Source organism: Haemaphysalis longicornis, unplaced genomic scaffold (assembly GCF_048455015.1).
Source record: "Haemaphysalis longicornis isolate Haplotype H1 unplaced genomic scaffold, Haemaphysalis longicornis Haplotype H1 scaffold_2, whole genome shotgun sequence".
NCBI classification, from domain to species: Eukaryota; Metazoa; Arthropoda; class Arachnida; order Ixodida; family Ixodidae; genus Haemaphysalis; species Haemaphysalis longicornis.
In genome coordinates, this window is record NW_027526295.1 from 171,958,638 (window position 1) to 172,030,726 (window position 72,089).

Consider the following 72,089-nt stretch of genomic DNA (forward strand, 5'->3'; position numbering starts at 1 on the left):
TTGAAACATTGTGCAAAAAGCCGGCTTTAAAATTTGTGCAGTGCGGAGGCGCTATTCTCTCATGTCATGGGGCCAATCCACTTTTTTTAGTTCGCGGCAAGGTTCGAAAAAAAAAGGAATTTGGGAGTATCGCGGAGGAACCAAGGTAGTCCGAAGTGTCTTCACGTACGTCTTTTTGTCTGCGGACCCCCATCTGAAAACCGCGGCCCTGTGCAATGCTCAATAATATAATACGTGTTAATAAACTTGGCTTTGTTGAAGTATACCGCAGTTTGTTTGCCGCATGCCGTCGACCATAAGCTAGTAATCTTTTTATCTTCAATCATCGACTGAACGACCCCCCCTTGAATCAAATCCTTCAATTTCAAATGGGGTCAAAGTGCGCAAGAACTGTCAATGATGTTTTCAAGTGAAAATAACAATAATCGAGAAATGTAGTTTCCATGCGTTTCGATAGTCGCTGGGCATTCAAGGCGTGGTTCAATGGTATCTCATGTGGCAATATAGTTTTTGACCATTTAATGTAAGTGGAGGTGACTCGACCTTGAAAAAATTGCGAAGCTGGATTTGCCCGAGCAATTGCAAAATGGCACATATTCCGCATAGCAAACGAAGTTTCATAAAGCAATGCAGTACATACCTAAACACCGCTGTATTTGTCAAAACCTTAGCACGTAAGGTAAGCATGAATAATTTTTCGAGTTTGCTGATATTCTCGGAAGGCTGTAACTTCGCATCTTTCCTTAAAAACGACAAAGATGGTGTTTTGTCTTATTTTTTGCGACTGCACAATGGTTCTTTCTGCTTCATTTCCTCCTTCAAAGAGCTTCAAGCAGGCTTCAAAAAAAGTTCTTCAAGCACAAGATAATCACCAGCGCGCTAACTCTGCCAGGGGAGCCGCGTAGCTGCCGATTGCGCCAGCGCGCCGTTTCCACAGGTGTGTTGTCCAGCAGACAGCAAAAGGGCAGCGCGATTCCCCTGGCGCTGATTTATCGAAGCAAGAAGCAGTCGCGAAGAAGCGAGCGATACCGGCATGTGCGCCTGGTAGGCCGCGCCTGCGCTGTGCGCGGTCTCGACAGCAGTTGCCGCGCAACCAGATGGCGCCGCGATTCGTTTTGGCCACCTATCCCGTGTTCCGTTTACTTCAGCTCACGACTGTACGTCGGAACGCCAGACTGTAAATAGGATGCAAGCAAGGAAACTACATAAAACAGGGGTTAGGCTCTGCAATACGGATCACAGTGGCCCAAGATAGTACTATTTCTTTCTTTCCGGAGAGTACTTTGCTAGCGCACTCTCTAAAGTTTTTAAAGTGCGTTTGTTCTGATAACAGCAGGGTAAATAACATACATCTGGGTATGCTCCCTTTCTGGTAACTCTGTAACTAGTAATGCCCGCAGTGTTGCAGCACTGCTTCCGCACGCACAAAATCACCCGCGAAAAAGAAAAGCTCTTTGGCGGGACGACTTGCGTACTTGCCGAAACTATTAAACACGCTGAAAGGCTACTCTCGACTTTCTGCAAGTGACGAGAAGCAAACCAGACACCACATTACACCCAGGACGTTTACTCTTTTTAACCGAACATTATTTTCTCCCTCCTTTCTAGCGCCCCTCTAAAAAAAGAAAGACAGCAGAAGTGCACTGTCCGTGCAGAAGCATGGTTGAGAAATAGCAGCGAAGGCGCTAACAGAACACACAATTACCACATCTCTTCAAATCCTTTTTACTTTTTTCTCAAAACCAAACTCCGCGCCGAATAACAGGGACAAAAACACATGAAGACAGCACAAGCGCAGACTCGCTACTAGTTTATTATTACACATATCAAAGCCTTAAATGCCCCAGCGCCCAGTCGACACACCCCACATGCGTCACAGTTCTCGGCGCACTCAGCCGTACGTACAGAAAACTACAACAATAAAACTACAAATAAAACTTCGAGGTGCACAAATGGCAAAAACAAGCAGCAAAGATAACCGCATCACACATAGGTTAAAGCTTCATGCTTCATGGGTTCCAAGTTTCAAAGCGTCGTGGGATTCAAAGCTTCATGGGTTAAAGCTTCACATGGATTAAAACTTCATTAAAGCTTTATGAGGCATAGAGTAGTATAAATACTCTACATCAATGCTGAATGCTTCAAAGGTTTTGTTGTAAAGAGGATGTAGAAAATTTTTAGTTCTCTATGCCGCATGAAGCTTTAATGAATAGTGTAAAGAGCTGCATAAAGCAGGACAATGACGAGTGTGCACTAGATGCCAGGTGTGGGATGTCGGTGAACTCCTTTTGGAACTGTTGTGTTTCTACTTGGCTTCGACCGTGGTCGAGTGGAATGGACGCACATTTACTCAGAAGAGCGCCGTGTGCAATAGGTCCAGAGTGACCCCTGTTTTTAGCAATATTTTTCTGGGAAGAGGGGATTGGTCTCTGAAATAGAAGCTTTAGGGGCTTGTTGTGAAAGTATTCCGCTACGTGGACGATTTCCTTGTGGCGGTGGACAGGTGCCCTTGCAGAAGTTGACCTGATGTACAGAAGGTTTTCAATGAGTGTGGTGAGGGTCTACGATTTATCTTTTAATTGCCTAGAGATCAAGTTCTCCAGTTTCTCGATTTACGGCTGACTTTCCGAGAAGGACACGTGTGCTACAAGTACTCTCCGAGGTCTATTACAGCCCTTTTGATCTTTGAGTCAGCCCACTCAAACGATGTGAAGCAGGGCATCGCCCTTTCCTCCCTGAAGTCGGCCATATCCAAATCTTGTGAGTATTCAATGGCCACCAGCGTCTTAGAACAGGTGGAGATGCTAACAGAACCTGCACGCCCGGATCATATAATTGCCAAGGCCAGTGAAAAGATAGTAAAGGGTGCAGTCTGATAAGGAGGCTGTCACCATTTCCTTAATTGGGTGCGCTGTTAGAAGATGTGGGGAGTCGACTCAAGCGAGCAAACGACCCCACCGAATATACAGGGCACAGGTGACGAAGGGGGTGGCCGTCTGATGTGCGGCTTTCGCCGACCAGAGCGGTAAGAATGAGTCAGAGCCTTGAACGAAACAACCAAAGAAAGAATTATATTTGGATAGGCAAAACACGGTACAAGCACGAGGACATGTAACGTAAACGAAAGGCAACTTAGAATAAATACAAATGCGAGAACCAGTTCAAAATTAGACAAAATGATACAATCAGGAGCGTTAACAAGTAGATATTACGAAGTAACGTCGTACGCTCTGATTTGTGACAGAGGCCGAAATACCAAAAGAGAAACCCAAAGAGACAGTTCGATGCGTATGAGAGACTGAGTCCCACAATATTCACCGACCGGGCCGGACGATGCACCGCTGTCGGAGGCGATACGGCTACCGGTGAAGCGTGCTTCCTCGTAGGCCCGGCCGTCCGAGACGATCACGGTGATTCGAGGCCCGTGAGTACGTTGGAGTCCTCCAGGGCGCGGGTCGCCGATGGTGGGGTGCACAAACTGGCAAAAACCGTTGTTACATCACGACGTACAAAGGTAACTAATTTGCTTCGGCGCGGATTCTCTTTTTATAACTGCGCCGGCACGGGGAGAGAAGGCACAACACACAACGCACCCGCCGCCGTCGTGCGCACAACTTCCCTCTTTCTCCCTGCTGGAATCATCAGCGCGCCTTAGCACTGGCAGAGCTACGGTCGCCCCCTCGAAAGAACTCGAAGCTTCGGTGAAATCTGGGCGGCGGAGATTTTATTTTGGTATTTTCTTGTCGGCGAGCGGGCGAGTGGTCGGAGTTACCGCCGGTTCGTTCGAGAGAGTTCCAGGGTTTCCCTGGGGCGAATAGAACCGAAACTGAATGAATCGTGCGTTTTGTGTGCGTCTGTGTGTTTGCGTATTCATGTGTAAGTGAGAGTTTTCATTATTCTTCATCACAACTTCACCCCCATTTGGTGTAGCAAGTCGGGCGCCCCGCCTGGCTGACCTTACTTGTTGATTAAAGAAGTTTCTCTCTCTCTGAATAAATCGGGTGACTGTAACAAGAATTAGGCTCTGAACGATAATATGAAAAAGCTATACGGTACTTTTAAACGTCGTACGCTCGAGTTTGTGACAGAGGCCGAAATACCAAAAGAGAAACCCAAAAACTTCGCCATGGTTCCCATGTTCACAAGATGTCTCACGGAATAAAAAAAAGTGGCAGGGGGTGTATGACGTGAGCGTTATGTTTTTGGCTCCTAATAAGTTATGTTAAATCTGTCCAAGAGTGAACAAAAAAGTAAAAAACCGTCCGGGGATATGTGGTGTTAATAACAAAAAGAAGATCGTACCGTGTGCTACTGGGGAAACCATACCTTGACCAAGCGGGACCATGTTTAAACGTCAGGCTAAAGAAACATAACTATTCAAACGGAAAACGTGACCTTAGCCACTTGTCGTCCGACTGCCGCGCATGTATTCCTGATTGTGTCCCTGTGTTTGAGCGCATATCCATTTTATTCCGACATTAAGAACCAGCAAACGCGAGAAATTTTAGAAGCCAGCCACATCCCAAAAGCTGGTCGAGACGTCGCGTACGTAGATGCGCAGTAGGCGCTATTTCGGTGCCTTCTCTAGGCATGCGTATTGTGGGGAAGGGGGTCTTAACCCATATTGGATGAGGTTATCTTTGCTGTTTTTCGCCATTCGTGCGCTTCAAAGTTTCTGTTGTGGTTTTGGTGGTACTGTTTTCTGTACGTGCAGCTGAGTGCGCCGAAAACAGTGACGCATGTGGGGCGTGTCCATTGTGCGTTTGGGCATTTAAAGGAGCCATGAAGGCAAAATACAAGTTTGTGTTATTCGAAAGATTTCGTGTTTTATAGTGCCCCCAGCGTTTGTCTGAAAGCAAACGATGCTTTATCCACTGAAAAATTAATTATTTCAGTTAGACTTTTGATTTTCCCGCTAAATCTAGCGTTTTCGTGGTCTGCAATGACATCACTGCAGCCTTGTCTACCGCTAGTGAACCTAGAAGGTGCAACCATATCGTGGCGAGCCGTTTTCTGCCATTGCTTTGTTTTTGACCGTATTTAAACCTGGCTTGTTTTTGTTCAGGGAGGAAATAATCGTTTCGTGAAACAGTGCTCCCTCGACAAATGTGGTCACGTAAGACCCCGTTGACCCCGTTACTTGCGTCCATCGGCCAGTGTCGTCTGAAAAAACCCAAAAGCCTCGCAGTTTTGTGCAGCTGAACCAATCATAGTGCGCGCAGTACCAACAGCAGTACGCATCAGTACTTCTATGTTTACGTTTGCTTTCCTAACTTCCACTGTTTGTCCCACCATTCTTACGGCTTTAAAAAGAAGGTGCCCTAAATTTAAACGCAAATAGCTCGTTCGGCAAGCTCATAAGCTCTGCCTAATGTGTGTTTGCTTTTGCCGCCCTCCGCCAGTCGCAGAGCTGGCTGGTATGGCATCATAGGTTCTGTTGCGGGAAATGAGCTAGTGGGTCGCATCGCAATTGCCTTTTTTTCTTAATTATTTTGCTTATTTGAGCGACGTTTACGTTAAAAAAGATATCAGTATGATTCTAACGAAGCAATCGTTTGAATGAACCAAACTTGTGTTTTCTCTTGATGGCTCCTTGAAGCCTTTGATGTGTGTAATAATAAACTTTTTGCGAGTCTGCGCTTGTGCTGTCTTCATGTGTTCTTGTCCCCTTTAATTTTGTTCGCAGTTTGTTTTTTGAGATGCATCATTACCAACTTGCCCAACTTTCAACCCTTTTACCTTTTGACTTTTCCTCCTAAATGCACGAAGAAAAAAAACCGCGCAGCAACCAAACCTTCTCTTATTATGTGACGGCGCGTGAGCGTAACTTCACGCTGAGTAACACAGCGGAGTTTTTTCCTGGAGTCAAGGGCCGCTGAGTTTGGTGCTCATGAATTTAGCGTGGCTGGGTGTACGATGTCCCAAAACACGCCAAGCGAGCCATGTTTTTACTTTTTCCTCATGCCCCGATTATTTCCCCCTTTTTTCTTTGCGTCTTTTTTTTTTTCTCCGCTACAGTCACCAAAGGCCCTCCCGACCGCCCTAGGCACGCCGGTATTCAGGTCTTACGTGGAGTAAATTAAGTATATCCCGCACACGTTTTAGTTTGCACCCTTTTTTTCCTTCCCATTCTTAAGGCTAATCCCGAAGCAGCACTGATGCTAGGTATGTAGTTTGGTACAGCGTGACGTAACAATATTGTTAAGCCTAATAATGACCTGTGATGTATCGCTAACCGCATTTCACGGGAAACTGCGCGTACAGGAGGCAAAATTTCCGATCTCCAAGGGACACGTTAGGCCAAACGTCGAACCGTTGCTTAGCGCCCCCCTGCCCCCCCCCCCCCCCCCCTCATCTCCCGTTTTCATATGTTACACCAGGCGGAAGCCTACCCATTTGCGCAGCCAGTACCTATGCAACTTCGAAGAAAGGGGAATATTATGACAGGTTCCCGGTTTCATGCAATAATACGACATTTGTACGTCAAGTATCTGGCTTCCCTGAACTCGCTAATGAGCTGAGTTATGCTCGTACCGTAAAAACTAGGCAGAATGTACGCACAATATGACGCATGTTCAAGCTTCAAGTACTCACGTCCATTCCGTGCTATTTGGAAGTGGTATTCCCTCGTGTGCTCACTTAGGTGTTGACCAAAGGGAGACCATTAGAAGAAAATTAAGGTTATGGGATGGTAAATAAAGGGCAAAGACGGAGTAATTAATAACCCTTGGTGCAGGTAGAAGCAAAATGGAAGTGGTGCTCTTGGGCGCAAAGGGGAGCGTTAGCAGGTGGCGGTACGCTATCTCCTGCTAACAGCTTGCCCCGACTAATTGTTTCACTACGAAAATGTGCGGCTAATGTCACTCGCAGTATGGCTATTTCATGCGTTTTTATTGGCTTTGGGGGTGTCCTTTCACTGCTTGATCCAAATACTTCCCTGTTCTAAAGACACTGGATTCCTGCTTGCGCAAAGCGGGGCAGAGATGACGCCAGCTGGCATTGTTCTATTGTGCAACATAAAGTTTATTTGCAAGTTTATGTAATTTTTCTAGACGTGGGGACGTGCAACCACTGCAACGAGATTTTGAGGGCGGTTATGTTAACGTCTCAGCCAATGTGATTTTTGGTACATCCGTAAGCACGCCGACCACACGGGCGTCAAATTTTCGCCAACCGGGGCCCATGAGGCTGTTGGCTTACCGATGCGTGAACTCTACCGCTTACGATAACGCCACGAAGCAACATCTGCCAGTTTATTTGGTGGCTGCTTCTAAGGCTTAGCCGCTGTCGATCCCAGCGGCCTCCGGCAAACATCCTGGGAATTATCCTAAGAAAACCACTTACTGGCTCCAAACAAGCCCTACGCAGAGCCCACATGGGAGAGATATGAAACGGCAGAGGCTGGGCTGGGCAGTCTTGGATAACGAAACAAAAACGTATGTGAGACCTAGCAAGGCATAAACATAATGACGCATGAAAAAGGAAGGGATGTTCTCACGACTGCAGCCACTAGGGATAATTGGCGGAGTCGACACGAACGCAAAGCAATCATCCCTCTTTTTTTCATTACATTTTCCTCGTTAAATGTGTCATCTAGATTCTGTGCCCTGTCGTTTTTTTTTTCGTGTACTTGTAAAAGCTGCAGTACGACACCCTGAAAATAAAAAGGAATCACTGTGTCGTAAGAGACCCTGAGAGACCCTGAGAAGTCCGCTATTTTCAATTGCCCTATTACTTATTGATCTCACTGGACATAAAAATCAGACATATTATGGAACGATACTACGAAAGAGTGTTAGTTTGCCTGACGTTAAGAGCATTCGATACTAGCGTCACGCATTATACATGCATACTGAAGTCGGTATGCTCTGCCTCAATTTCACCCGGCGCCAGTTCTGCCAACATATAGTGCCCTCTGAAGCTTATGAAACGGGGCCCCATGTGTTTTTATCCCTACATTATGAATTCATAGGCGTCACAAGACTGTGTAATCTTCTTGGCTTTTCTGGTACCTCATTCATCTGAGAGCAAAGGCGATGATCTGTTTCTTCCCGCTTGAACCAAGTAAGACGACGCTTCACTAGTAATATTCCTCTACTTAATAAGCCGTAAGTTTTTTTTTTTTCGCCGCGTTTCATACTACCTTCTAGTCGGATATAAATATTGAGGCACACACCTTCCGTTGCAGTAGCTTAGCCACCAGGTCTCCGCATACACCAATAAAAAGTTTCTATCGTCGATACGGGTGGAGCCATTTCATATTTATTACTGGGACATGAAAGCCACGTACTTCTATTCAATATCTTCTGAATGTCCCGAATTTGAAAGGCATTTTTTATAGGCAGACATACAAGGGCAGCCCTTCTGCTCTTCACTTGTAAAGCTTGGTTTTTTGCAAAGCTTTTTCCCATATCTAGAATTTATGCTCATCAAAATTGCTCATTTAGGTACCCTTCCTAGGACGCCGATCCTCTACATAAAAAAAAGCAAGGTGATTTCAAGTCACTTCTTGGAACGCACGCGTTACCACTCTCGTTCGTCTGCATGTAAGAATTGAATTGAATTGAGTTGAATACAGTACTTTTTACTGAGATGGAGGAGGCTGTGGGAATCTAAGCCCAAGGAACAAAGACATCCGTGCAAAGAAAAGCGACCTTGCAGGTCGTACCGACTTTTATTGGCGACTTTTTGAAGGATGAAGCAGGTCGAGTGAGCCCCTCGCGTGATGATCGGCACCGATGATGATGATGCCATCGGTGCAGCAGCGATGATGATACCAAACTTTCTACATCTTCCCCTGGCCACTAGGAAGATCGGTCAGTCCAATTCCAGTAATCAGAGGCGCTGCACTTTTCGGCTTATGATAGGTCCATTCGGACACTCACGGAGTGCTTGGGAACTAAATTTGTTTTCGCAGTATATCGTTGCGAACCGAAGTCCAAAACACGCGCGGATCAATATCACCGTTGTCGAGCACAATTGATACTCTTTCTAGCTTGTCGGAGGCCTTTGAAAGTTCTTGCTTTTAAAGATAAGTTCTTGGGAGTATACCCTCTTCCGCCTCGACCAAATTGTCAGTCTCTGAGATGTCGATCAGTCTTAGGGTCACAGAGGTGGTTGAGCGTTTCCTCAGAAAGTGGAACGTTGTCTGCAAGGTCTGGTTTTCTTTTCCAGGGAACGGTAAATGTGTGTCGGCCATCATGGTTCGAGATGGGTTCATCAAGTGCAGACATCACGGAGTCCTCTCGATGAGTCGGAGCGTGGTCATTGGTTTTGATACACTTCGTCTTCAAAACTTGTTCATGAATTGCGATCACTTGTTACTGCTCGGTGCACGTACGGAATGCTGCGATGCTTGTGATACTAACCCTACTTGAAGGTTCGTGTCCTTGTCCTTGCACTGTCCACCAAATTTGCGTCTGGACTGCTTTTAGTTTGGACACTAAACTTTGAATATTGCCAGTCACAACATCCCAATAAAAGTCTGATCCAATTAGCACAGCGATGTCGTTTTGGTAGGCGTGATCACGCTCGAGTCTTCTAGTATCGATGCTCTTCTCTCGCAAAGCTGCTATCACAGTTTCGTCTTGAAATGGAATCAACTGGTTTGAAATCGATTTCATTTCAAGCACCTCTATTTTTAATATCGTAGAGTTGTTTGTTAGGTTATGCACGTGTAGTGGTAATCTATTGAACGTTTTTCTGATTTCTTTTCCGTAAAATACTGCTACGGTGAGGGTTTCTTTTCCGACCAACTGGCAACACAGATTCTTGGAGAAGTCAGTCGTGATAAACCTACGCTGACTGCCTCCGTCGACACGGGGGCGGTCCGCGTTAGGAGGAGCACAATAGACCTCGGATGTCTGGTCATCAGCTGTGTTGGGGTTACGTTGACGCCCTCGCTAACTTAATTCATATGGTGTTCGTTACACATCGAAGAAGCATGCCGCCGCGAGCTGTGTTGGCAGGCGATTTTTCTCTCACATTTCCTAGCAAGACGTCCTTGCATCAAACAACGAAAGCAGCGTCCCTCTCGAGAAAGTCGTACCTTCTTCTCTTCTAAAGTTATCAATTCAGAAAAGCAAGACTCTGGGTGCTGCGTGGAAGAACAAAACAGGCATTCTCCAGTTCCAGATGTATTACTGTGCAGGGATGCTACGCAGGGCAGTTGGGAACATGTATGTTGCTGCTGCGAATTGGTATCTTCTAAATCGTAGTTCCACGTAACAGGTGTCATTGTCTCCCAGCATACAAGTTCTTGCTCCTAAAGAGTCATAAGCTGCTGAAAGTTCTTCTCGTGTACGTCAATTTTTTGCGAAGAATCATCATTCGTGGTGGTCGACATTGCCATCTTTGACCACGCATGAAATCTAAGCACAAGATCTGGAGGTAGTGCCCGGATCATGATCTCTCGAAGCATGGAGCAGTTTGTACTAGGGCTCATCCCAAGGGCATTTAGGCTTCTGCAATGAGCTTGAACACGGTCATACAAGTTTCACAATGTCTCTACGTATAAGGATGAAGCTACCGGATTTAATTCGATCAGGGCTTGCATGTCATCTTGTACAAGAACAGCCTCATCTCAGAATCGTTGTTTCAATATGGCTATTGCGTCCTTGTAGCATTTCTCGGTCGGAGGCATTCCTGATATTTCGGAAGCAGCTTTTCCAGCTAAAAGGTTGATGAAGTACTGGAATTTCTCCGTAGGGCAAAGTTAGAGGTTCGCGTGAATCGCACTCTCAAACTGGTTCCAGAATTGGAGCCAGTTTCGTCGATCTCAATCGAATTTAGTCAATTCAAGAGTTGGTGGCTTCGCTCGCGTGACTATGGTCCCGGAAGGCGGTGAGCTTGTCTGAGAAGGTGCAATACGAGACTCACCACTCGGATGGTCTCGGGACCGAAAGCAAAGCTCCGCCATCATTTGGACAATTCTGTTGCTGGTGCTGCTTCAGCGGATGTCTCCGAAGCATCGCGGCCGTCGGTGGTGTCCAGATAAATATCCTCGTCCAGCTTTTGGATCTGTCAAGACAGAAATTTGATCCGCTCCAGAGAAACAGCCATATCCATCTGTGTGGTAAGGTTTCCAGTGCGGAGGCCTTCTTCGATGTTCCGAACGATGCCACCCAGCTTCTCCCGCAGTGTGTTTCATCGCCCCGCGTCACCCAGCTTCTCCCGCAACTTCCTTTCAATGGAGGTCATCGTGGCTCCCATGAGTCAGTTCCGCCGCGGCAGGAGTCGTCGTAATCAGGTACGGGTCCTGCTGCTACTCGTCTCCGACGTCAATTCCCGAGTTTCGGCACCAATTGTGGGAATCTAAGCTCAGGGGACAAAGACCTCCGTGCAAAGGAAAGCGACCTTGGAAATCGCATCGACTTAAAATGGCGACTTTATGAAGGAGGATGAAGCAGCGCGAGCAAGCCGCCCGCGTGATGATCGGCACCGATTATAATAAAGTCATCGGTGCAGCAGCGATGATGAAACCAAAGTTTCTATAGAGGCCTAATAACTGTAATTGAGGAAGAAGAAAGAGAATGAAGTACGTAATGATCAGCCACTTAAGGCTGTGACTCGTTACGAACGATGCGTGCGGTGTCTTGTAAATGGGGCTGTAGACCACAAACACCTGCCACTGTCCTTGTCAGACCACAATTTGTATTGAAAATGCACCTAGAGCACGCATGAAATTATGGTCTTTGTATGAGGGAGACCTCGGATCAAGGGATCACTAGACGATGCGGAAGCTGCGTAGTGTAAAGGTTGGTGTTTGGGGTTTGAGAAAACATTTTAGTTACAATTGGACAGTACAGTGGGGCAGATGAGTACGTATAGAACAGTTTCTGTGGTGTGTCGGGTGTAAGCGTAGCGTTAGCGATGGTCTTGTTAACGAAAACTTCAGTGGAGCTGGGTAAGGCGGGGACACCAAACATGTAATGTAGCTGTCCTGGATCACAAGACTTGTAAGGCTCACGCACCAGAATAACCGCGAGTCCACGTTCTCCTTGATTCTCACGCAGCCATCAGTGACTTCAATAGTGCTTACCCTGATCAGCCTACCTTTCAACACATTCAAGTTACGGTAAGCGCACCGCGACAGAACAGAACACAAAGGCGCGTCGCTTGAATCTCAGGTAACATGATGGAAGGGGTCGGACGTCAAGATACTCATAATGCAGAGCGGGAGTTCCTTCTTTCTACACCTCCCTTGATTGCTCCAGATCTCGCACCCGGTCCAACGCCTTCCTACAGTTACATCCGGGCCATGCTAGGCATTCTCGACAATAGGGTTTTGACAAAGTTGTGAGCAGGAAAATAAGGTATGCAAATGCAGCCGCTCCACGGTCAGCGTCTGAGGAAAACGTAATATTTCCTTGAGGAGGGCTTTGAGGGGGCTGGAAACAGGCGCAACGTCCTTGATAAAGCAGAGAAAATAGGACCACAATCATATAATGTTGCGAACGTCTTTCGCGGAGCGTGGTGTCACGAAGTTTTGGGCGGAATGAACTTAAGCATGATCGGGTTGGATCCCCGCGTCAACACGGTGTCCTAGGATGGTGATTTGCTGGCGGCCGAAGTTACACTTGAGCTGGTGGCCCGCTTTTTGGAAAGGGCCGGAATGTCAGAACGGCGTTCAAAATGTGAGGCAAAGGAAGCAGAAAAAATGATAACGTCGTCCGGGTAGCAGCGGAATGTGGACCACTTCAAGCCATAAAGCAGCGAGTCCATCATGCTCTCGAAAGCTCCCACAGACCAAATCGCATTACCTTGAACTGGTAAAGTACGTCACGCTCTTCCTGAGACGCAGGCACTTCCCGGGACTTCAGGTGCCAGGAAGCGACTGCGTCTTGCTGGCGCCCCTTCAGGCACTCAGGAAGCCCCTTCAGGCGCTCCCTGAGACGCAGTTCGCGGTCCCTTCCTGAGACGCAGTTCGCGCCGCTGAAGCAGGAGCTTACTATCGCTGCCGTCGAGAGAACCCACGAGTGAATGTTGCCTCAGGGCATTGCAGCACTAAGGAGGGAGTGCTGATCAACGAGTGAGGCAACCACTAGATCTGCTTCATGTGGTCACCATTGCGTGGCTCATCCGAACCTCATGACATTTGCTTGGGGGTTGAAACATTATTTACACCAACACGCTCGGCTGCGGCGACGAGCTGTCCGGCGTTCGCTGATCACGCGATCACTTCCTGAGACACAGCAACAGTGCGCTGTGACCCAGAAGACTGCAGGTTGCGCTGTGCACAAATTTCGCAGTATGGAGTATAGTAATAGGCATCCATTTTTTTGTTGTTGTTTCGGTGGTACAATCGTACAAAACCATCAAAATTCGGGAGTCTCGCGGACAATTGGGGAAACTTGGCAGGTATGGAACTGCCTCCCTACATTTAATCCCGTCTGTTGGTAGCCCCTAAGTTAGCCATTTGTTTGCCGCTTAGTAGCCACCAAGGTGACCACTGACAATCATTGGCCTACGCATTGTCAGTTCTCCGGATTTCATGTGCAGCCGCAACCTACTTGCCTCCCCTCATTTGTACTAAGATTCGTCCACCCAAGTTAGCTCCCTTATACAAGACGCTCACCCAACTTCTGAGCTGTACTCTCATTCTCCTTTTAGAGGACAATTCCCTTAGAGGTTGGGGTTTCCGGCGTCTCGTTTCGTCGTCGTAATTATCGTCTGATGTAGTCACGGTACTAAAACACCATAAAACGCGTGTACGCCTAGCGCTAGAACGTTTCGCGTACTAAAAAGCGCTGGGACACTCGTTTACGCCTAGCGCTGGAGCGCTTCGTAATGTGTGCTAAAATGCACCGGGACACACGTTTACGCCTCCTGCCAGAGAGCTTCGTGCTTCAAAAAAACTTTTACAGCAAAGGTGCGTACCTCTACCCCAAACAGTTTCATCTGCGTTGACAAAAACGCCAAGACGCCAAGAATACACTTATGCACTTCAGGCTTCGCACCTCCCCAGGTTTCACGTTAGTGGAGATTGCCCGGGTTTTTATTTATGGCTTAAAGGGCCGAAGTATTTTTCGTTCAGCCTACTTGTAAGGCTGCAAGTCTGGGAATCAAACCTTTTTACCGCAATGGCATTGATTGCATGACTTTCTTTTGATGCATAGAATTCTTGGTCGAGTGCCCTCTTCCACCTTCCCCTCCCGGCGCGACCGTGTAACGCCTTCATTTGCACAAAAAAGTGGTAATTGGGGCAAGTGAGATATTAATAATTTATAATAGTGTAAATGAAGAAAATTGGTTGAAGGGAATTTCGAAAAACTAAAAAATAGAAACAATCAAAATTTTACAAAAATTTTAACTACTGAAATCACAAATATGCTTCTGATACACCTCTAAACTACTAACCAAAAATTTTCAAATCCGCGGAAAGACCGTTGTAAATTCAAATAAAAAGAATCGGGTACCAGCCAACCCTGCACTGCGCCTCGAAATACACAATTAGCGAAGTACACACACCTATTGACCATAATGGTAAAAATTTACATCAGTGACGAAAACATCAGGGAACTTCGAACCATTAAAATAACCCAACGTCTTTGGCTGCTTTTAGCAAATCTGGCGGCGAATAGTTGAAAATGTTTACACGCGGCGTGAGAATGCTACGCATTAGTAGACGATTCTCTGAATTTCTGCAGATTTCTTTTTTATATTTAGTGCGAGAGGTAGCCTACTGTTTATTAACACACGGCTCTTGCCGAGTGCTCTCTAGCCCACAGTAATTATATGCCTGATATCTTTTCATGGTCTGGATAGGTAGTCATAAGTTATCCAAGACAGCCACATTCACCGACCTCCTCTTAAATTGAATTGCTTACGTTGAAGGGGCTTCTTTGAGCTTTGCTATCTAAGCTTACCTTCTTCTTTCTGATATTTACCTATAATCATTCGACAAGGTTTCCTCAGTGTGGCGCCGGAAGCATTGAATCAAGGTCTCACACCGTATCAGTGAATAAGAGGACGTCACCTGCAAATCAAAAGTCGTTTAATATTCATTTAGTCGCATCTTTGGTATCCCCCAGATCAAGTTTCGTAAGTGCTCCTTTTAGGCAATTCAGTGAGATGGTCTCCCTTAATCCTTACCCCATTTGTGGTGAAGAAATATTCCCTTCGTTGTTAATGTTTGTCTGGCCCGTTTCCCTTGTATACATCATCCCACAGCGTTATGTAAGTCTCTTCTATTCTCTGCATTTACAACCATTCCAATATTGCGACAGCTTCTACAGAATTGAACGATTTTGTGTGGTCTACTTTTGCGGTGTAAATGCACTTGTAGTGCTCCGTGAATTCCTCTATTACCGCGTACACGAGACGAAAGTAATCAATTATTGGGTATCCTTTACCAAATCCAACCTTCCTTCTGAGTAGTTAGAAATATATGGTATCTTTTGTACGGTTAGTTATTACCTCTGTAAAGAACTTGTAAGCAGCATAGAGGAGGGTGTTCAGTCTGAAAATCCTAAGGCCTTTTGCAACGGCCTGTGATTCATCTGTCGTAACGACCAACTGATCGAGGAACGTAGAGATGCATGCCACTTCGGGCAACGGATATTTTCCACGACGCACCAACTTTTTGACGATAGTAGCTCTTCATCGTCTTTTTTTTATTACTCCCGCAAGCTCCTTTCCGTCGTGCTCATGCCCCGCTTCGTGCTTTTCTCTACCTTCGTATCCACTCGGGGAAACTTACATACGCTTTGACGAGCACAAGGCCAAAGAACTGGCACTACGATTGTCCTACATTGAAATATGAACTAAATAAAACCACGTGTAACATGTTTATTTTGCATTCTGAAAGAACAGCGCTATAGTAAAAAAAAACATTTCCCTGATAATAACTACTTCCAGAATTTACTAAAAACTGAAGATGTGCTCAGGTTATGCGTGTATTTAAGCGACTCAGCGATTACCTTATCTGGAGTGAAAATCTCCGGAATTTTAAACCGACATAAATTATGTGCCCGAAATAAGGCACATCTGCGGAGATATTTATCAGTTGTTTCACCGAAAAACCCGCCAAGGCTTTTAAACATTGAACCTGGAACCAGTACCGCAGTGAGATGGCGCGTGGACAGAGGTTCAGGAGCATTATTTAAATGAAGCCCTGGTATTTACTTAAGATCTTATGCAAGATTCAGCGGGCTGAATTCTTACCACAGCATGAAAAAGAGAGCTGGAATAGCGAGCGGAAGGAGATAGGGAAGGAGCAGAACTCCTGCTGAAGCACGGCGCTGCATGTAACCCCGAGGCGAATGATACCTCGCTGGATGCTTGTTCAAGTATATGTTCTGTAGTTTGGTTCCACAGAATATGAAAACTCCGGTATAATTCTTTGTTGAGAATAATACGGACGCCACGTGCTGCGATGGAAAAAATTGATGTTGATTGATCTTGATTCGTTTAATAAATCAGAAAAAACGATTCTTGTTTCATTAGCGCGTTTCTTTTATTATCGCCACACCACCACGACAGCACGAATGAGAAATTACTGACAGGCGAAAAGCGCTGGGCTTTCCAGAAGGCCTTGATGCTCGAGAGTGCTAGCCTACACGCGCGCTAAAATTGCCATGAATTTAAAGCTTCGTTTCGAGAAGGAATTCGGTCGAAATGGAACAACCCTGTGCAGCTGCGCTAATGGCATCCTTAATGGCATTTGGAAAGCTTAATACGTTCTTCAAGGTCAGGCTTCTCTCATTAGCACCGCAGTGTGTCGCGATTGGCAGAACTATCCTCTATCTATTTTTTACCCCCATTGCAGTACTTTCTTTCGCGTAAGCGTCAAAACGCACACCCATTTCTCTCTTCGTATTGAACTTTCCTTCTACCCCTTGAGCAGCCATGGTGGCTCAGTGGCTAAGGCCTTGTGTGCAGACCCCAAGGACCCCAGTCCTCTGCCGGCCGTGGCGGCCCCTTGTGAGATGTGAGATGGAAATTACGGTAGGTAGACGTTATAATTCCAGACCCTTAGCATGTTGAACAGGGGTGATATAAGCATTGATTTTAATCAGTCTTTTCAAAGTTTCAAATGTGCATGCAGAAGGTTTATGGTTGAAAATGGGGTTGTGTATTTCCCACGACCAGCAAAGTATAGTTGGTCGTGGTATTGCCATAGAACGGTGAAAATTAATTTGCTTGCAATGTGCCTGGTGTATTTAAACAAATTTGCGTATTGTGAGACATGTTGTGTAAATTTTAAATGTATGCATGTGGTTGCTTTATTTTATTTTAAATGCTATGTAACGCCTGGCTTTTGATACGTACTTGGAATGTATTCTCTGTTTTTGCACGACATGAAATCGTTTGGAGTTTTTTTTAAGTATCATTTGAGTTCTATTTAACCTTATGTTAAGTGTTTGAATGTTCTATTCTAAGCACTATGCATCGCGTGTCTTTAGTTGCGCGCATGAGAATACGTTTTCTGCATTACCTTCTACGCTCAACTGTATTGAGGCAAAGGCTTTGTCAGACATTCCGCCAATTCTCTGCCCCCCCTCACAGATGGAAACAATTCTGAATTAAAAAACGAAAAACAACTGCGCGTCGAGATTTAGAGGCACATTAAGGATCGGTATGTCGTCTAAATAAATCCGGAGCCCTCCACTACAGCATACCTCATAGCCCAAGTGTAGCCATTCTAGCTGCGTTAAGCATCCAAAATCTATTCCATGTATCTGAATTTAGCCTTTCCTCACTCATACACCACGAGTAGAAATTCCCAGGCGCATTTTTCTGATGCACGAATGACAGGCAAGCTTTGCAGTGGGTATGTATTAATATTGATATAATTGTTCCATTTCATCATCATCATCATTATCACCAGCCTATATACGCCCTTTTGGTGACAATTGAATTCTTTCTCACGACATTTTTGCCCCATGGATTCGAACCAAATTACAGGTGATCGCAAAACGCTTCTGCGATTGCTGGTGCAAGGTACGCTGCGTATGATGCCGGTATTAGGAGAAGCAAAAAATTTCACCATCTTCCCACGTGGGAACCCTGAGGGGATGCAAAGCCGTGGGGTAGTAGTGTTAGGTAGTAGTAGTTAGTTAGTTAGTAGTAGTTAGTGTTAGTGGGGTAGTAGTGTTAGGTTGTTATAGTAAAGACTCGTGTAGTAGCGTAATAAATGTCTTCTTTATTTATCGAGTAGTGGGGAACGTTTTGCGGCTTCTCGTTCTCGAAACGAGGAATCCGTTGTTCGACGCTGGCGTTTCGAAGCGTTGTCACGTTGCCGAACGCCATCTGGATCAGCTACTCGCCGCTTGCGTTTCAAAGCGGCTTCTCGTTCTCGAAACAAGGAATCCGCTGCTCGACGATGCCGTTTACGCTCGGCATCGCGAGCTCTCCTCTGTGCAGCCTTGTCTTCGGAGGTGCTCGCGGTTCTAACAGTGCGCTGGCTGGGGCTAGTTGAAGGTGTGCCAGCCAGTTCGCTGACGGAATCGTTTGCGTCCATTTCCAGTCATCGGACGGCGCAGTACCGAAGAAGCAACTGAGCGGAGCGCGGACCGGGTTTATTTGCAGAGCAGAGGGAGTGGAGAGGAGGAGCAGCACGCATGCGCATGATTGGACAGCTGGTGTGGAGAGGGTAGAGGAGGAGCAGCGCGCGCTAGCGCACAGGTGGTGTGGAGAGGAGGAGGGGAGAGAGTGGTGTTATCGCAGGTGGTGTGAAGAGGAGAGGTGCGGACGCCGGACGCCGACGGACGACGGAGGGTCGACTAAGAGATGCTTTGCATCTAAAAGTAGCCTCGGTGGAATGACGCTGTTCGAAATTATGGAGTGGGCAACGATCAAAAAGGCTGCGCAATATTGAAACAAAAAAAATGGACGCTAGATAAATCGCTGCGCATTCTGATGGGGCAGGGGTATGAAATGTTCTTCGTTGTCTTGGCAAACCTGTTGCTTGCACTGGGCTTCTCTGACGGCAAATTCTGGGTCCTGACGCATGCGCTCAGCGTCTTCGGCGGGAACTGCTGAGCCCTGCATAGCCTGACACATGCGCTTGCCCTCGAATGACGTCACCCCCCCTCTCCTTTCAAGAGGAGCTGCGAGCCTAATATTTACCAGAACACATGGGGGGGGGGGGGGGGGGGGGGGAGGGTGTGTCCCATTATCCACCGACGCCTTATCATCAATTATGCGGTTTCGAAGCTTGTTCTGTGGATTTTTGTTTGCATGAATACGGAGCTCTATGCTGCTCGCCTGATTAGAGTGACGCATTCGCTTGGCGTCTCTGGGCGAGAACTGGGGCCCTGCCTTGGTTTTTGCTTATGACACAAAATTTTCCGACAAGCGAGAGGCTAGCAGCTTCGCTGTAGAGGATAAGTAGTTCCTCAACTATTTTTGTGCCCTTTGGTTTTCCCGTTTTCCATCTAGTATGCAAAATTTGCAGATGCCCACAAAGCAATCTCAAAGGAAAGTAGTACTCTGTGCTTGCAGATCAAACTCATGGGAGTTCAAAGTAAAACGAATGTTATGGTAACAGCACGATCACCAAAAGCCTTAACTATCATTACACGGCTTCAGTTACAACTGTTATGTTAATACTTCCCAGGTTTTATCGGACAATTTAAGCAACAACCTTGTGCTTGCCCGCCGATACCACAAGTAAATCTCCCACCTTAGAATTTCGTTAACGCGGCAAAAAAATGGCTGGCGATTACGATACCCGCTAATGCGATATTTGGGCTTAGCAGTAGTGCGCTGAGGCAGCACTCACTCGTGGGTTCTCTCGGCGGCAACGATGATGAACCTCCACGTCGGCGGTGCAAAGTGCGTTTCTGGAAGGGACGGTGACCCACGTCTTTGGCAGAGAACACACACCATCATCATGCGCACGCCCCCGTCATGTTTTCGCCAGCGTCGCGCAGACGAGCGTCTCGTGCGGGCAAAGCATTAATTCAGCCCCCCCCCTTTTCCCCCTCGCCCACCGCACAATTTCGGAGAGCGCTAACGAAGCCACCGCGAACCGCCCTCCCTCACAATTTCGCGACACTCTCCTCCTTTGCTTTCTTCCACTATTCTGGCTTGTCATAGTTCACTCGGGTACGAGAGCGACGCGGCTCAGCCCAGAGACGGCCGCCAAAGGGATGCGCCCTAAAATAAAAACGTGAAGCCGAGACAAGATGACACTCTTAACCCCACAAGGGGAATCAATACGCCGATGCGCTATTCATCGTCTTTCTTCAACTTCCAATTCTTTGCAAATATTTCTTCAACTTCCAATTCAGCCCATTCTTCTTAACGAATTATTCGCTGGCAGTACCCAAAAGCGACCACCTCTGTGTTTGTTTTTCGGTGGGGTTTCGTTTTTCCGCTCCTCGAATGCGAAAGAACGCGAATCAAAGGCGACTAAGCCGTGCACAGTCGTCACCTCCGAGACATGGGCAGGCTTGAAAGTTACAGCAGTACTTGACGGCTCCAAAGTGGATGATCTTACGACCAACTCAGACGGACAAATTTCTGCATGAACGAGGTGAAGAAAATGAATCGTATGTACAACATCTGAATCTGGTGAAACACCCAGTTGGATACGTAGGAACGCGTCCAGGCATTCAAAATCGAGGCTCTTCAGCCATTTAAGTTCAGCGAAAAGTCAGCGGTTGAGACCGTGGGCGAAGAAAGATAACGACCCTTGATGACCCAGACTCACTCACTCGAATGTAATGCAGGCGGCGCCGTCCAGGCTGTTAGATCGTCGAGTCATTTAACCGCCACACCTTCTTTTTTTGTCTTCCGTCGCTGTTCGTTTAATCCACCAGGGGCTCTAAAGATAGCGACCCACCCGCGCGCGCCGCTTCCGCGTGCCGAATTTGTTTTGCGTGTTTTTTTTTTTTTTGTATTTCCGACACCATTGGCACCAGCTGGCACTGCATTTAATCCCCAATTATCCTCTCTATACACGTTTGTTTGGCCTGCCTTAGTAGATATTTTGTCTTCCTCTCGGACCGTCGGGTTCAGTCTTTGCCGATTCCAACTGGGCAATGTGAGCACCCTCTGTGGGACCTGCGGTGTGCTGAAACCATAGAGTTTCATACTAATGTACACTAGGGGGAAATCTGGCGCCACTGTCTAGGGGAGCAGCGCATCAGCGAGTGTTCCGTCATGTACCGGGCACACACGTTCCACTTGTCCTTGGCATGGCTCACGAACAGGCTGAAAAGTTGCCTCTGGCTGCTGAAAAGCAACAATATCACTGCGGAAAGTTAATATAATTTGTTTTATTATTATAAACCTAAAGCTAAAGAACGATTTATTTGTCGGGAACAATTTACAAGCTTCATGCAAGATGAACAAGAAAACAATGTTACCCGTTTTTTGTTGATTTTGGCTTCGAGACAAAAACGAAGCCATGAGGATAACCAAGCCAAGTAGGCGAGGAACGTCGTTAGCTCCAATGGCGCCCCCCACGGCAGCCCGGGATTGCAGCGCCAGATTTCCCTCTAGTATATATTAGTATGAAACTCTATGGCTGAAACAAGAGATTTTTTAAAACAAAGCTGTTACTTGGCTAGGCTTGCGAAAGCATGCACCCGGCCGGCTTCCACTGAACGCGCATCCACCCGGATATCGTCTGCACAAAACTGTCCACAGCTGCTACCCTTTGCTAACGCGTCTCGTGTAATCCGAAAGAACAAAACAGAAAAAAATGTTCGGCGTGCTTCGTTCTGTAGTGTGGAACAGAAAAAACGACCACAAAAAAAAATGCGTGCGCACTGTTTCATACGGTGCATCAAAAGAAAAAAGGAAAAACAGATGCCCCCGGAACGTATTCAATTCTTACTGGCTTACGACGCATAGCACTAGCATATCACAAAAAATAAAACTAGCGTGCGTCACAAATTCCCCGCACAGCCTTGGTTATGAGGCAGTGTAGAGGCAGCATGAATAGTGATTCTTGAAAAAGTAGCTGGAGTGAGTCTGATATAGGTTATGGTCGACTCAGGCAGGAGGCTCGGCGACAGACGTAGCCAAAACAAACGCGTTCGCGAAAGAATATGCTGAAGAATCTTGAAATATTTTTCCATCGTACATTCAGTGAACATATCGTACGCGATGGTATTTGTTGCGTACTGGTGAGAAAGTACGGCAGGCGCACAGTAAAGGGAATTTATTTTCATGAGGTTCCGATTGCTTCGGTACGGGGGCAGTGGCTCAAAATGATATACCGAAAATAACTGTGGTTCTCAGGGCAAGCATTGACCGGCGACGGCTGCAATACCCAAATCTTACCTTAGTGGGGCTTGTAAGCCACCCCGACGACGAAACTCCTACAAGCGTGGCCCTCCAGTTATGGTAAAAAGGCATCAGCCGCTGAAAAGGTAACCGTCGATTAGTGCTCCTTTTGCTAGAAAAACATTGTGTTTCCCGCAAGAGTGACGGCGCTTCCACGCACAGAAAGTCTCTGTTGGGGGGATTATACAAATTCGAGCTTTCCCTGTGAACTTTTGCGCGTGCATAGACAAGCCTTCAGGTCGAAAAAAAAACTCTTAGACGTAAAGGGAAAGTCGAGAAAGTTTCCGCATGTATAAATGAACCAAAATGCTCTAAAATAAAGAATGCTGGTCGCGGAGGGGAATATGGTAGCAGTGTGGTTTACTCGTGTACGTTGAAGTTTGCGCAGCTAAGGAACTGTTCTAGAAATAACCGTAAATTCTCGTGTCTGCCCGTTATTTTAAGTAGGCAGTGGCACATTTAGCATTGAGTGGTACGACCGTTATTTTTATGCAAGCAAAGCGAGGATGGTGAGTTCGGGGATTCAACTTATCCCACCTGAAGGAGCGTGCCTTCCCTACGCGCAATTTTACGGCACGCTGGCTCCTAGTATCGCCGGCTTTCATGGGCAGGTCGTTAACTATGGAACCGGACGTGGTTTAAACACGAGTGAAGAAACTGCGTGCAGGAAGTCATTAGGACCATAAGCCCGAGTTGCCCGGTGACCATTGACAAAGCTTTGTTTTCACTATTTTAAATTTAGCTACTTGCCCAAGTGTCCCACTTCCTTTTCTAGACTTATAGTTTTCTAGAAGTCGTTGCGCATGTTTTGAAGTAAAATGAGAAATTCAGTCTTGAACCAATACATCGAATTTAAACAGCATTGTGAAAAGGATCGATGTATCAATAACTGGATATTAAATTTCCTCTGAACAAATCTCATCCAGAAAGATACACGTTACCTGTAGTAATGTTCGCAAACAAATAGGAATGGAAGAACAATGCAACAACAACCTGACGAAGTAGTACAAGGGATATCCTCAGACTCTGAAGAGCACTGGGGCGCTCGTGCAAACAGCATCGCACTGCGATGTTCTGATGGGATAAAGAGGAATGAGGAATTTAGCGGCCGCCGCGGCCGCCATGGAAGCAATGTCTTTGTGCACCGCACCGCATTGGCTTAGCCACTAAGCTACCGAGGCGAGCTCACATCAACCGGTGGTGTTCGCTCGCATGTTGACTAACATTACTAGATAAACTAGTGGTGTTAACACTGATTACTGCTACATAAATAGACTCAAATGTTTTACTTTAATTTGCTTGTTTATATTTTGAGGAGGTACCAGCTGTTTTTATCACTTCTGTGACAATATTCAAATGAGTGAAGAAAATTTTGGCATGATCAGCATCAACCTATGCAGCGTTTCTTCAGAGCTCTCTTTTCAGACTCTATCTCTTGCGTCACACTTCAAGAGGAATTTTAGAAAACTGATGAAGAAAAATTGATGAAGAGAAACAAATTACGGATGAAGGCTTGTTGGCAAAAAGGTAAAGAGGCGGAACGGGAGAGGGGAGGCATTGCATAATTTTAATGTTCTTGCCGTTAGGACTCATGTGGAAGCACCGCGCAGTTTTGCAATAGTTCCATGCGCAGCGACACCGTTTCACACCATTTACGAAGAACGACAGCCCCAGCCTGCTTCGGAAATTGAGTAATCAGAGCACTGCAGCGTGATGGCAGAGTATCAAGCTCGCCTGCAAGGTTCTCAACAAACCTCTATCCGCACCTGTATTTGTCGCTAAATCGAAGGCCGTGAACCCCTGAACGGCACTTTCCGTGCGACTGAACAGCGGCGAAAATGAGCTGACGGCTTCTGTCTCCCCATTATTGACCACGGAAGATTACGACAGCAGCTGCACAAGTCGCAGAGTCAGAGTTTACAGAACCATCAGCCTCCTCCCGTTGAAACTGCAACGCATACAGGGATCACAGGCATACGAGTCTTCTCCCGCAATACCTCCAGTAATGGCTGATGAGGTTTTTTATCGAGTTTACACGTCTCCCGCAGGTACGTCCAGCGTGCAGAGAAATTTCGTCAAGTTGTTTACGCGCATTTGGACGCGGTGCATCGCTGCACTGGACAACGTAGACACGCAATACAGCTTCGTCCGCCATCTAACGAGCAAGCCATGAGCACGGCCCGCATAGAACGAAGAAGCGGTAAGGGCAGGCAGTGGAAGAAATTGGAGGCAAATACTATAAAATAAAGGGGGTTGGGCCCTCTCTACTGGCACGTACTAGAGAAAAGCGCAGGCAGTCGCTTTCCCCGTTCGACCTATAGTTACAACTTGGACCCGCGCAACCTGAAAGACGCTCATTAAGAGAAAGTGGCCCTAATTGTACCCCGTGTCACCCGGGAAAGACATCAGGCGTATGTTGCCAGCGCAGGCTGCACGTAGGTCATGGCAGGAATGCGCGTCGTGGCGGTGCAAGGGGCCGTGGTTCTTCGCAAATTTGCTGCCGTCGTTGAAGCTTGTCAGTGAGTTCATTGTTTGTACACAAGAAGAAGAGAGGAAATACGTCTGCTACTTGAAAAAGCAATTCTTCATTTTAGTATGCTTCGTATGCGGAGCTAAGCTTGGCAGAGACCAACGGGTGTTTAGGTGGCGATTTCTCTGTAAGCTTTCGGCGTCCCTTTTATCGCCTTGCCTTCCTTGGCGTCGCTTCTTAAAGGGGGTTTTCAGCTGCCGGATTCGAAAAAGAAAGGTCAGCCGAGTAATCATACGGGCTGTAAAAGAATTGCGACTGCGTTCTTATAACGCAGTATCACATTGATATGAACCTAGACACCGTTTCCTGAATGAAAAAAAAAACACAAAGAGAATGCACCCTTCAGAAAATTTATTTGTACGTATTTTGAGCACGGGTAAAATACCACATTGTCCTCTTTTTTTTTCAGGAAATAATGTTGCCGTTTAGAGTACTTCACATTCCCTCTAAAACGGACCATCCGAGGAGCAAACCTGTCCACCGCAGATAGAAGCTAAACTTGCTCTGTAAAGGTTGTTGCGGAAGGCAGGTTAATCCGCTACCCATGCAAATTAGGTTTCACGGGAATAAAATAAATAAAATATAACAAGAATGAGCAGGAAGTTTACTGGGAGGATACAAAACGCCCTCTTAAGCACAGGAGGGAAAATGATATCCCTATTTTTTAGGTGAAACTTGAAGTCCAAGCTAATATAATCTAACTCACTCCAACATCAACCTCACTACTAAATTTTCTCTCCAAACATGCAAAGCCACATCCGCGCAAGGTTGACAATGGACCTGACTTCAGCTGCACAAAACCTCCCCGATTGTTTTAACAGTGGACCTGTTTAACCCAGCTGAAAGTTGGCCAACGCGAACCAGAAACTTCTTATTGGAAAAAAAAAAAAACACGTGCCTCGGTGCTCATCAAACCTGGGTCCCCCGCGTTCTAAAACAGGCATCTATCTGATTGAGCTATCATCGCATCTCGTTTCCTAACGGTAACTTCATTTACACGTAATTATAGAAGGTACATAGGAGGCTACAGAGTATTCAGTAGTAGGAAATCAAACGTGGTCTGCTACCATTTTGGTAATACGGTGGAAATGTACACCCACGAAAGAGAACCTAACTCAAGAAAGCGTAGGCATTGTTTTCTGGTACCCGAAGTGACTCGATTGGTCATTTGAAACACACGAGAATAAAAACATATGCATAAATTGAGAGAATTGTGTATTAATGCCTAGCGTTCCTATGCCGCTTGTCTAGCTACAGAAATTCGAGAGCTTAACGGTTTCAACGCCTCTCTCCTTTGTTTGACCCTTCCCTCTTATCGCTGGTATATATTTCTTTCTAAGATGCGGTGCTCCCCCCCTCCCTTCCCCACACTGGGGCCAATTCAAAACCTGGAATCAATCAGTGCACACAGTCGGCCTGCTTGTGGTAAAATATTTACATGCGTATACGCACAGGGCTCTGGTCTGCGTGTAGAGTTTTCGTCGGCGTAATTGAAGATTCCGTGGCGGCAAACCAAGCAGTATTTTGTAATAAACATAATTTTTAATAGGCAGTATTTTTTATTACGCCTATCTTGATAGTTATATCATCTGAATTTTTTGTGAGGACATTGTTTATTAACAGGACGACCTAAGGAGTTTCATTGCGATACTTTGCTGTTACGTGACAAAAAAGTAGAAAGAAGCTGCGCCGACGAGCACGTTTCACATGTTGAACATAAGAGCACAAAATTAGCGCTAGTTATATGCATGAGGAATCAAGAGTACTCGTTCGATACTAAACCTTCTGTCGACGCGACGTTCATGCCATTGTAAATAGATGCTGGTTTTCGAGCCCGTGAAGATGAAGCAATTGCCAACGCACGTTAAATGCTCCTGCTCTGGTGCAACAAGGACCGGGAAAAGGATCATAATTGATTCGTCCGGCATCAGGGGCGTTTCCCCAACTTACCTTTCCACTTGCAATATTATATACTGATTTAGTTATGATAAAGCTCCTTGAATGATTCGGCGAGTTGTAACTCGAACGTTTGTGCACCGATTAAAATTTATGATAGGCGCCTGATAAGAACCGATGCGTAAATCAAGACGCTCGCATGCCTTTTTAAAATACGCTGAATTCTAAGACGTGCATACATGGATCCTTGCTGAAGAACAACAGGCTGTATTCTAAATTAAAGCGACACGTTAACTGCTTCAAGACGACTGCACGCAAACAGGACACATGGATAATGAGTTGCTATATAAAATAACTCAGCAAATGTTAAAACATTGAATAGTTAAGTGGTGACAACTTCAAATATTGTAGCTGAGCGAGGGTAACAAAAGCAGGTGAAAAGTGATTAATTTCCTATGGATCATGCAGATGCCACGCACGCAGTGTATATAATGGTCAAGACAGACAGAAGAGTGCTGCCTATTATTGCACGATTGTGCCCAAAATACCGAAAATAACTTTCACAGTTCTTCGTAAAGAAAGTTGTGAGAATTACGAAAGCTACCTCACCAAGTGCATTAAAATTCCGCCAAAATCTTCGCTAAATGTGCACCCAACCTTCGGTGAAAGTGCGTCCAATCAATCGTCGAACATTCCAAGACACAAACCGCGAACAAACAATGAACCCTTCCGACTATATTTCGCCCACCAAATAAGCGCATCTATGACCGTTCTAAATGTATCGTGATACGTGGTTTATAAGATAAAGCTATAGTATTGTACTCTTTCATGATCGATGCCTGTATTGTCTTATCTAGAACAGTTCCTTTTCTGGGAACCATTCGGACATAGCAGAAGCGAGGTTTATAGCACGTGCCGTGTGTCCAGAGATCTTATCAGAGCTTCGCGGTCGACCAACTGGTCTAAGAGAAAATGCGTAAGCGTTTTGACAGGACGCCATCGGTCTCACTCAGAAAGCTTTCGCTTTGAAAAACATGGCCGCAACTGTGCTCACAATAGATAAGGTGACGAAGATACTGATACCGCAGAAGTGGTGCGATCAAAGTTGAAGGTGACACAATAGGAAAAATATCCGCATTAGCATTTATTACCCTTAACTAATTGCTGGGTACGTAACCGTCACTGTTTACAGAGCGTGCTTGCATAAAGAGAAAGGAGGAATCAATGCCAGAACAAAGGGGCAGTGAGGGGCCGCAGAGTCAGAAGAAATCGTTAGTGATTTCAGTAACATTGAAGCGAACCCCCCCAAGAACGATGTATCCACTAGCTTCGATGAACCGGAGGCTAATCGATGTCTGTGGATCGAAGTTTGTTGATTGTCCCAAGACACGTCTCTTCAAGCAAATTGATCTGCGCAAGGGCCAGTGCTCTTACGCGCACTGGACACGCAACTAAGAAGGAAACATTGCCCTCGATGTCGCGATAGGCGCCACCAGGCTACGCAAAAGTGGACGGAGGATGAACAAAGCTACGCGGCTCTCACGAGCTATCAACATTGACGGGAGCCTGCACGGATGGCTAATTTCTTGCTTCCTGCGGTGCCTTCACTTTCGGTCCCTGGGGAAACTTGGATGCGTGTGTGAGTGTTAGAGCCCTTGTGCAGGAGTGATGGGCTTTGGCTTTTTGTGTTTTGCGCGGTACACACGAAACAAAAGAAGCAGCAGTAAGCGACAGTTTCATCCAAACGCAGCAGTTTCGTGCACAGAATGAATCTGGATTATTGCCTTAGCCGGGAGTGCTTGCGCATAAAATCGGCTGAAATTTGGATTATTGTCTACTAATGCGTAGCATTCTTGCGCTGCTTGTCTAAAGTTGGAGTTGTTTACAGCCGAATATGGCTATGAGTAGCGACCGATGTTGTATTATTTTTTTTTAAGTTCTCTTTTCTTCGTTTTCGCCAATGATGTAAATTTATATCGTTATTGCGATCAAGTGCATTTACTTGGCTAAATATGGTTTGTTCCGAAGACGCAAGGCATACTGCAGAGTTGGTCCGTTTGCGTTTTTTTTATTCATATTTCCAGTGTTCTCTTGCGGACATTTTTGTTTATTATTCGGTTTCGCGGTCGAAGAGGACGTATAATAGGCATAATTTAAATGCAGAGCATTTCTTAGGCTCGCCTTGTCCTCCGTCGTTGATGGCGGCGCCGTCCACACGCTCACTGCGCGTGCGCAACTCTCCTCCTTACACCCACAGCTCCGCGATACTACACTATAAAAAAAAGAAATACTTAGCGGCGCCCGGTTTCGATCCCACGACTCTCTGGCCGCAACGGGAGGTACGCGGTGCTCTTCACACTACGCTACAAAACCGGGACAGGAGCAAGTGATACGAACGCGCCTTATATCCTTGACTCATTCAAACTACGTCAAGAAGCTTCTGATACAACAAAGGCACGCGAAGCTGAACGTCAACGGAAACGACGAACTGAAAACTTTAGAGGGGGATGCTGAATTTCCCGTGGGAAAGCTGTGGCGGGAAGCGCCACGCGCCTTGCAGCTCAACCAGCCCCGTCCGCAGCGCCTCTGATGCTGATTGTGGCAGGATGCCCCTAGGGATTGCCCAACCAAAGAGTCCATCACGAGATAGGTTCGCGTTCAACCACCGTCGTCATCTTCCCGTAGGGGAACCGCCGAAGAAGAAGAACGAGAAGACAAAGCTGCGAAGAGGATGGCGTGTACATTGCTCTCAGCTGGTGCACCAATGTCAACAACCTTTACCTCACCAAAGCTGACGGAGACTACCGATTCTACCACAGAGACATCGACAAGAACATGATGGACGAGTTTCGGCGCCTCGAGAACCACCGCCTGCTCACCGTAACACAACAGCACTTGCGTGCCTTTGCCACCGGTGTGGACCCGGACGCGGAATTCCCTCTGGCGCTAGTAAAAACCAGATCACTCAACATAACGGCAACATAATGGAACCATACGGAACCGCCACGATGCTTCGCATCCTCATCAGGGTTCCCCACGGGAAGATGGTGTAATTTTTTTGGTTTGGTCAGACTTTTTTTGTTAAACCGTTATTCTTTATTTTCTATTTTCGTAATTTTTGCTTTTCAGAACCTTGTCCCCCCAATTATCTCTTCTTACGTGTAACTATTAATGCGGAAATTCTGCTAAATATAAATTTTTGTGTAAATGCAGAGTGTTACACAGTTTTTTGCCTCTGTGGCTATTTTTTAATTTCGTATTTTGAACGTTTTTTTTTGCAGGCTTTTTTTGTTTATTCTTCGCTTTTTTTGGGGGGGGGGATGTAGGAGATGCAGAATTTTGATTTTGTCAGATCTCTTTTTGTTAAGTATTTTTTTCTGACATTTTTCTTATTCTTTTAGTTTTTGAAAACATTGTGCCACCATTTACCTCCCTTTACTATATTATAACCCTTAAAAGTGGAGCTTCCAGCAAATCTACATATCTGGAAAAAAGCAGGGCGTTACACTGTTTTTCGCCCTTTTCGCTATGTCTATTTCGTATTTGGGACGTTCATTTGAACACTTTTTTCGTTGATTCCTCGGTTTTTAGGTGAAATGTGTAAGGTTCATATTTTTGATTTTGTCAGGTCTTTGTTAGAATTTCATTTTTTCATTTTTTTTCTTATTTCTTTATTTTTCAAAATTCTGTCTGAGCAGTTATCACCATGTAGAATGTTACGTTGATTTAATATAGAACATCCACCAAATCTCTATTTCCGTGGAAATTTAGAGCATTACACGGTTTTTCGCCTCTTTCGCTGTCTTTGATTTCGTATTTCCAACGTTCTTTTGCATATTTTGTTTCGTTTGTTCCTTGGTTTTGGGGGCAGGTGCACAAGATGCATATTTTTTATTTTGCCCGATAATTTTCCGTAAAATATTGTTTTGTATTTTTCTTATTTTTTGTATTTCAAAATTCTGTCCGACCACTTATCTCCATTTACGCTATAAAAACAATAAAAGTGCAACTTCGGCCAAATCAGCATTTTTGTGTAAATTCAGGACGTTGCAATGTTTACCGCCTTTCTTGCTAGTTTTATTTTGAATTTTGAACGTTCTCTTGCAGACTTTTCTAGTTTATTGTTCTGTTCTTGGGGAAGATGTGAGATGTATATTTTTGACTTTCTCAAATCGATTTCGTTAGCTTTTATTTTAAATTTTTTTCTTATTTCTTGGTTTTTCGAAATTCGGCTCGATCACTGATCTTCATTTAGGGTATTAGAACGATTGAAGGTGGAACTTCCCCGAATATGCGTTTTGGGGAAATGTAGGGTATTGCACAGTTTTTTGCCTTTTGCGCTTTCCATTTCGTATTTCGAACGTTCTACTGCAGACATTTTTCGTTTATTCTTTCGTTTCTGGGGGAGATGTATAAGATGCATATTTTTTATTCTGTGAGAAAAATTTTGTTAAAGTTTGTATGTCCATTTTTTGATGTCTTGGTTTTTCAAAATTTGGTCCGGCAGATCATCACCATTTACGCTATTATAACGATTAAAGGTGAAACTCCCGTCAAATCTGCATTCCTGGGGTGGGGAAGGGGGAGTGCTCGGCAAGTTATGCAACGCATTAAAACTTTACGAAAAATGCGCTCGATCATTGGCAATGGGTGCATAGGACATGGTATGACAGGAACCGAGATGAGTGTACATGGTGATTATGCCGTTGCGGTGCCTTTAGGATAAATCATGTTTGCACATCACTGCGCAATACCCAAATATTTTTCAAGCAATCAAGCGGAACGGTTCGTGACCCACGTATAGGCCATGTAAATGTTGAACCCATTTAAATTTTAATAATTTAGTTAATACAGCTAATGCAGCAGGCAGTTCTCATTCCATCCGATATTTTTTTCACGATTGTATTTCAGACAGCATCCTGCCCAAATCCCGTACCTCTACAACTAATCCTTACAAAAACTGATAGTGCAAAATGTAAGTAGTATTCGAACGATTCCACTATCATCCCTTTTACCATAATATACTATATAGACAAAACTGTTACATGTAAACCTTTTACATGTGTACTGAAATCGATAGTGCACATTACCTACTTTCCCGTATGCTCATGCATATTCGCATCTCTCCCCCGTAAGCTACTAAAGCAACAAAAGCTCAGCTTCTCCAAAGCAAAAGAACTAGAACTTGGGGAAGTGCAGAGCGATTATGCTTAAAATACGCCAGCCGCTTAGATCAAGCCGATCACCTTTGACCACACTGGAAAGACACTCAGGCCTTTAGTGTTGTTGGGCCTTCATGCGTAATTTGCAAGCAGGCAGCGTTAAAGTACTCCTTTAATACCAGAAAGGTGATAACGTTGCCACAGGAAAACTCATGATCGCCTTTAATTAGCTCGCTAAATTAAAGGCACTGTAGCGCACAGTGCCAGTAACGAGGAGAACGTTGTGGCGCCGTTCCCAGGTTGGCCTAGAATAGAGCGCTAGCATTGATTATTAGGTACTTGGGTCACACGTGGCTTGCACTTCGGCACCCCGAGCGAATTTTATGGCATTTTTTGTACTTTCGATGGCAGCGCTTTTCATGAGAGTTGCCCCCAGTGTTGCCGCAAAAGTGAAACACGAGTAGGTCAATGCCAATATTTTGGAAAATATCTTCAGAGGTTGCCAAAATAACGATTTTTCTTGGGTTTCCTAGCGCCGCCACTCTTTTCTTCCATGCAAAAGTCTTCCATTCCCACTTCGCGTTGCGTGCGCACTATAAGTAAGGATACCCGGCTGTTTGTTTCAAAGTTTTGTTGATCACAAGCGTTCGAATCCCCAAGCGTTCAAACCAGCTGCTCAATGCGTACGTGGGGGTTGCGTGGCGTTGAGTCCAGATTGTATACCGGGGCTTGGCTTCCTGCTTCTGTGAGCTTAAAATAACGGAGATAGTAAAAGAGCAATTTGAAGCGATATGCTGAAAGTGGTAAAACAAGAAATAGAGTTCAAGTAAACAGAAGGAGTGCACGAATAAAGGAAAATAACAGACTTAGTGACTTTTACTCGAGGGCTTCATCCTGTCACAAGTCTGGTCCTCGTCGCAGTCGCGGTCGCAGCTTTATCGGCTACCTGGCAGGCGAGACTGCCGAGAGAAAGAGAGAGAGCAAACTTTATTCGACAGCTCAAGTCTAAAACACGCAGTTATGAGTCCTCAGAGGAAGCGGGTGTTCCACGATCCTCCGACTGTGGCGGGCGGGGCGGAGGTGCAAAAAGAGTTTCAATGTGGGCAGCCAACAGGCTCGACGACGATCTTGCAGAGGAGAGGCGTGGGTTTTCGGTGTGGTAAACCATTGGTACGCGGTTGCAAGTACCCGACCGTCGTTCGTGCAACCGCACACATCACTTCTCCCTCTTCCACGGGACCGCCTCTGCCATCAACACGGGCAGCTCCCGATTGACCGGAGCCCGGTGTGCTCTTCGTGTTGGCACCTCGAGCGCTCGGCGCCGTAGCGCGGTTTGAATAACCTTGGCGCCGCCTGCCTGACGTTATCTGATTTTTAACAGCAGAGCTGTTTAAGTTCTCGGTTGCGCCATTCAGAAAAAATAGCAAGAAGATAGCGAGCGCACGTGAGCGTGCGTCTCGTGAGGAGCGCTCGGCGTCGTCCAGGCTTGCACATAGTCTTGCGCCACGTAAGGGGTTTACAAAAAGATAAAAAAGATACCGAATGCACGTGAGCTTTCGGCTATTGACGAGCGCCCGGAACCGTACAACTCCACCTTCGAGAACACTCTAACCAGCGTTCGTGGTGTGATCTCCCGCATGCTCCCTCTTCGCCTGTTCATGCCGAATTCGCGAAACCGGTTGCTTCTGGTTCTAGCGCGCGCTAAAGTGGTACACTTTAGGAGGGATGTGAATTGCTGCGGTCAAAAGGATCCAGGCCTGTAGCCATTTAGAGCTTTCAGCGGCAAGTTCTGGAATTCATGCGAGGTGCAACAGCAGGGTCTCCGACGAAGGGAGATGGGCTGCCTGCGCTGCTGTTTTTACAGCCTTGAACTACTAGTGCAAGCTGCGCCAATCTTTTTCTTCTCGTCTTCTTTTACGGTGCGCCTTTTGTCCTCGTGCTGGTCCAGCGATTTCTTCGCGCGACAGTCCGCAGGATGGCAAAGCGAGCTCCAAGAACACAGCGAGAGCGCATGTATGTGTTCCGTAAGTCACCGGGACCTACAGCAGGCCGACAAGAGTATTACACTGTACACCACTGTACAATTCTCCCAGACGAACTTCCGCGCTGTAGGACTCTATCAAGAGCGAAGTTCTAGATTCCTCCGACGACGACACACCCCCTAGTTTCAGAAAGAGGCCCTCCACCAACCCGTTTCTTCTATGCGCGCTGTACTCTTGGCGCTTCTGGCAATGGTTGTTCTCACTAAAGTTTTGTTGACGGTAGAGGCAAAACAAATTACGCTGTTTTGAAACTCATGCAGTACGTACTGCGCCACCATAAACCACGGAGATATACGCTAAAGGAGGCGTCAGGAGTGCATAGAATATGGAGTTGGCAGTTGAAAAAATGACGCTGAAACAATTGGGGGTGGGAGGGGGGATTAGGGGACGTTCACTTATATAGTTATATTCCAGGCTGAGGTCATGCGGAGATTCTGATCTGACGGTGATGCTGCTGTGGCTGCACAATGATTTGTGAGTCTATTATTGACAGCAAAATGGAACTTAGGTAAGTTTGAGAATTTGCAGCCGTCACCCCACCTATCTCAGGACCACGGCGAAGACCTTCTTATACAAATGAAAACCCATCATTAATTAGAAATACTAGTTGAACCAACCGGCCGACCGGATGCTATGTCCACAGCTCATCGGCATCCAGGAAAGAACTCACGAAGACATCACAAGAAGGGTAATTTGGTGATCACGCGTTCTACAACGAATCTTCATAGTACAGCCCAACGGGAATCTTAGATCTGATGTGTGCATTGAAGCAGCCAGCCTGGAACGTACGTAAGCGGAACGTAATCAGTCATACAATACCGCAATGAAAATCCCGCGACCTCCATTAACACAACTCCTTGACAAGCTATCGTTACTATTCCACCTTGGTCAATGCAAACGAATATGCAGCTAAGTAGACAAAACACGTGCGCTCGCCATTCCCCTTTTTGAGGGGACCAACGCTGTGTTCCTCGTTGGCATGGGGGAGCCCCGAAAAAGGATGCGTTTGTTGGCGCGTTTAAGAAAACACCCCAAAATCACGTTCTCTGTTTCCACAAGTTCCTTGAAACAATAAATCAGCCCTGAATATACGATGACAAAATACGAGTGGCCCTAACACGTCATTGCGTCGCGGAACTAGACCATCTCGCTTTTCCCTGGACACGTCCATACCATCTGAGCGCACCACGCTCCTCAAATAAAATGGTAGCCTACTGGTAAACAACTCCTTGTGGTTAAAATAGGAAAAGCACTGTCCAGGACAGATTGCGAGACACATCAGCGCACCACAAATGTTCAAGCTATGTTCTGCGACAACATAATTTCTTTTCACCAATCGTGGATAGCATGGCGTGGTTTCTGAGGACCTCCGCAAAGCATCAATGCTCCGCTACATCTGAACTGTTATGATCTCCACGCTCAGTGTAGCAACCACAGCGAGCATAAATTTGTGACCCTGGCGACAGCAGCCGCGGAGATGCTCCATTCCTCTCAATTTGTGACGAGAGTGATGAATTGGACGGGGGCCCCTGCAGAAGATCCGCCCGTCCGCAATGTGTAGCCCCTTACCACATTAATCAGCCTCTCCAAGGAAGGGTACGTGTGCGCGCAGGCTATGGCGACGTCATGGAAGGCCGAATCGCGCCGAGCTAAGAACAAAAGCTTTGCCCATGCATTCCCGTTACGAACAGGGTATTCATGGCACCAGGCCGCCAGGAAAAAGATCGCATTATCATAATGTGTCGAGCTACTGGGCTCTGCAGCATTATTATTAGATTGGGTTATAGCTGATAATCTTGAAACTCCGGAGAGAAGCAGCGGGGCATGGCATTTCGCACTTGGAAAAAGAAAAGGGCAAGAAGCGTATAACAAAGGGCACTTACCGCGAAGCTGAATACATGAAAACTTTTTTTTTTCACGAGTGTAGCGCGCTAATGGCACCTAAAAATATGGCAAACCGCTTTCAGGTAAATTATAAAAATAGCTTGGTGTACCTTTTCGCTTCTTGTTAAATAGGATAGCACCTGCAAACCTGACAGTTGTTTCTTCAATAGCAACACAGGCCTCCAGGAATAACGAGGCGGTGCGGACGACGTGGGGAGCCCAGGTGGCGAAAATAGTTGTTTTTTATTTTTTATGAAAAGCAAGCCCGCGTGTAGTTTACTAATATTTTCGCTCTTCTCGCTCTCTACCGCAAAGTTAAATTATCATCGTGGGCCGAGTGCGGAGATATGTGGCTGGCAGCGTTTGCGACGTGCTTCCTTGTTCCTTAATCTGCAGTGGTGGTGCCCCCTATGGGACTAAACTCCCAAATTATGGTGGTTTTGAGACCGTATACAGGTCGTGGTAAAGTCATCTGCCCGACCTCATCATGATAAGACAGTCAGTTGCACAAAATTGGCTGAGAACAGTGGTTTACTTGCGGACGCCCCAGGCGCAAGCCAGAAGAAACTGTCTCCCATTGGTGACTCCACCCCCGTATAGAGGAGCAAAATCCTAAAGGCAGTTATGATCCCAGTAAGCTACAAAACGAACAACTGAGCAAATGGATCTGCCGGAGTGAGGACTCCCAGTGGACTCGACAGTCGGACCGCGAACAAGCAGGTATCACGGCAAGGTGACAGAAAGGAAATGGTGGCGAAAAGAGGAGGAACCGGAGGGCAAACGCGTACATGATCAAGTTGTAGACTGTATGAGAACGCGAGGAAGCGAGCTAATAAGCAGCATATAAAATGCGATGATTTTTAGTTCATGTACCTTCTGGAAAGAGACGCGAACGACACGTAAACACACATAGGTACACATAAGCGTCATCTCATACAAGGTGTGCCAGCTATCTCGCACCAAGATTTAAAAAAAGAGTAATGGCGTTACTTGAATGAAACATAGTGCATGTTTGCAGTACTGTAGACAAACGGAAAGTATTTTTTGGTTAATGAGATGTAATAAATTAATTGTAATTAATTATCTAACTCTGGAAGTCCTGTGCGAATCGCCAAAGTGTCAATGAGGCACTTGTAGATACCAACGAGGCGCATCTAACTGTGGTATTTCCTGCGACGAATTGCGCACTCATTTATTCTCACTGATTAAGAAAACGCGCGAAATATGAAAAATACCACGTGACGGTGCTCCCGGGCGCATTGTAAAGCAATGCCCTCAAACAGGCTGCCTCTGAGTTAGCCACAATGAAATAAACGAAAGAAAGACACAAGAAATCGCGCCGGCGTGTGTGCCTTATCTGCCACACGCGCCCCACGAAACTGGCTGTTGCTGCACCTTCCACGCACACCATTATCTAGGTGATGCGCTGTCTCTTCGAGCGGGTGACAGGCGAAGAAGTTAGTTTAATCAACTTATTTGAGGGTGATGGCTGCTTTACAATGCGCGCAGAAGCGCTGTCACGTGGCATTTTTCTTATTTAGCAGGTTTTCTTTGTCAGTCAGAGTAAATAAGTACGCAATTAGTTGATCCCTGAAAATACCGCAGTTAGATGCACGTCGTGGGTACCTACATGTGGTACCTACATTGACACTGTAGTGATTAGGACAGCAATTATCGAGTTAGATAATGAATTACAATAATAAATTAAGGTTCAATAACGAAAAAAATACTGCCTGTTTTCTGCAGTACTGCAAACATTTTGCACTAAGTTTTCTTCGAGTAACGCCATGGCACTTTTTTTAAATCTTGGTGCATGATAGCTGGGACATCGTGTATATGTATATATATATATATATATATATATATATATATATATATATATATATATATATATATATATATATATATATATATATATATATATATATATATATAGATATATATATAGTATAAGTAAATAGTCGGATACACAGCAAGAACAATAACAAACAATGTTTACTTACGTAGCGGCAATGGGACTTGCCTTCATCAGAGTAAAGTTACATGATTATGGTGTCGCAAACATTGAACACATTTCTTATATAGGTTTGCATAAAACTGTAAGAAGGAATGGAAAATGTTTCGCAAATGGAGAGTGTGCATACAGTCAGGCTACGCCTACGTTACAACATCAACCAAAAAAAAAAAAGGGGGGGGGGGGGGAGCAAGAGAGAGAAAAAGGGGTCGTGTTAACAATGCAGCGTTCAAGGTTGCACCATGACGGGTCAACGTATGCCGCGCGGGTTGCAAGTTCAGACAATGGGGGAAAATGGTCAACCGCGGTTTGTAAAGAAAGGGAAGAGTATACAGCAAGGTATTCAGTGGCTGGGGAGACTGGTTCTAGGGAAAGCGAAGATGGGTGTGCCCCCCGCGGATGAAGAGAATAGATAGGGTGCACAAAAGAGCATTTCACAGAAGCTAGCAATCGAACAGGAAATAAGTAGGGTCACAAAAGGTTAAACATGAATAGATCACAATGAGTTAAACATTCTTAAGTGGTGGTGGGAACGAGGCCTCCTTCTCCCGGACAAATGGCATTGTTGAGCCGCATTAAGCTAACAAAGCTGCTGTATTAGGAGAGTTTCTGCGAATTCTGATGGCAAACTCTAGGGTAGGAATAATGAACATAGTTATCAAAATTATGAAGCCGCTAAGTTTATTCGAGGGATAAGCACGTTAATTTTCCGTAACTTTCATTAATTCCAAGTGTGGCTGACCCAAACTTATAAATGAGATAAGATTCCCGAACCTCGCGGTCGTGGTGCGTTTTGAAGGCGGATTCTAAAATCGTTGCTTTAAGATGATCAAATGCATGCCCGGGACTGTTCACATGTCTTGACAGGGGCAAATAAGGGCAGCTTTTTGCATGAGAGCGGTGATTATTGAACCGTATTCGGAAGGGCGTTTCAGTTTGGCCGATATATTGTTGCCTACAAACAGTGCACTCTAGAAGATATACGACATTAGCGGAGTCACAGTTAAAGTTACCTTTTATATTTACGTAGTAGTCTGAAGCCGTGCTGGTGGCGCGCTGTGTAGTGGTCATGTGTGGGCATACTTTACATCGGGGTTTATTGCAGGGCATGCAGCCAGTAGTTGCCGGTCGGTTGATACGAGAGTTAGTAAGAAAGTCCCCTAAATTCTTATTACGCCGGTAGACAACGCGTGGTGGTTCGGGGAATATGCTTTTTAAGCGGTCACTTTGCAATAGGATATTGTGATGTTTTTTTAGCACGGTTGACACTCTTGGAGCGGAGGATGAGTGGGTTAAAACTAAGTTAGTTTGCGGGTTCCCGTTCGGGGCTTTTTTCTTACAGATTTCGTTACGGTCTAATTGGTTGGCTCGCACAATAGCGTCGTCGATAACTTTTTCCGGGTATTTTTTATTCAGGAGGGAGGTCTTGAGTTCTCGACAGTTTGAGTCAAAGTCGGCTTGGTTTGAGCAAATTCTCCTAAATCGGTGGGCTTGGCTGTAAGGTATTGCTGTCTTGCAGTGTCTGACATGGCTACTTCGGAAGTGCAAATACTGCCGCGTGTCTGTCGGTTTTCTATACAGTTTAGTTTGAAGCCGACCTTGGAAGGTAGTAACGGTGACGTCCAGAAAGTTTACACTGTGTTCCGAATAGGAATGAGCAAGGGAAATACTAGGATGGGCTAGATTAAATGCCTCAATGAAGGTGAGGAGTTCCGCCTCACCGTGTTGCCAAATCATGAATATGTCATCAATATACCTTTTATAGTACATTGGCTTTAAATTTTGGGTGTCAAGAAAGTTTGATTCGAGGTGAGCCATAAAGATATTAGCGTAGTTAGGTCCGATTCGAGTTCCCATTGACGTTCCGCTGACTTGCACGTAATGAACTCCGTCGAACTCAAAATTGTTAAGTTCAAGAATAAGCCTAAGGAATGTTTGGAGAGCAGAAGAATCGATAGGTTTGTCGCACGATGACTGCTCATACGCAAGGGATACAGCGGCGATGCCATCTTCATGGGGGATGTTAGTATACAGTGACGCAACATCAAGGGTGACTAGAAGGCAGTTATCAGGAATTTCAATTTTTGAGATGTCTGAGAGAAAGTCATTGGTATCCTTAATGAAGGAGGGAAAGCTGGGCGGAATGTCGCAAATGAGATTATCCACATAGCGCGAGAGGTTTTCGGTAACAGTGCCAATGCCAGAAACAATGGGGCGCCCTGGGTTGTTCACCTTGTGAATCTTTGGGAGAAGATAGAATTTACCGGCTACTGGGCTTAAGGGGATCAGGGAACGAGCCGTGGTTTCATTTATTGTTTTATTTTTAACAAGCTCAGCAAGTTTATCTTTGACAATTTGCTTATAATCTTGAGTGGGATCATTGGGTAGTGCTTTATAGAACGTCGATACTGATAGTTGCTTATTGGCCTCGTTAACATAGTCGGTTTTGTCAAGGATTACGATTGCGCCTCCCTTGTCGGCAGGTTTAATAATTATGTCGGGACAGCTTGCGAGTTCCTCTAGGGCTTTCTTTTCGTTGGTAGTCATGTTGTGGCGGAAAGAATTTTGTGTTTGGTATGCTTTTCGCACATCGCGTTGGACAGCTTTGATGTACATGTCGAGGCAACTATCACGCTGTGTGGGAGGGGTCCAGTGCTTATAGCTAGGTAGGGTTCTGCGGGCTTCTTCCGTCGCGGGGTGATTGTAGAAGTATTCTCGTAGCCTCATGTTTCTGGCGAAGTTATCTAAGTCCTTAAAAAGTTGAAATTCATCAAAACCACCAGTAGCCGGGCAAAAGTTTAGGCCCTTTGACAAGACGTTCATCTGAGCTGGGGAGAGGGTTATGCTTGAAAGGTTCATTACATTCCCGGTAAGGTTTTCTTTTGTGACGGCAGGCGAGGGAAAAATATTAGTACAGTGGTTTAACTGAACTGTTTGGGGTGCAGTAGTCGAAGCATTTATTACAGTCGTAGTGACATTATCGGCCGTATTGTCAGAGTTGGGGCAGTTACTAGTGCCGGAGCTTGTTAGGTTCTTACGCATGTGGCCAGTGTTAGAAATCTTATCTCGGTTAAACTTTCGGGCTTTTGTTCGGGATATGGCGGAGGCCGTCTTAGACTCGTAGTTGCTTAAAAGGTTCAACTCTCTTTTGCTAAGTCCCTGACTAAGTAGTTCCTCTTTCTTTCGGAGAGAATGGGCCGTAGTTTCGTAGTGATTGAGGATTATTTCAGTTAATTGTAAAGATGCTTTATCGAGTACCTGTTTCCACTTATTCATGTTGGACGGGGAGAGTTCGGTAGTAGCAGGTTTTATTCTAATCCTAAGACCCCTGGGAGCGACCGCGGCAGTCAAGTACTGTGCAAGAGCGGAAACGTGCAATTCGGAACGTACGCGCTTTTCGGGGATTTTTCTTAGCTTTAAAAACTGTTCATGATTTGGCAACACGGTGAGGCGGAACTCCTCACCTTCATTGAGGCATTTAATCTAGCCCATCCTAGTATTTCCCTTGCTCATTCCTATTCGGAACACAGTGTAAACTTTCTGGACGTCACCGTTACTACCTTCCAAGGTCGGCTTCAAACTAAACTGTATAGAAAACCGACAGACACGCGGCAGTATTTGCACTTCCGAAGTAGCCATGTCAGACACTGCAAGACAGCAATACCTTACAGCCAAGCCCACCGATTTAGGAGAATTTGCTCAAACCAAGCTGACTTTGACTCAAACTGTCGAGAACTCAAGACCTCCCTCCTGAATAAAAAATACCCGGAAAAAGTTATCGACGACGCTATTGTGCGAGCCAACCAATTAGACCGTAACGAAATCTGTAAGAAAAAAGCCCCGAACGGGAACCCGCAAACTAACTTAGTTTTAACCCACTCATCCTCCGCTCCAAGAGTGTCAACCGTGCTAAAAAAACATCACAATATCCTAATGCAAAGTGACCTCTTAAAAAGCATATTCCCCGAACCACCACGCGTTGTCTACCGGGCGTAATAAGAATTTCGGGGGACTTTCTTACTAACTCTCGTATCAACCGACCGGCAACTACTGGCTGCATGCCCTGCAATAAACCCCGATGTAAAGTATGCCCACACATGACCACTACACAGCGCGCCACCAGCACGGCTTCAGACTACTACGTAAATATAAAAGGTAACTTTAACTGTGACTCCGCTAATGTCGTATATCTTCTAGAGTGCACTGTTTGTAGGCAACAATATATCGGCCAAACTGAAACGCCCTTCCGAATACGGTTCAATAATCACCGCTCTCATGCAAAAAGCTGCCCTTATTTGCCCCTGTCAAGACATGTGAACAGTCCCGGGCATGCATTTGATCATCTTAAAGCAACGATTTTAGAATCCGCCTTCAAAACGCACCACGACCGCGAGGTTCGGGAATCTTATCTCATTTATAAGTTTGGGTCAGCCACACTTGGAATTAATGAAAGTTACGGAAAATTAACGTGCTTATCCCTCGAATAAACTTAGCGGCTTCATAATTTTGATAACTATGTTCATTATTCCTACCCTCGAGTTTGCCATCAGAATTCGCAGAAACTCTCCTAATACAGCAGCTTTGTTAGCTTAATGCGGCTCAACAATGCCATTTGTCCGGGAGAAGGAGGCCTCGTTCCCAACCACCACTTAAGAATGTTTAACTCTTTGTGATCTATTCATGTTTAACCTTTTGTGACCCTACTTATTTCCTGTTCGATTGCTAGCTTCTGTGAAATGCTCTTTTGTGCACCCTATCTATTCTCTTCATCCGCGGGGGGCACACCCATCTTCGCTTTCCCTAGAACCAGTCTCCCCAGCCACTGAATACCTTGCTGTATACTCTTCCCTTTCTTTACAAACCGCGGTTGACCATTTTCCCCCATTGTCTGAACTTGCAACCCGCGCGGCATACGTTGACCCGTCATGGTGCAACCTTGAACGCTGCATTGTTAACACGACCCCTTTTTCTCTCTCTTGCTCCCCCCCCCCCCCCTTTTTTTTTTTTTTTGGTTGATGTTGTAACGTAGGCGTAGCCTGACTGTATGCACACTCTCCATTTGCGAAACATTTTCCATTCCTTCTTACAGTTTTATGCAAACCTATATAAGAAATGTGTTCAATGTTTGCGACACCATAATCATGTAACTTTACTCTGATGAAGGCAAGTCCCATTGCCGCTACGTAAGTAAACATTGTTTGTTATTGTTCTTGCTGTGTATCCGACTCTTTACTTATACTATTTCTGCGCGCTTTGTGAGTTTATCTTTCTCTAGATTTGTTTCTACCATGAGCGCTGACAGGACCACAGCAAAGAGCATCATCTGGAAATTTCCGCAGACCGAAACCACAGCAGTTGTGATCGGGGACTCCCAGACCAAGTATCTGTATCATCACTTCGATCCCCTCTGCCCTGGAACCCCCGCTTTTGTTTCTCAGCCTGGCGCATGCATTGCTGACGCACGCTCACTGATCGACTTTATCCCTGCCTCTGCCACTACAGTTTTTCTGCATGTTGGTACTAATGATCTCAGCTCTACTTCCGCTGAACATGCTTTCTCTGACTACCGCTCACTGACTGACCTCATTCTGGAATCTCGACCGAACATTTCCACTATTAACGCCAGTCTCATTCTTCCCCGCTCCGCTAACCGCCGCCGCGACTACCGCATCTCTCGCTTCGCTCGCTGCTGCAACGAAAAGGCACGCCGTTTCAACTCACTTCTCCGCGAATTTTGCCGCCACTCACGCTTTGTCCGCTTCGTCGATCATGGCTTTGAGCACCTTCCAGCCTGCCGAGTACTCGCTGCGGACGGCTTACACCCGAGCTTCGAGGGTGTGGCCTTGCTGGCCGGCCACATTCGTGCACTCTGCTTCATGCAACAGCGCTGCAACCCTCTGGGCTGGCGCGACTTCGCATGCACCGCCGACCTAGTTGCAGCCCCGGCTATATTGCCAAATGACAGCGACTTCCCACCACTGCCTCCAATTCTATCCAGTGTAAGGACCCCGGAGCAGTGTCGTGCCAGCAGCCCACCGCCACCGCCCCCCAGATCCACCACAACCACGGCGCCCCGGGCGAGCGCCAGCGCCCCAACCCCGAAGTCCACGGACGAGCATCGCGCCAGCGACATGCCAACCCCTACTGGCAAACCTGCAGCGGCCACAACGCCCCGAGGAAACGCTCGCGGCGACACTAAGAAGCTCCCTGACCGGCGCCGCACCAACAGCATGCCACGCCCAACCTCCGCATCTTCAGCGACCGCCGAGCCCACGAAAACCAACAGCAGCGCGTCCGCCGGACCTTCCGGGGTCCAAAATCCAGCCCTCCGTGCCACATGCCCTTACAACCTTCGAAAGAATCGGCATAGCAGCAACTGACTACAACACGAAAAAACAGGTAACGCGGCCTCCTTCCCCGTTTCAAGACAGTTTTTAAAGCTAAGAAAAATCACCGAAAAGCGCGTACGTTCCGAATTGCACGTTTCCGCTCTTGCACAGTACTTGACTGCCGCGGTCGCTCCCAGGGGTCTTAGGATTAGAATAAAACCTGCTACTACCGAACTCTCCCCGTCCAACATGAATAAGTGGAAACAGGTACTCGATAAAGCATCTTTACATATAAATCCTCAATCACTACGAAACTACGGCCCATTCTCTCCGAAAGAAAGAGGAACTACTTAGTCAGGGACTAAGCAAAAGAGAGTTGAACCTTTTAAGCAACTACGAGTCTAAGACGGCCTCCGCCATATCCCGAACAAAAGCCCGAAAGTTTAACCGAGATAAGATTTCTAACACTGGCCACATGCGTAAGAACCTAACAAGCTCCGGCACTAGTAACTGCCCCAACTCTGACAATACGGCCGATAATGTCACTACGACTGTAATAAATGCTTCGACTACTGCACCCCAAACAGTTCAGTTAAACCACTGTACTAATATTTTTCCCTCGCCTGCCGTCACAAAAGAAAACCTTACCGGGAATGTAATGAACCTTTCAAGCATAACCCTCTCCCCAGCTCAGATGAACGTCTTGTCAAAGGGCCTAAACTTTTGCCCGGCTACTGGTGGTTTTGATGAATTTCAACTTTTTAAGGACTTAGATAACTTCGCCAGAAACATGAGGCTACGAGAATACTTCTACGATCACCCCGCGACGGAAGAAGCCCGCAGAACCCTACCTAGCTATAAGCACTGGACCCCTCCCACACAGCGTGATAGTTGCCTCGACATGTACATCAAAGCTGTCCAACGCGATGTGCGAAAAGCATACCAAACACAAAATTCTTTCCGCCACAACATGACTACCAACGAAAAGAAAGCCCTAGAGGAACTCGCAAGCTGTCCCGACATAATTATTAAACCTGCCGACAAGGGAGGCGCAATCGTAATCCTTGACAAAACCGACTATGTTAACGAGGCCAATAAGCAACTATCAGTATCGACGTTCTATAAAGCACTACCCAATGATCCCACTCAAGATTATAAGCAAATTGTCAAAGTTAACTTGCTGAGCTTGTTAAAAATAAAACAATAAATGAAACCACGGCTCGTTCCCTGATCCCCTTAAGCCCAGTAGCCGGTAAATTCTATCTTCTCCCAAAGATTCACAAGGTGAACAACCCAGGGCGCCCCATTGTTTCTGGCATTGGCACTGTTACCGAAAACCTCTCGCGCTATGTGGATAATCTCATTTGCGACATTCCGCCCAGCTTTCCCTCCTTCATTAAGGATACCAATGACTTTCTCTCAGACATCTCAAAAATTGAAATTCCTGATAACTGCCTTCTAGTCACCCTTGATGTTGCGTCACTGTATACTAACATCCCCCATGAAGATGGCATCGCCGCTGTATCCCTTGCGTATGAGCAGTCATCGTGCGACAAACCTATCGATTCTTCTGCTCTCCAAACATTCCTTAGGCTTATTCTTGAACTTAACAATTTTGAGTTCGACGGAGTTCATTACGTGCAAGTCAGCGGAACGTCAATGGGAACTCGAATCGGACCTAACTACGCTAATATCTTTATGGCTCACCTCGAATCAAACTTTCTTGACACCCAAAATTTAAAGCCAATGTACTATAAAAGGTATATTGATGACATATTCATGATTTGGCAACACGGTGAGGCGGAACTCCTCACCTTCATTGAGGCATTTAATCTAGCCCATCCTAGTATTTCCCTTGCTCATTCCTATTCGGAACACAGTGTAAACTTTCTGGACGTCACCGTTACTACCTTCCAAGGTCGGCTTCAAACTAAACTGTATAGAAAACCGACAGACACGCGGCAGTATTTGCACTTCCGAAGTAGCCATGTCAGACACTGCAAGACAGCAATACCTTACAGCCAAGCCCACCGATTTAGGAGAATTTGCTCAAACCAAGCCGACTTTGACTCAAACTGTCGAGAACTCAAGACCTCCCTCCTGAATAAAAAATACCCGGAAAAAGTTATCGACGACGCTATTGTGCGAGCCAACCAATTAGACCGTAACGAAATCTGTAAGAAAAAAGCCCCGAACGGGAACCCGCAAACTAACTTAGTTTTAACCCACTCATCCTCCGCTCCAAGAGTGTCAACCGTGCTAAAAAAACATCACAATATCCTAATGCAAAGTGACCGCTTAAAAAGCATATTCCCCGAACCACCACGCGTTGTCTACCGGCGTAATAAGAATTTAGGGGACTTTCTTACTAACTCTCGTATCAACCGACCGGCAACTACTGGCTGCATGCCCTGCAATAAACCCCGATGTAAAGTATGCCCACACATGACCACTACACAGCGCGCCACCAGCACGGCTTCAGACTACTACGTAAATATAAAAGGTAACTTTAACTGTGACTCCGCTAATGTCGTATATCTTCTAGAGTGCACTGTTTGTAGGCAACAATATATCGGCCAAACTGAAACGCCCTTCCGAATACGGTTCAATAATCACCGCTCTCATGCAAAAACCTGCCCTTATTTGCCCCTGTCAAGACATGTGAACAGTCCCGGGCATGCATTTGATCATCTTAAAGCAACGATTTTAGAATCCGCCTTCAAAACGCACCACGACCGCGAGGTTCGGGAATCTTATCTCATTTATAAGTTTGGGTCAGCCACACTTGGAATTAATGAAAGTTACGGAAAATTAACGTGCTTATCCCTCGAATAAACTTAGCGGCTTCATAATTTTGATAACTATGTTCATTATTCCTACCCTAGAGTTTGCCATCAGAATTCGCAGAAACTCTCCTAATACAGCAGCTTTGTTAGCTTAATGCGGCTCAACAATGCCATTTGTCCGGGAGAAGGAGGCCTCGTTCCCACCACCACTTAAGAATGTTTAACTCTTTGTGATCTATTCATGTTTAACCTTTTGTGACCCTACTTATTTCCTGTTCGATTGCTAGCTTCTGTGAAATGCTCTTTTGTGCACCCTATCTATTCTCTTCATCCGCGGGGGGCACACCCATCTTCGCTTTCCCTAGAACCAGTCTCCCCAGCCACTGAATACCTTGCTGTATACTCTTCCCTTTCTTTACAAACCGCGGTTGACCATTTTCCCCCATTGTCTGAACTTGCAACCCGCGCGGCATACGTTGACCCGTCATGGTGCAACCTTGAACGCTGCATTGTTAACACGACCCCTTTTTCTCTCTCTTGCTCCCCCCCCCCCTTTTTTTTTTTTTTTTTTTGGTTGATGTTGTAACGTAGGCGTAGCCTGACTGTATGCACACTCTCCATTTGCGAAACATTTTCCATTCCTTCTTACAGTTTTATGCAAACCTATATAAGAAATGTGTTCAATGTTTGCGACACCATAATCATGTAACTTTACTCTGATGAAGGCAAGTCCCATTGCCGCTACGTAAGTAAACATTGTTTGTTATTGTTCTTGCTGTGTATCCGACTCTTTACTTATACTATTTCTGCGCGCTTTGTGAGTTTATCTTTCTCTAGATTTGTTTCTACCATGAGCGCTGACAGGACCACAGCAAAGAGCATCATCTGGAAATTTCCGCAGACCGAAACCACAGCAGTTGTGATCGGGGACTCCCAGACCAAGTATCTGTATCATCACTTCGATCCCCTCTGCCCTGGAACCCCCGCTTTTGTTTCTCAGCCTGGCGCATGCATTGCTGACGCACGCTCACTGATCGACTTTATCCCTGCCTCTGCCACTACAGTTTTTCTGCATGTTGGTACTAATGATCTCAGCTCTACTTCCGCTGAACATGCTTTCTCTGACTACCGCTCACTGACTGACCTCATTCTGGAATCTCGACCGAACATTTCCACTATTAACGCCAGTCTCATTCTTCCCCGCTCCGCTAACCGCCGCCGCGACTACCGCATCTCTCGCTTCGCTCGCTGCTGCAACGAAAAGGCACGCCGTTTCAACTCACTTCTCCGCGAATTTTGCCGCCACTCACGCTTTGTCCGCTTCGTCGATCATGGCTTTGAGCACCTTCCAGCCTGCCGAGTACTCGCTGCGGACGGCTTACACCCGAGCTTCGAGGGTGTGGCCTTGCTGGCCGGCCACATTCGTGCACTCTGCTTCATGCAACAGCGCTGCAACCCTCTGGGCTGGCGCGACTTCGCATGCACCGCCGACCTAGTTGCAGCCCCGGCTATATTGCCAAATGACAGCGACTTCCCACCACTGCCTCCAATTCTATCCAGTGTAAGGACCCCGGAGCAGTGTCGTGCCAGCAGCCCACCGCCACCGCCCCCCAGATCCACCACAACCACGGCGCCCCGGGCGAGCGCCAGCGCCCCAACCCCGAAGTCCACGGACGAGCATCGCGCCAGCGACATGCCAACCCCTACTGGCAAACCTGCAGCGGCCACAACGCCCCGAGGAAACGCTCGCGGCGACACTAAGAAGCTCCCTGACCGGCGCCGCACCAACAGCATGCCACGCCCAACCTCCGCATCTTCAGCGACCGCCGAGCCCACGAAAACCAACAGCAGCGCGTCCGCCGGACCTTCCGGGGTCCAAAATCCAGCCCTCCGTGCCACATGCCCTTACAACCTTCGAAAGAATCGGCATAGCAGCAACTGACTACAACACGAAAAAACAGGTAACGCGGCCTCCTTCCCCGTTTCAAGACAGTTTTTAAAGCTAAGAAAAATCACCGAAAAGCGCGTACGTTCCGAATTGCACGTTTCCGCTCTTGCACAGTACTTGACTGCCGCGGTCGCTCCCAGGGGTCTTAGGATTAGAATAAAACCTGCTACTACCGAACTCTCCCCGTCCAACATGAATAAGTGGAAACAGGTACTCGATAAAGCATCTTTACATATAAATCCTCAATCACTACGAAACTACGGCCCATTCTCTCCGAAAGAAAGAGGAACTACTTAGTCAGGGACTAAGCAAAAGAGAGTTGAACCTTTTAAGCAACTACGAGTCTAAGACGGCCTCCGCCATATCCCGAACAAAAGCCCGAAAGTTTAACCGAGATAAGATTTCTAACACTGGCCACATGCGTAAGAACCTAACAAGCTCCGGCACTAGTAACTGCCCCAACTCTGACAATACGGCCGATAATGTCACTACGACTGTAATAAATGCTTCGACTACTGCACCCCAAACAGTTCAGTTAAACCACTGTACTAATATTTTTCCCTCGCCTGCCGTCACAAAAGAAAACCTTACCGGGAATGTAATGAACCTTTCAAGCATAACCCTCTCCCCAGCTCAGATGAACGTCTTGTCAAAGGGCCTAAACTTTTGCCCGGCTACTGGTGGTTTTGATGAATTTCAACTTTTTAAGGACTTAGATAACTTCGCCAGAAACATGAGGCTACGAGAATACTTCTACGATCACCCCGCGACGGAAGAAGCCCGCAGAACCCTACCTAGCTATAAGCACTGGACCCCTCCCACACAGCGTGATAGTTGCCTCGACATGTACATCAAAGCTGTCCAACGCGATGTGCGAAAAGCATACCAAACACAAAATTCTTTCCGCCACAACATGACTACCAACGAAAAGAAAGCCCTAGAGGAACTCGCAAGCTGTCCCGACATAATTATTAAACCTGCCGACAAGGGCGGCGCAATCGTAATCCTTGACAAAACCGACTATGTTAACGAGGCCAATAAGCAACTATCAGTATCGACGTTCTATAAAGCACTACCCAATGATCCCACTCAAGATTATAAGCAAATTGTCAAAGTTAACTTGCTGAGCTTGTTAAAAATAAAACAATAAATGAAACCACGGCTCGTTCCCTGATCCCCTTAAGCCCAGTAGCCGGTAAATTCTATCTTCTCCCAAAGATTCACAAGGTGAACAACCCAGGGCGCCCCATTGTTTCTGGCATTGGCACTGTTACCGAAAACCTCTCGCGCTATGTGGATAATCTCATTTGCGACATTCCGCCCAGCTTTCCCTCCTTCATTAAGGATACCAATGACTTTCTCTCAGACATCTCAAAAATTGAAATTCCTGATAACTGCCTTCTAGTCACCCTTGATGTTGCGTCACTGTATACTAACATCCCCCATGAAGATGGCATCGCCGCTGTATCCCTTGCGTATGAGCAGTCATCGTGCGACAAACCTATCGATTCTTCTGCTCTCCAAACATTCCTTAGGCTTATTCTTGAACTTAACAATTTTGAGTTCGACGGAGTTCATTACGTGCAAGTCAGCGGAACGTCAATGGGAACTCGAATCGGACCTAACTACGCTAATATCTTTATGGCTCACCTCGAATCAAACTTTCTTGACACCCAAAATTTAAAGCCAATGTACTATAAAAGGTATATTGATGACATATTCATGATTTGGCAACACGGTGAGGCGGAACTCCTCACCTTCATTGAGGCATTTAATCTAGCCCATCCTAGTATTTCCCTTGCTCATTCCTATTCGGAACACAGTGTAAACTTTCTGGACGTCACCGTTACTACCTTCCAAGGTCGGCTTCAAACTAAACTGTATAGAAAACCGACAGACACGCGGCAGTATTTGCACTTCCGAAGTAGCCATGTCAGACACTGCAAGACAGCAATACCTTACAGCCAAGCCCACCGATTTAGGAGAATTTGCTCAAACCAAGCCGACTTTGACTCAAACTGTCGAGAACTCAAGACCTCCCTCCTGAATAAAAAATACCCGGAAAAAGTTATCGACGACGCTATTGTGCGAGCCAACCAATTAGACCGTAACGAAATCTGTAAGAAAAAAGCCCCGAACGGGAACCCGCAAACTAACTTAGTTTTAACCCACTCATCCTCCGCTCCAAGAGTGTCAACCGTGCTAAAAAAACATCACAATATCCTAATGCAAAGTGACCGCTTAAAAAGCATATTCCCCGAACCACCACGCGTTGTCTACCGGCGTAATAAGAATTTAGGGGACTTTCTTACTAACTCTCGTATCAACCGACCGGCAACTACTGGCTGCATGCCCTGCAATAAACCCCGATGTAAAGTATGCCCACACATGACCACTACACAGCGCGCCACCAGCACGGCTTCAGACTACTACGTAAATATAAAAGGTAACTTTAACTGTGACTCCGCTAATGTCGTATATCTTCTAGAGTGCACTGTTTGTAGGCAACAATATATCGGCCAAACTGAAACGCCCTTCCGAATACGGTTCAATAATCACCGCTCTCATGCAAAAACCTGCCCTTATTTGCCCCTGTCAAGACATGTGAACAGTCCCGGGCATGCATTTGATCATCTTAAAGCAACGATTTTAGAATCCGCCTTCAAAACGCACCACGACCGCGAGGTTCGGGAATCTTATCTCATTTATAAGTTTGGGTCAGCCACACTTGGAATTAATGAAAGTTACGGAAAATTAACGTGCTTATCCCTCGAATAAACTTAGCGGCTTCATAATTTTGATAACTATGTTCATTATTCCTACCCTAGAGTTTGCCATCAGAATTCGCAGAAACTCTCCTAATACAGCAGCTTTGTTAGCTTAATGCGGCTCAACAATGCCATTTGTCCGGGAGAAGGAGGCCTCGTTCCCACCACCACTTAAGAATGTTTAACTCTTTGTGATCTATTCATGTTTAACCTTTTGTGACCCTACTTATTTCCTGTTCGATTGCTAGCTTCTGTGAAATGCTCTTTTGTGCACCCTATCTATTCTCTTCATCCGCGGGGGGCACACCCATCTTCGCTTTCCCTAGAACCAGTCTCCCCAGCCACTGAATACCTTGCTGTATACTCTTCCCTTTCTTTACAAACCGCGGTTGACCATTTTCCCCCATTGTCTGAACTTGCAACCCGCGCGGCATACGTTGACCCGTCATGGTGCAACCTTGAACGCTGCATTGTTAACACGACCCCTTTTTCTCTCTCTTGCTCCCCCCCCCCTTTTTTTTTTTTGGTTGATGTTGTAACGTAGGCGTAGCCTGACTGTATGCACACTCTCCATTTGCGAAACATTTTCCATTCCTTCTTACAGTTTTATGCAAACCTATATAAGAAATGTGTTCAATGTTTGCGACACCATAATCATGTAACTTTACTCTGATGAAGGCAAGTCCCATTGCCGCTACGTAAGTAAACATTGTTTGTTATTGTTCTTGCTGTGTATCCGACTCTTTACTTATACTATTTCTGCGCGCTTTGTGAGTTTATCTTTCTCTAGATTTATATATATATATATATATATATAATATAATATATATATATATATATATATATATATAATAGGAAATGAGGGGCTCGGTGAATTAAGACAGAATAAAGGTTGACAGTAAAGAAAACCTCGGAAAGCAAAGAGGGGAATGCGATAGGTCATAAACAGACGAACGATTTTTTGAGTCAGAAAGAAAGTGGTGATGGCGATTTTATTTCATTCTGGCTAACTCAGAGGCAGCCTGTTTGAGGGAATTGCTTTACGATGCACCCGGGAGCACCCTCACTTGGTATTTTTCATATTTCGCGCGATTTCTTAATCATTGAGATTAAATGTGCGCGCCCCCGGCGGGCATTTTGTCACCACTTTCTTTCTGACTCAAAAACTTCTTCATCTGTTTATGACCTATCGCATTCCCCCCTTTGCTTTCCGAGGTTTTCTCGACTGTCAACCCTTATTCTACCTATCTATCTATCTATATATCTATATATATATATATATATATATATATATATATATATATATATATATATATATATATATATATATATATATATATATATATATATATTTATATATATATATATAGTAAGCAAATGAGGGGCTCGTTGAGGAAATACAGAAACATAGGTAGGCAGTCTACAACGCCAAGGAGGCATAGGGATGTTGTTAGGCTCTATTTTTTATTACGGTTAATGAAGTTAGATTTTTTTAAGTATCAGGAAGAAAGAAAGAAAAAATCGAAAGGCGTGGGTTCGGTCCCCACTCTGGGCGCGTGTTTTTCTTTCTTTCTTTCTTCCTGATACTTAAAAAAAATCTAACTTCATTAACCGTAGTAAAAAATAGAGCCTAACAACACCCCTATGCCTCCTTTGGCGTTGTAGACTGCCGACCTATGTTTCTGTATTTCCTCAACGAGCCCCTCATTTCCTTACTATATTATTCTGCGAAAGCCTAGCGAGGGTCTCGGTTCTGGCAGCCTTGATGCCTAGGTAGCATAAGAGGGCTTCCCGCCAGTTACCCACTCAGGACAGGCTGTAGACGTTTGAGTCACGCCCCGGGGGTTGAATAGAAGGTCCCCTTCTCCCCGTGTAGTCAGAGTGGCGCTGGCTGCCACCCTCAAGCGTCAGATACACTTCTAGTAAATATAAATAGCCCAGAAAGTGAAGGAGAACACAGTTGCCCAGATAGCCGAATTGGTAAGGCATTCGAGATCTAATCGAAAGGCGTGGGTTCGGTCCCCACTCTGGGCGCGTGTTTTTCTTTCTTTCTTTCTTCCTGATACTTAAAAAAATCTAACTTCATTAACCGTAGTAAAAAATACAGCCTAACAACACCCCTATGCCTCCTTTGGCGTCGTAGACTGCCGACCTATGTTTCTGTATTTCCTCAACGAGCCCCTCATTTCCTTACTATATTATTCTGCGAAAGCCCAGCGAGGGTCTCGGTTCTGGCAGCCTTGATGCCTAGGTAGCATAAGAGGGCTTCCCGCCAGTTACCCACTCATGACAGGCTGTAGACGTTTGAGTCACGCCCCGGGGGTTGAATAGAAGGTCACCTTCTCCCCGTGTAGTCAGAGTGGCGCTGGCTGCCACCCTCAAGCGTCAGATACATTTTTAGTAAATATAAATAGCCCAGAAAGTGAAGGAGAACACAGTCGCCCAGATAGCCGAATTGGTAAGGCATTCGAGATCTAATCGAAAGGCGTGGGTTCGGTCCCCACTCTGGGCGCGTGTTTTTCTTTCTTTCTTTCTTCCTGATAATTAAAAAAATCTAACTTCATTAACCGTAGTAAAAAATAGAGCCTAACAACACCCCTATGCCCCCTTTGGCGTTGTAGACTGCCGACCTATGTTTCTGTATTTCCTCAACGAGCCCCTCATTTCCTTACTATATTATTCTGCGAAAGCCCAGAGAGGGTCTCGGTTCTGGCAGCCTTGATTCCTAGGTAGCATAAGAGGGCTTCCCGCCAGTTACCCACTCGTGACAGGCTGTAGACGTTTGAGTCACGCCCCGGGGGTTGAATAGAAGGTCCCCTTCTCCCCGTGTAGTCAGAGTGTGCCGCTGGCTGCCACCCTCAAGCGTCAGATACACTTCTAGTAAATATAAATAGCCCAGAAAGTGAAGGAGAACACAGTCGCCCAGATAGCCGAATTGGTAAGGCATTCGAGATCTAATCGAAAGGCGTGGGTTTGGTCCCCACTCTGGGCGCGTGTTTTTCTTTCTTTTTCCTGATACTTAAAAAAAATCTAACTTCATTAAAAGTAGTAAAAAATAGAGCCTAACAACACCCCTATGCCTCCTTTGGCGTTGTAGACTGCCGACCTATGTTTCTGTATTTCCTCAACGAGCCCCTCATTTCCTTACTATATTATTCTGCGAAAGCCTAGCGAGGGTCTCGGTTCTGGCAGCCTTGATGCCTAGGTAGCATAAGAGGGCTTCCCGCCAGTTACCCACTCATGACAGGCTGTAGACGTTTGAGTCACGCCCCGGGGGTTGAATAGAAGGTCCCCTTCTCCCCGTGTAGTCAGAGTGTGCCGCTGGCTGCCACCCTCAAGCGTCAGATACACTTCTAGTAAATATAAATAGCCCAGAAAGTGAAGGAGAACACAGTCGCCCAGATAGCCGAATTGGTAAGGCATTCTAGATCTAATCGAAAGGCGTGTGTTCGGTCGCCACTCTGGGAGCGTGTTTTTCTTTCTTTCTTTCTTCCTGATACTTAAAAAAATCTAACTTCATAAACCGTAGTAAAAAATAGAGCCTAACAACACCCCTATGCCTCCTTTGGCGTTGTAGACTGCCGACCTATGTTTCTGTATTTCCTCAACGAGCCCCTCATTTCCTTACTATATTATTCTGCGAAAGCCTAGCGAGGGTCTCGGTTCTGGCCGCCTTGATGCCTAGGTAGCATAAGAGGGCTTCCCGCCAGTTACCCACTCATGACAGGCTGTAGACGTTTGAGTCACGCCCCGGGGGTTGAATAGAAGGTCCCCTTCTCCCCGTGTAGTCAGAGTGGCGCTGGCTGCCACCCTCAAGCGTCAGATACACTGCTAGTAAATATAAATAGCCCAGAAAGTGAAGGAGAACACAGTCGCCCAGATAGCGGAATTGGTAAAGCATTCGAGATCTAATCGAAAGGCGTCGGTTCGGTCCCCACTCTGGGCGCGTGTTTTTCTTTCTTTCTTCCTGCTACTTAAAAAAAATCTAACTTCATTAGCCGTAGTAAAAAATAGAGCCTAACAACACCCCTATGCCTCCTTTGGCGTTGTAGACTGCCGACCTATGTTTCTGTATATATATATATATATATATATATATATATATATATATATATATATATATATATATATATATATATAGACAGTCGAACCTCGTTATAGCGAACACTGATACAGCTACTTGTCGGATATAGCGAACTAAATACAATGTTTGCTTACGCTTCATTTCAATGACAATTATTCTTTTTATAACGAAACCGAAACCTCGAAGCCGCCGTGCTATATTGACTATACCGAAGAGATATGTGGGTCCCGCGAGGCTCAAAACTTGCCAGGTGACATAATAAAAGCAAAATTTAAAACAGTGAGACAGAACCACCGTTTTTAGTAGCATAACGCCCTTTATATCATGGACACTGAAAAACTTCATTCCGCTCAGACTCTGAAAAGCCACCAGGCGAAGGCCACGTCCTCCTTCAAGGAAATAAGAAGGCCGGCCTGTTTTGCCGAACGAACTTTTTTCTGTTGTAATTTCCCGTTCTCACGATTCCGGTCTGTCTGGTTTGAAATGCCACAATAGTGATAAGGACTACTTCGTTTATAGTGGGTTCAAAGCCTAGAACAATGTGCTTTGACCTAGGATTGTTGCGCGATCCAGATTGCCGATTGTTTGCCTGTATGGTTATAACGAAACAAATATCGGATTAACGAACTAATTTACTGCCCCGATACTACTTCGTTATAACGAGGTTCGACTATGAGCGCTATCTTGACTCGGATTGCTTGAGTGGCTATTTCCTCCATTGCTTCCAAGCCCTCTACCATCACATCGCATCACCCACGTATCGCTCGCTGTCGTCATTGCATCCCTTGCCTCACGCGATCAACGTCGCCATCGGCGTTCGTTCGTTCTGTTGTCTAGTTCGTTTCTCGCTGTTTGTCGCTGCATTCGTAGCGGACCCCCTTCCCCCCACCCCCACCCTCCGTGGTTTGCGTGGCTCGAAATCACAAAATGGTGCAATTAAGATCATTTTGCTTCAGATTTGGGTACCTTTATTTCAAAACCCTGCAGCGTTTTTATTTATTTCTGGCCAGTTTCTTAGCTTATCTTTTGTTCGGCATTACTGAGAAAAAAAAGTTATTTTTTACTATCAAACATACATCAGAGAACCAAAGTTAATATTTTTACAGACAATGGCAGGAATATACTGCTGTAAGTTCCAAACCAATTGCACATTGTCTGCGCTTGATTGCAAAGATAATGGGGAGTGAGGAATGGGCGGGAAGCTATCTACTGCTGTTTTCTTGTTTCTGATGTGTTCAATGCGCGCCACTGCCTTGAAACAATCACCAACGGCAACGGACAAACATAATTTATCATGTTAACAACTTGAGGATGCTCTAACAACTAATAAACGAATAACAAATTGAAATCGCTCGTTCGGGACACAAAAGGCTGGAAGCAGGCGCGAACTTAACTCAGCGGACCGCGGGTGAATTCGTTGCTGTGACTGATGGCTGCCAAGCGCACAACAAATCACGCTCCTCTAGCATCGCCGTCCGCCATTGCTTACGAGCCGTTAAGCCCGCGTTGAGGGTGCGCCCTGCGCGGTCGCGACATCTACGCCGAAACAAGGCGAACAAAGGAAGCTGGGAAAAGCGCAGAGGCATGAATAATGGGGCAAAGCATGTAGAGTCGGAGAGTGTGCTGCCAGAAATTGCGGCGGGCAGACGTGCGTGTTGAGGCCCAACGCTGATGCGCGTTATATTTGGTCGACCCCCTCCGGCAGCCACGTCCGTCGCAGCTCTGTCTTCCCTTCTGAATGTTAACGGATCATGTCCGGAAAAATCGAATTTCATGAAACCAGAGAAAGAGCGAGAGAAGAATAACTTGTTCCGGCTCTTCACGTGTATCCCCTTCGCACATCCGCCTTCGCACATCCGCACAGTTGTAGTTCCGAATAGCTACGCGCCTCGCTAGAGTCGATGCCATGTTTCCGCGGCTCAGGTGTAACCACGGTTGTCTCACAGAGGAGCACATAAGTTAACACGCATCAATGAATGTGTGCCTTTGAGGAGATATCGACTTTTTTTTTGGAAAGAACATTGAAAAATTATGCAGGACCTATTTTTCACGACCCTCCTTTTGCCGATTGACGACTCTCATTACTACGTGGAAATAACTGATTGGCTGCCTGGTCATTTATCAAAACAAGAGCTGCCCTAGGTTGTTCTGAGCGTGCCGTTACGCACTGCTGTAATCGTTACGGAGCTTTTCAGCCAATGATGGACGACGTTTTTAGCGAAGGTATTGTCGTTTCAGGGCATAGCGACAAGCAGGATCATGATGTGCCCCCTTCTGAGCAGGAACTGCGGTGCGCTAACCCCCTTCGCTCTAACTGGACAAGCGGAACAATTGAAGGAAGTTTAAACGCCATTGCTTATTCGGTATCAGGACGCGCATAAGAGCGCGGATGCACAACTATATGTTTGGACAAGCATATGTTGCTAGTGCTACTGGCACTAGTAACGTTACTAGCGATACTGGCATTAGTAATGCTCGTGATGTGATGTATATACCCAGTCGGTTCCAGGGTTATTAATGAATTTTGAGAAATTAAACGCTCTGTTGCGTTCTAGAAAAGACCCTGCGTTATGTAAAACCGCGTATGGCATTTTTTCAGACGTCGTTTTCATTGATACATTTGTATGCCGATCGCTACTTTAAAAAAAAATTGTTAGGTGCAAAAAAAAAAAAAACCTAACGTGATGTTTCGTTGTACCAGAATGCATTTGTAAAGCTCTCCAAATGCTGAACAGTGGCCTCTGTTACTGAAAATGAAAATTCTGAAAGCAATGAGTGCATTACGTGGCTCCTTTATTGGGCAAAAAGCTCCAATCTTTCACAATGAACCCTTTGAGAATATTCTGGCCAATCTAGACAACGAGGACCACCTTCCATTTAGTGATACGAAGCGAGCACCCGAAATTAAAAACACATTCCTAAACGTCCCGATTAAAGATCTTAATGTTACATTACTATGTCTAGCCATAGCCCATTTTGAACTGCACTCAGCTTACCTGGTCAAACTTATCCCGTTTTTGTTAAGCTAATTCTTGATTTAGGATTAGCCTTCGGGACATTTGCAGTTTTTGTTTCAAAACCGTATCTATTCGTGTTTATTGTTCGCTTCCTTGGATGGACATGTTTTCATGAATACATGTTCCCAGTAAGAACAAGAAACGGAGGAAGAAAGATACACACAAGTTTTATTGTTTCAGCTCATGTCTACTTGTTTCTACTTCGACGTAGCATGTAGTCAGTCATTTGTATAAAAGATTGGCACATAGTTTTATTCTGAGCTATAACGAGCAATTTCGACTAGACGAGCCTGTCGGACTATTTTCTTATAAAGAAATTTGGAAATCCTAGTGTTGCACTTTGAACTTGGAAGTTATTTTTCTGAGAAAGAAAGCGTCATGGGTACGGATGTTAACTTTTCCTTGGAATGTGTAACATCTCATGAGCATGTTAATTCTGTACCGTTCACCTTTGGCCAAACAACACCTCCCAGTAAATTACTCATAAATAAGGTGAAATAGACCCTCCATTTGAAATGGGAACTGTAGGCCCTTGCCACCCTCTGAAGCATCAACATTTTTCAAATTGAAGCTTTTTACCTCTACCCGACAAGGGTTCTGTCGCGACCGTTGGTGTCAACAGGAAACAAAGGAAGTTACTGGCACCGCCAGGAATCGAACCTTGAACGAACAGAGAAATGGAGCGAGAGCCGCTTGTCTTACCGATTGAGTTTGAGCCCACGCGCAGCTGGGGGGGACATACGGCGCACTCACCGAGCGCATGTGCGGGTTTACCCCCTGCGTTCTCGCTTAATGCGACGCGATAGCGTCACGCGACCTCTCGCGCCCCTGTGCGCACCGCCCACGGCGCGTGTAGCAGCCGTTTGCGCGTCTTGCGCGTGCGCTAGGAGTAATTCAAATTAAAGGAAGCTCACTCAAACTCATGTTATCTCACTTCTCCGTCTCTGCCGGCGCCGACGGAGGTGACGAGATCGGCGGCAGAAATGAAGAAGTAAGATCGTCCAACACCGGTTTGAGCTTCCTTTCATTTTATGTAAAAAAGAATTTCCGCTGATGTTCCTAGCCAATACAACTCAAGGAACCACCATTCATGGATCATAAATTGATTTGACCGTGGCAAAAAAATATCTCTGAAGTAATAAAGGGTGTGGTTAAGTGCATTTTACTTGTCTCTGGTTTCCCTCTTTGCCGAGGCACGTGTGCGAATTCAAGTGAAGTCACATGAGTAATTGTTGTGGGTGTCGTTTAAGCATCGCTTTCTTACCACCGTCACGGGGTGGATTGGTGCGCATTTTTTCCCTCTCCGAGACTCACCAAGCATGCGGCTTCACTGCTTGTTCTCCTCTGGTCGCTAAGCCTGTCCCTTCTAGTCCAGAAAGCTATTTTGTGACGTCACTCCATCTGTCGATGCATGTCCTTGAGCACGACGCACAGTCGCAGTTCACCGCAGTGTGAGCGGTATTCCAGCCGCGGCGTGCTCAGCTGTCGCAAGGAAGCTTCGGCCGTAATCATGTGACGACGACAATAACGACAACCACATGAGTTCACAAACATTCACTGCTATTGGCAGGAAACGAAGTGAGAAAAAAACAACCCTGAAAATAAAATAGAAGAATACCCGGTAGCTCTAAGCGAAAAGGAAAGAAAATACGCCAGCCGGAAGCGTTAAGGGCAGCTTGGCGTGTCCGATTGGCAAGAGGCCAGACACGGACGAGTCTCTCCGACATCCAGGAATGCAGGATTTCTGGAACGCCGGCTTCAACTCAGCAATGCAAGTTGCTACGAGATGACAACAAACCAAACGAATCCGAAACGCTCCGTGAGCATCAAGCATTGGATGACAAAGCGCGGCTCTCGGGGTTGCAAGCAACGGGAACGGCACAAGATATATTCTGTGGACGCGAAGCTTTTATCCCGGGGTCGGTCTTTCTTGATCCATTGGTTGCGAATGACGCTGCGCGTGGTGTCAACCGAAGGGTCGCCGAACTGCCACCGATAAAAAAATCGTGCAAAAGGCGGAAACTGTGGCGGAAGTTCCGCATTCCGGTGGGACGGAATGCGTGGCTGGGTGTGTTCAGATAAGGACAGCCAAAGTGGTGCCATGAGCATTTTTTGTTTGAGATGAAACTTTAATATTGTGTAGAGCATTGTACAGTGCTCAGCGATTGAAACGCGATACTCGGAGCGCGTGGCTGCCGGTGGTTGTTGCGCCACCGGTGAGCGCTTGTGAAAGCGAGCTGACGCATTATGGTATACGGTGAGGGTGAGAGCGTTTGTGACGCAGGCTGACTGCATCCGGGAGACAGCCTTTCAGCGTGTGGTTCTTGGCGGCGCCATAGGGGTGCAACATGTCGTGGCTTCAAAACGCTGCGCCTGCGTGCCGTGCGCGCCACGATAACCCATCGCGATAAATGCGCATTCAACTTCTTCATAACGCGCGCGGTGCCAGCTCGCCCAGCTTCGCGGGGCGGGGCGCGGCACGCAGGCGCAGCGTTTTGAAGCCATGGCATGTAGCACCCCTATGGTGCCGCCAAGAACCGCACACTGAAGGGCTGTCTCCCGGATGCCGTCAGCCTGCGTCACAAACGCTCTCACCCTCACCGTATACCACAATGCGTCAGCTCGCTTTCACAAGCGCTCACCGGTGGCGCAACAAGCACCGGCAGCCACGCGCTCCGAGTATCGCGTTTCAATCGCTGAGCACTGTACCTTCACCATGGAACTGGCATTAGTTTAGTGAAAAGTACCATCGTTGATTTAATAAAAAGAATATTTAGAACGCGATTGGTCCGGGCTACTTTCCACATTGCTTGGTGTGGCAACTTTGGGGTCCTGTAAAACGAAGTAAAATTTTTTCTGAATTTTTCCAATTTTTTAAACAAATATTCGCAAACTTTTCTGCCGGATTTGCGAAAAATGAATTTGCAATATTTATATTTTTTGAAAAAATATTTCTCAAACTTAGTAGCGAGAGCAATGACGTTCAAAAGTGGCACTCCTAAAAAAATTTTTTTTACACATCGCCCTAAAGGCTCACCCGTATAGTTTTTGAGACGTGTTTAAGAGGGGCTGCTGAACACCTCATACTCTGCTCAATGCCCTACAAAGAAAATTTATCAAAATACGGCTTCGTGAAATGCGACAAAAAATGAAAATTTTGAAAAAAGGCCCACCTTTTGACGTCATTTTAAAAAAATCATGTTTCTCAATTTTCGCGTTATTTACACAAAATGGCATTCAATTCCTGAGTATTCTAGAAAGCTAAACATTTGTTGCATTATTTTTGTTCTAACTCGGAAAAATGAGGTCCCATTCAACACATTTTTTTAATGTCCGAGCAACGGTTGAGTAGCAGTTCGCAGTGAAAAAGGACAAATAATTATGGCTGTTTCTTACATTTTAGAAAACTAAAGAAACTGATATAAAGAAAACTGATCACAGTATTCATATTTACCATCGTTCAGCTTGTTAGTTGCAGTAGGGATTAAAATAATTGTGACGTTTCTGAGCTTGTTTCTCCCACCAGAGTAAGGCTACCATTTTATTTCTTTCTCGCCTTGCCATAGCTGTGTCATAAACGCATATGTTTAATTTCTGACGCTGCTTAACCGCACATTATTGGTAATTTACCCCATTTATAAGCAAGCAACCTCGCTGCTGGCACTGAGAATATTTGACATGCGATCGTATTTCCGTTCTACCTGCTGGTACATGCGAAGTGCTAACTGCAATACAACTTCGTCTTCCCAACTGTCCGTCTTTCAGGCTCCCGGGGATAATAAATAGATGTGGTTCTTGAACATTTTGTTTTTAGCTGTTGGAAAGATAAACTTTTATCCCACTACAAAATCTGACAACCTTTACTTTGGACACTTCGAGGTTAAGGGGAAGCTGCAGTTGTTTATTTCCAAGGATTTTCAAAGATCTGACAAAGAGTGGTCAGAAGCTTTGCTTATGCTGTACGAATTACTTCCCGACGAAGGTAGATGATACTATTCACCGCAGAGGCGAAGAAGTGTGTTCACCTGCGTTGCGATGTCGAGAAAGACTACGACGACTCTTTGCGGGAGCACAGTCTGTGATTCGGCTCATGCATGCTTGGGGTTGGTTGAAATCAAGCGACATCTTGAAGAGCATGAAAGACGGGCAGTTGGGAAGACGAAGTTGTATTGCAGTTAGCACTTCGCATGTACCAGCAGGAAGAACGGAAATACACATTTGACTATGACGATCGCATGTCAAATATTCTCAGTGCCAGCAGCGAGGTTGCTTGCTTATAAATGGGGTAAATTACCAATAATGTGCGGTTAAGCAGCGTCAGAAATTAAACATATGGGTTTATGACACAGCTAGGGCAAGGCGATAAAGAAATAAAATGGTAGCCTTACTCTGGTGGGAGAAACAAGCTCAGAAACGTCACAATTATTTTAATCCCTACTGCAACTAACAAGCTGAACGATGGTAAATATGAATACTGTGCTCAGTTTTCTTTATATCAGTCGCTTTAGTTTTCTAAAATGTAAGAAACAGCCATAATTATTTGTCCTTTTTCACTGCGAACTGCTACTCAACCGTTGCTCGGACATTAAAAAAATGTGTTGAATGGGACCTCATTTTTCCGAGTTAGAACAAAAATAATGCAACAAATGTTTAGCTTTCTAGAATAATCAGGAATTGAATGCCATTTTGTGTAAATATCGCGAAAATTGAGAAACATGATTTTTTTAAAATGACGTCGAAAGGTGGGCCTTTTTTCAAAATTTTCATTTTTTGTCGCATTTCACGAAGCGGTATTTTGATAAATTTTCTTTGTAGGGCATTGAGCAGAGTATGAGGTGTTCAGCAGCCCCTCTTAAACACGTCTCAAAAACTATACGGGTGAGCCTCTAGGGCGATGTGTAAAAAAAATTTTTTTAGGAGTGCCACTTTTGAACGTCATTGCTCTCGCTACTAAGTTGGAGAAATATTTTTTCAAAAAATATAAATATTGCAAATTCATTTTTTGCAAATCGGGCAGAAAAGTTAGCGAATATTTGTTTAAAAAATTAGAAAAATTCAGAAAAAATTTTACTTCGTTTTACAGGACCCCAAAGTTGCCACACCAAGCAATGTGGAAAGTAGCCCGGACCAATCGCGTTCAAATTTTCTTTTTATTAAATCAACGATGGTACTTCTCACTAAACTAATGCCAGTTCCATGGTGAAGGTACAATGCTCTACACAATATTAAAGTTTCATCTCAAACAAAAAATGCTCATGGCACTAATTTGGCTGTCCTTATCTGAACACACCCGGCTGAGAAAAGGACTCCGGAGCAAAGATATCCAGAAGAGTATGCAGAGCGAAAGCAAAGGGAGGAGTGGCACTCGACGGACGTAGCTGGAAACTCTTTTAGTTTGTTGCCGTGCCCTGAACACCTCACCCTGGATGCCCCTCGTGTTTTCAACGGCTATGCACTGAGCTTCGAGGTGTCTGTACTTGAGCCATGGACGCTCCATCGCCCCCCTCTCTGTGGGGAGATCGACGGCCGTGCTCGAGCTGCGTTCACGGGCGTGCCCTCTGTTGGCCGTGTTCCCGGTTCGCTTCTTCCATCTGGCAGCACACTTCTAGCTCGGCTTTTGCAGCACTTTACTCCGTCGTGCTCGTGCGCTGTAGCATACAGGCCGCACTGCATTGGTTCCATACCGTTTAGTCCATACTTGTCCCCCTTCGTAGCTATGATGATTCCAATTGTTTCTCGGAGATGATTTATCGCCTAAATTTGGGAGAAATTAGCCGCATAATCCCGGTCGCATCGATGGTTTGGCGTGCGCACTCCCAGTTCACTCTGTAGTCTTTATAAATTACTACAGGAAAGAAATATCAACCTTTGAGGGATGATTACCTGCTTGCAAGGCTGCTTCGACTACTCCTGCATTTACAATGCACTGGCTTAACTAAATGGAAACGTTAGCGCACATCTACTGCTGCCCGGGTGGAGGAATGCGTTTCTCCTTTAGCGAACACATTTTCAATGCGTGAAATTCTTTGCCGAGTATCCCCACAGCCAGGACCGTGGATTTCCCTGCATTTCCACAAAAATCCCCAATCGGCGGAAGTAAAACATGCAGTCGTTACAATGGCGTAAACACAGATATATGGTCAAAGAAGAATTTGAAAGACCTAAAAAGAAATATTAAACATTTCCAAAAAAAGAATTGAAGAAATAAAACATGTGCCTCATACATCTCCAAAAATCAGACACTAAAATATGAAGGTTTGAAATAACGAAAAAATCAAGAGCAAGAAACTGGCGAAAACAGACCAACTTTGCACTATGCCTTGCATCTACGTAAAAACACACATATCGCAAAGTAAACCCACGTAATTATTATAATAGTGTACATTTACATCATCGGCGAAAGTCAAGCAAAGAAAACGTGAGACAATAAATAAAACAATAACCTAATCTCACGTTTTCCAGTACTGATAGCAAAATTTGGATGTAACGAGCTACAATTTGGACAAGCGGTACAAGACGGTTACTACGCATTAGTAGGCAATTCACTGAATTTATGTAAATTTTTCTACTTTGTATCGATGGCATGGTCGTGTTGGAGAACTTCGGGCCCCCAAGGATGGTCGCTACGGCTGGAAGCAGGGCGCATGACGTAAACCACCGGTCATTAATTTTAAAGAGCAGGGCGGGGAGCCATACCGGAGCGCTTGAATTTCGGGGTTTGTCACGGTGATGACTCTGCGTACCATCCTGATAATTCCCACTTAATCTTCACTTATCTGCACCTCGGTGCCTGTTCCCTGTAGGGTGGAAAGCGATGCCTAAAATAAATACAATTTCTACCGAGAATTTCTAGTTGCCTGTTATTCTGCTGTGAGTTTAACAATGCAGCACGTCTCATTTCTGACTTCTCATATTTTACCTTTATGTAAAATACTCGGGTTCAAATACCAAAAGTTCGCGCCAAAGTCTGCCATGTCACCAACATTAACATTTACCATTGTCCAAATTGTTGCCGGACCGAAGTGAGCCTGTTGGCGCTCTATTGTCCTGCTTTTCCGTGGGGTCACTTTGCGACATCGTCTCGCAATCTACAACGTCGGCATGCAGTGAACCAGACACGCGTTCACGCTGCGGCACATAGATCTACATATATATTTTTAAGACTTGTAGCCAGTCTTTACTACAGCAATCCTGGAAACCGCGTGCTATAAATTTTAATTTAAGGCTTATCGTTGTGTGGAATATGGAATGAGGACCTCCGTTGCGGGTTGTTGAATAGTATAAATGTTTTAATACAATGAGCAATGCCCGTCGCTTCCAAGCGATATTTTTGTTTCCACCCAGGCTATAAATGTAACATTTGCCGCCTAACCCAGACACTGTGATTATGGTTTGGTCACCATAAGACCATCTCGGCTCGACAGCCGGGGTGAGAGCGTATTTTTTTTTTTCACTCGGGCAATTCGAGGCTGAAACTAGCCGACCAAAGTTTTTATTTTTTTTTTCAGTGATATCGGAGTTGCCACAGAGAACGTTGGTTTGTGGGCCTCAGAATTCAAATCGCTGTTTTGCGCACGGCGTTTCCCTAGACCCGGCTTCTATCATGGCCCTACCGCGTGTACAGTTCCGTCAGCGGCAGATCATACACCGCGAGTGATTGGCCCCCACGGTTAGGTGAGAAGCAAAGTAAAGTACGTCTCGGTAATAGTAGACTCCCGTTCAGACGAACTCTGTTATGGCGAATTTTATTGTTAATACGAACAACACCTTGGCTGTCTCGTAAAGTGCACAATGCAAAAAACGTCCGCTTAAGAAGAATTTATTGTAATACGAGAAGTTTTCGCCGTCCTTCCGAGTTCATCCTAACGGGAGTTTACTGTAGTCGCAAAACAATGCTAACAACCGAGCTAATTTCCTTTGAAAATAATTTTCATCAAATAGGCATAAATGGGTAAACTACAAAGCAAACTGCCGCACTGCAGCACCTTGCGCGGTTGGCTCACAAAAACTGACATTACTGCGCAATAAATTACTATCCGCATTGTAATGCCTTCCGTACATCAAAAGATTGAAGTGAAGAATGCGTAATAGGGCTATCTTGGAAGTACACCTTGGCACAGGAAATTACAAAAAAATTGTTTGAAACCCATGCACCAAATCTGTAAGCGATCATGCCGAACACCACGCGATATTAATCGGACACGCACCCACGGAGAAGAAACAGAGCAAGGGAGGCAAAATGCGAGGGGGATCGCAAATGGGTTAAATTCGTAATGTAGCAAGTCTATCAACAGTGACTACGCCGTAAGCATGGAGTGGTGCTTTAAAGTTTACTATAAATCCCAACTCTATTGTGGGTTCGCAAGCATGCTCTTCATTCTTGCGTGGGTATGTAATCCTTATTGTCCGTTTTTGGCGTCGTGTTCTCGTCATGTCAACTTCTCTGTATATTTGTAGACAAAAAATTAACTGAAGAAAAATAAGTTGTTTTCGAATGCCGCTAAAGCATTTATGCTTCCTGAAGCACTGAAATGTGCCACAAAACGTTAATGTCATCAGGCGATTCACGGAGCCAGTCATGCTTCAAAATTTATTGGCGTCAACCACCTGCACGCGTTCAGTAAACGGACCACATGGCCCAACAGTCCGACTAGAGCAATCAAGAAGAACAAATGTACGAGTGCCAAGGGATTCCGCGGCTCTATTACAAAAAAATGCAGGAATTCTTTCATTTCCTAACACACTGAATTCGAGAAGTCATCAGTAATAATCACAATTGTTATCATAACTCTGTTTTCTTGGCTTGTAACTAGGGTGGGCATGTGCCATGTGAAAATATGGGGATCTGTACTATTTTTATTTTTGTGACACCAACTGATCCTACAGATCTATGGGAAACTTCCGGAATTTCGGCTGCTGCTGGTTCCTGGTAAGGAAAATTGTACCAACCATTCCACCTCTAGGACTTCTTAAAACAGCAACGAAGTAGGATCAAATATTTATTCTTTCCTATATAAAACAGGTGCCGCCGACTGGGTTTATTACGTAGTACCTACACAGGCGCTTTCTTTTGCGAGTCTATGGTAAAAACACACTAGCAAGAATTCCCATAGAAATTTGTATTGGTGAAAAAAGAAATAATGTATTGGTCCTATAGGTCAGGCTATTGGTTCTATTTGGGTAGCTATAGGACCAATACAAAATCTATTGGTCTCATAGGGTGGCATGTATTGGTCCAATAGAGATATTGGTTGCATCAGCCTAATAGACTAATAGGGGATATTTAATGATCAAATACATTGTCCAGTGCTATTGGTTTACAGGCAAGAATAAAAAGTAATGTTGTTCGTTTTTTTAGCACAACTGGAAGTTCTGTTGTCAATTAGAGTTGTGATTAGAAGTTTCATTTGCAGTTGTATGTACAATATCTGCTCATTTCTAAGGCTTATTCAAAAGTCAATCGTTTTATCCAAAAATTAGTGTATGAAGTTCTCTTTAACACCCCCCCCCCCCCCCCCCCCCGCGGCGTCTAAGGCAGTGTGCTGCGAAGACCAAGGAAGGGGGTGCGATTCCGGCCACAGCGGCTGCTTTACAAATTGAGGCGAAAGGTAAAACCGCCGTTGGGTCAATCTCGCGCTGCGGCGCGTACGTGTTAAGCTCGTTCTACATGGAGCGAATTTCGCCTGCGAATCCGCTGGAACGAACATTCGCACTTGCCAAGTTCGCAATGCCTGGAATTGTCGTCTACAAGGGGCCTGCGAACGCCGCGATTTTGGCATTTCAGATGCGCCTTGTTTGCAGACTGAATTATGTTTGCCACCAGCAAAGGTTGTTGTGATTTTATCAAGGGTGGTTTTATTTTACTTTCATGGCAGGTTGTTTCTGCCTGGTTTGCGGTAAATATAAGTTTATTTGCGGTTTTATATAAGAATCGCCAATTCTTTATCCATATACGCACACACAGCAGAGAAGACAAAGGTTTTGGTGTGCCCGCGCTTTTGTCGCGCTCAAACAAGCAACGCCATCTGGTTTCCAAGCGTGCAAGTGGTGCCGAGCTGTGCTCCTATTGGCCGCAGGTCCGGCCCCTCTACGCCGCACGAGCGGCGTTTGCTCGACCGCTTCAAATGTTTGGCACTTTGCCGCAGCAGCGAAAAAAGGTGGTTTTGCCGCACGAGCGGCGCCGCATCAGCGAATTCACAGGCGAAATCGCTCCATGTAGTACGGGCTTTACACAGCGCCGGTGGTCCAAATAAATCCGCAGCGCTCCACTACGGCGCACTCAAAGCCGAGGTAGGCAAGCAAGCAATGTTTCTGCTCGAAGACATTCGATTCACGTTACCTGCAAGCCTTTTGCATTTAGCACGCCTCAAAAATAATGTCTCTGTAGCGCTGAAAAATTCCCAGGTAGCAACGAGTTGCAGCCGCCGGCGCATGGTGGATGCCCGCAGTGCCTGCGACAAGCAAAGACGCCGCGCGTCTGATTATGTTCTTATAGCGGTTATATATTTTTTCGCGAGCGTCAGGTTTGGCCTCCATAACCATCGCTTCTATTATGGTCCCTAGAAATATCTTCTATTTTTTCCAATCTCGTTGCGCCGCGGAGCGGCCATGTTTTTTTTTTTTTTTGGTGTCGATTCAACGGCCGATTCTTAGTGTAGGTGTAGTATTTCATGCCTGCAAAAAAAAAAAAACACAAAAAAAAACAGAAGACTACACAGTCAAATTAGCACAAAAAGAATTAAACCAGCGTTATAAGTTTTAACAACCTTTCAAAGTGAAATACATTATTTAAAACTGCTCAAAAATGCTTCTCTGACAAGATTCACCTGGCGGAAGTTTCGTATGCAAGAAAAACCAAAATGGCTCCCTCCGTGACCGGCGCTCCGGCACGGTCCACGGCCGCGGCCGTTCGTCTGAGCGGGACGCCACCGTATTTGTGACTTTTAGCGCTACGCATTGTATTTGTTAGTTTTAAAGTTAGGAGAGCATCATCTGTGAAGCAGTAGAACGTAAAGACACTTTTGACGTCGCTCGTATTCAAGGATTCTTGTCTTCACACACGGCGAGGTGACGAACGTGCACGCATTACTCAGCTGGAATTTTTGAATTTGAAGGTATGCATAAATTTCTTTTCACCATGCAGCTGTAGATGCTTTTTCTTCCCTGATAAAAGTTTATATTGAATATAGCACAGCAGGTCAACAGGCGGCGCTTTCATTTTTGGAAAAGCCACTATCGATGCAACCACGTCTGAACTGAGTACAAATGCGTGTAGGACTTTGTGCACGAGTGTGTCTAGGGATTCGTACAGATAAAACGAAGTGCCGCGGGTAGCATTTCATCCAGACAGATTCGAAACGAAATGGCTAGCTTTCTGAGCGTTCCATCTACATCGGCGTACCCACGCCCCGTGGTTCGTCAGGGTCTAGCGACGTGCTGCCGAAGAGTATGGTTTGTTTCGCCTGGACAAAATGCTAGACGCACTTATAAAATTGTAGAAAAATTGCTCAGGTTTCTTTTTATTGCCATACTCTTCTTGCAGGTCTTACAGCTCTGACTCGAGGAATATATGCAGCGGAAATTCGACAGCCTGTGGGACGTAGTTGGGCAATAAAGCTGCACTCAACCAGCATTCACGGCTTTGTAATATTTGAAGGATAGTGGGACCACATTGTGTTTAGAAACTTGCTGAAGCAAATGTAATATGGCCAAATGAATGCAATGAACGAAAGGCCTTGGCATCCATTTGGCCATATTGCAAATGGTGCTCGAGTGGGCACATGACACCAATACACCTATAGGCCAAGGCCCACGTACCAATAAACCCATATTTATCAATACACCTATAGGACTATAACAATATACCAATAGGTACCAATACACCTGTAGGACTAGGCCAATTTACCAATACACCTATAGACATACACCAATAGCTATTGGTGTCAATATTCCAATAGGATATTTGTTGTGCCTATTGACAATTTTTGCTAGGGCATCAATGCAATCGCACACGCATGTACGAAAATGAGGAAACAGAAAGGTGTCCTGCCTACTGTTAAAGGAGCCATGAAGAGAAAATACAACTGCGTTTAATTTGAAAAAACTAGGATTCAGTATCTCACTCAGCTCCATTACAGCCACAAAAGATGTTTTTTAACGAAAAAAAAAAAGCAAGAATTACTTAAAAACTTTCAAATTTTGCGCCACAGTGACGTGTTATGAGCAAGAATGACGTCATACGGGCCAACAATAAAGCATAATTTTCAGTGCCTTAACTGCACGTTAGCATTTAAGTGATGCGGTCAAATGGGACTAGAGGCTCCATTACAGACGTCCAGTCATGTGTCGTCGCGACGGGTCAGTTAGGCGACCGCCAATCGCACAAACAAGGTTCCGTGACGTCATAGAAAAGTTGCGGGAAATTGGCTAGGGGGTCGCGACTGCTTCACACGTTTTCTTTAATATCTCCGTTATTGGTTCGAAGATTGCGATGATATTGGTATCATTGTTATCGGGACTAAGCAGTCTTTCTAACAAACCCAACTTGTATTTTGTCTTCATGGCTCCTTTAAAGGCGCTTTATCTTCACAAAACTCATTCGAGGTCACAGCTGAACGTTCCAGTATGCTTAAAAATTCCGGTACATCCCACGCAGAATATCTACGTAGGCTTATGGATGCGCGCCTGAAGTCAAGCGTCAAGCAGACCGTGAAGTAAAAATTACACCATCTTCCCGTGGGGAACCATGAGGAGGATGCGAAGCATCATGGGGGTTCCGTGTAGGTTCCATTGGGTTGCCGTTATGTTGTTTTATTTATCGGAGCACGAATGGGAACGTAGTGTGAACCCCCATGTAGAGACAGAGAAATGTAGAGATAGCGAAGAGACCGACACCCGCGTTACCTGATCGAACACCCCCTGGTTCTCGCCTTTCTTTATGGCGTGCTCACGCTCCTACCCCGCTGCCCGCCCTCTTCGTTCTCTTCTCTGGCTGAGCTGCAAGGCGCGTGGCGCTTCCCACCACAGTTTTCCCGTGGGAAATTCAGCATCCCCCTCTAAAGTTTTCAGTTCCTCATTTCCGTTGGCGTTCACTTCGCGTTCCTTCCTTGTATCAGTAGCTTCTTGACGCAGTTTCAATGAGTGAAGGACATAAGGCGCGATCGTAGCACATGCTCCCGTATCGGTTTGTAGCACAGTGGGAAGAGCGCCACGCACCTCCCGTTGCGGCCAGAGAGTCGTGGGATCGAAACCGTGCGCTGCCTAAGTATTTCTTTTTATAATGGGCTGCACTTACGTCAGCCCAAACGCTGACGGGGCTGAAGAGCCGCGCATGTGCAGTATAGTGCGGACGGCGGACAACAACGAGGGAGGGAGGGACACAGCCCTG